Source organism: Leptinotarsa decemlineata, unplaced genomic scaffold (assembly GCF_025532065.1).
Source record: "Leptinotarsa decemlineata unplaced genomic scaffold, Ldec_3_MD MMD2_tig00000199_RagTag_RagTag, whole genome shotgun sequence".
Lineage (NCBI taxonomy): Eukaryota > Metazoa > Arthropoda > Insecta > Coleoptera > Chrysomelidae > Leptinotarsa > Leptinotarsa decemlineata.
In genome coordinates, this window is record NW_027412544.1 from 10321178 (window position 1) to 10393266 (window position 72089).

Genomic DNA, 72089 nt, shown 5'->3' on the forward strand with positions numbered 1-72089 from the left:
GTTAAAAAATGTACGGAGCTGCTTTTTTGGTTACATATCTCTATATTTTACGTTTTTAAGGTTAATGACATAGTTGGTACGACTGATGCAAGTATTCAATTTCCAATTAAGTTTTTATAAGAAAAATATTGATTGTTGAATTGAAAAGTGTCAATTAAGGGAGAATAAGGTGTAAAGGTGACCTACTCAATAAACGCTTGTGCTTTTAAGTAGTTTATCTTATGAAAAAGGAAGATGAAAAGTTGCATTTTTCTGAACTTTGAAAGGAAGTAACTTTGTGAATGAATGAGAGCGCAGCTTTTTTCTTTCGGATTCGTAATCTACGCATCGAAATACGTAAGTAAACTCAAAAAATTTTTCAAAATCGCAGGGTGCCCTCAAAACGAATATTCAGTTTTTTATAGTCTCTCATGTGTTCTGAAATTCGTGTTTTATTATATCTTCCAGTTTGACCAACGTAGCATTTGTGACAGCTTCCACAGTTCAATTTGTACACTACGTTAGATTGCAGGTCTTGGGGTGTTTTTTATTTGTTTTATTTAGGAAAAAATGCTTTCCAACTGTACTTTCATTTAAGAAGGCTACTTTAATTTGATTGCTTATGACTATCATTCCAAGTTTATCAGATGAATTTTCTATAAATGACATTTTGTAATATTTGGGTTTCACCTCAGTATTTTGGGAAGAGGAACTTCTTTCTGTCATTATTTTTCTAATGAGGGTTTTAGAAAAATTATTTGTAGTAGGTAATTCTCAATCAATTTGAGATTTTTGTTATGTAAATCAGAATTGGAAATGGTAATTGTTCTAGATTTCCAATTCCCTATAATATTGATTTTACTGTGGAAGTTATGTTTGGAAAAATATTTCAAAAATCTCTCGTAGGAGATTTGAGCCGGTTCTAACCCCCCCCTCCCCCCCCTCCTTTGAAGTATCTGATGCATGATGGTTCATATATGGATGGGTTGTGTGTGTGTGTTTTGCTCAAGAGTCTTTTTCATAAATATGGTTGAACATCTAGAACAGCTGGATGTTCAAAATCAAAATTGTATGCATATTCTTTTTCATGTTCAATCAGGGCTGTGGAGTTTTTGCTTATATTCAGTTTCTCAGAGTCTGTCATGCGTTCTGAAACTTGTGTTTTATGATACCGTCCAGTTTGACCAACATAGCATTTGTGACACCTTCCACAGTTCAATTTGTACACTACATTAGATTACATGTCTTGGGGTGTTTTTTTTTTGCTTGTTAACTTTTTATGCATATATTTTGTAGTTCTGCCATGACCAAATCTGCACAAATGGTTGATATACAATTACCCATTACCAACTCGAAAAATTTGTTTGTAAATAGTTCCATTGTAACAAAAGTAATTGGAGTCTATACATTCATGTCCTTTTGCGTTGGTGTTCTATCGAAGGTATTGCAATTTTTTTTATTTTATTTTTTAAATGTATCTAATATGTCTAATGTTTTTTCAAAATAGTTATATCAACACGGAGAAACTACTTTTCGGTAAGTAATAGAAACGATACTTGTCGTATAAGTTTTTGTGGGAGGTATGTTCATGAAACTACATTATTACAAAGCCCTGAAGAAGAATTTAAATGAATTCGAAACGTTGGCAAGAAAACAATTGTTTCTTTGAGAAAAAATTGATCTTGTTATCCAACCAACCATTCTTCAGATATATTATTATTGTCTATTATTATATTCCATTCTAATTATTTTGTGAATTTCTAGCTTGGAGTATGCCTCTTTTCACTGATACCGGCAAATCTGAGAAGGGTAAGGTGAATATCCTGCAAGACGTGGTGTTGGTGCAGGGATCAGAGCTACCAGAGAATATCGTGGACTTCCTAACGGAATTCCATGTAGAACTCCCACTCAGCCCCCTTCCTGGAGAACCTGTGATGGTGACAACTCCAAGACCTGGATGTAGCAGAATGGAGGATGTTCGTTCAACCACCCCCTCTTCTGAAACGAGCAGCACCAGCAAAGACGCGGAGAAGGGTTCGAAGAGGGCCAACAAGAGAGAGGCAGCGAATGGTAGCGATAATGAGTTTGCTGCCCCCCAATCGAATAAGAAAAGAGTGTCCGCCGCTAAATCGAAGCAGGTGGAGCCGAAGGTGAAACCAAAGCAGTCGGAGCTGCGGAAATATATGAAAATATGGGATGAGACGAATCCTTATCGGCAGCCGCCGATGACCTCGACCCTGTGGCGAGCCCCTTCTACGTTGGATACCACCGTTTCAAAGTCCGAGACGGTCAATACGAAAAATCAGCCACCGCAGATGCCATCCACTGCATTAAACATTGACCCAACCACCACCACGACATCTTCAGAGACCACAACCGGGCCGCATAACCTACCAAAAGCCGGATCCATAGTACCTCAGCCACCAATGCCCACCACCATGACATCTTCAGAGACCACAACTGGGACGCATAACCTACCAAAAGCTGGGTCCATAGTACCTCAGCCACCGATGCCCACCACCATGACATCTTTAGAGACCACAACCGGGCCGCATAACTTACCAAAAGCCGGATCCATAGTACCTCAGCCACCGATGCCCACCACCATGATATCTTTAGAGACCACAACCGGACCGCATAATCTACCAAGAGCCGGATCCATACTATCTCCGCCACCGATGCCTGTGCCAACTGTTCAGGGGACAACTTCCGTCCCACCCTCTGGTAGCAAGATGGACTTACCGACACCGCAGAGGAGCTGCAACTTAGTCAACGACGTGCTCGAACTCGGCAGAATATGCCGAGAGAGGAAGACGAAGCTACTAGTGATCCGGGACAGCGATGAGAGATTGGCAGAGATTGCCACACGCAAGCGACGATTTGTGGTTCGACAGGAACAACTAGTCGAACGGAAAAGTTGTTTGCTGGCTGAACTGTCAGAGGTGGAAACCAACATTGAAAGGGGAAGTCAGGACATCGTCGGAGTCAATGAAGAGTACCGTGTTGAGGGTGATTCAACGAAACAGTACCGGCTGGAAGTCGCCCACATTAGCAACTGTGTGAAGGATCTTCAGAAGCGGATCAAGAAAGGAGTTGACGACATGGTGACATAATCAACATTTATTTCCCTAAATTTCAATTCGAAGACGATGACGACAGATAAACATTCAAATTAGTTTGGTAGATATTGGAAGGTTAGAAGAAGCAGTTGGAATAAACAATGTGGAAAAAATTCCTCGTCTTTCATTCCATTACATACTACTTTGATCATTGTGATTTTTCTTGTGAAATTGAAAATAAATGAGATAATTCCATTATAAGATTTCACCCCCTACTTATTTCAGATTTAAATCGATACAAATATCGAACCTATGAAAAAAAAAGTTGATGGGATCGAAATTGTAGGAAATTCAATTTTATACAACTTTGTTCATCACGAAGTTTCTCGTAAAGTCAAAAATAAACGTGATAATACAATGACGAAATTTCACCTCCACCCTTTCTCTAAAAATATCGATTTTATGAAAAAAAAATTATAGGAATCAAAATTGTTGAGAATTTAATTTCATACAACTTTTGTCATAACTATTTTTCTCATAAAATTCAATATAGATAAGTTATATAATGGAAAACGTATATTTTTAGCCGTAATCCAATTTCATATGCTAATGAAAGACGACACTGTCAGAAGAAAAGCGAAATTCAAACTACAGCTGCGATTTTTTCGGAATTCATCTCGATGCGCTCTCATGTACTGAATGACGACGTTCACGATCACAACTCGTCTTTTATATGATACGATTGTGGTCGTGGTACGTCACACTACTCTCAGTGTGACGTAGTTCAAGGGTGTGACGTAGGTGAAGGTCATTCAAGTTCGAATTCAAAACATTTCTTTAAAGTCACCTTGTCGACATCATGTGACGTATGTAGAGGTCATTTCAAAGTCAAAATAACCACATGAATCAATGAAGGTTGTGAAAATATGAGAAGTGAATGAAGGTCATTCAAGGTTAAATCCAAAACATTATCTCAAAGTCACATTGACCGTATCTCCTTCTGACATAGTTCAAGGGTGTGACGTAGATGAAGATCGTTCAAAGTCGAACTCAAAAGACTTCTTCAAAGTCACCTTGTCGACATCATGTGACGTATGTAGAGGTCATTTCAAAGTCGAAATAATCACATGAATCAATGAATGTCGTGAAAATATGGGAAGTGAATGAAGGTCATTCAAGGTTAAATCCAAAACATTATCTCAAAGTCACATTGACCGTATCACCTTCTGACATAGTTCAAGGGTGTGACGTAGATAAAGCTCGTTCAACGTCAAACTCAAAAGACTTCTTCAAAGTCACCTTGTCGACATTATGTGACGTATGTAGAGGTCATTTCAAAGTCAAAATAATCACATCAATCAATGAATGTCGTGAAAATATGGGAAGTGAATGAAGGTCATTCAAGGTTAAATCCAAAATATTATCTCAAAGTCACATTGACCGTATCACCTTCTGACATAGTTCAAGGGTGTGACGTAGATAAAGCTCGTTCAACGTCGAACTCAAAAGACTTCTTCAAAGTCACCTTGTCGACATCATGTGACGTATGTAGAGGTCATTTCAATGTTGATGTGACCGAGACAGACTAAAAATCTCAAGGTCAACCCTCAAGGTTATGCGACTTTGAACATTGTTCAAAATAGCTGTGAAAATATAAAGTGTGAATGAAAGTCATTCAAAGTCAAACCCAAAACACTACCTCAAAGTCGCCTTATCCTTATTACCTTATGACGTACATTGAGGGTATGACGTAGATCAAGGTCGATCAAGGTCGAAGCCAACTCGATGCGTCGAACACAGGCGCTCCCCCACCACCACCACCACCAATTCCAACTCGATGTGTTGACAGAAGGCGATACAAGCAAACAGTGGTCGTTGAAACTTCACGGAGTGCAGACGTATACGCTCTCTGTCACGATGGGTACCGTCCAAACTGGTGAAGAAGGACCGCTCATCAGTCGATGGATCTTCGTCGTATGCAGACGTGTGGTTATTCTGTACAAACAGGTACAGAATACACATGAAGGACAATATCAAACCCTGACTTTACCATGTATGCAATCTAGTTCCCTAATCTCAAAGTTGAATTCCATATTCAAGGTCATGTTTCATGAACATAACTGAAGGATGTAAACCCTGTACCGTGCATTCCCACACACCAAGTAATTGTAATTACGTCACTATGTCACACACACACACACACACACACAAAATTTCATATGAAAAAAAAATCTGAACGATCCCTGCACCAGACACTTCAAGGTCACATCGCCTTGATGTTATTTAACAATAAAAAAGCAATTAATACGTCATAGTGGTGGGGGGAGGCCCAGAACCGGAAAAAAATTCTGAACGATCCATACACCAGACGCTTCAAGGTCACATCGCCTTGACTTCACTAAACAACAACCAATAAAAAAGCAATTAATACGTCATAGTGGTGGGGGGAGGCTTAGAACCGGCTCAAATCTCCTACTAGCATGGCATGAGCCAACCGATATGCCTACATTCTCAGCAACTTCTCTAATAGTGAAGACGATTCTCCATAACATGTTTCTCCACTTTCTCAACATTTTTATCAGTTGTTGATGTTCCGGGGCGTCCAGGGTGACCGCCGTCATTCACATTTTCTCGATCTTCTGTGGAAAACATGTAAACATCTGAGGACAATCACCATTTACCATTATCAACATTTCGAGTGTTTTTGAGCACTCAATTTAATTTTAAACACAAAATTGGATTCAAATTCTTTGATTCATTTTTCTCGAAAGCAGTAAATCGCCGAACACGCGAAACACTTCTTAACTTTTATGCCTCTCACCAACGAACTGAACATGCTAAACAGGTGAAACTTTGAACATATATTCGAGACGAGTGTACCAACATGAAAAAATGCTAATCGAGTTTACGTAGCCCGCGAAATTTGAACATTCACCTTATTTTTTGAACAGTCCACTTATGTGAATATAGTAAGCTATGATTTACAGATAGACATCACGGTATTTTCTGTAGACCTATAGAAGATGAATAATATGAGGTAATATGTCTGTCCCGACACAAAAATTAAAGATTTATTCACATTGAAATTCCTTTTCAATCAGAATTTGCCTATTGATGAAAACCCTATGTTAATCTGTTCTGTAGTTTTTACGTACCGACGTAAAAAAATATGCCCCCTCCTAACTAACTTTTGAAACGGACAAGATATCGAAGTCGGAGAAAATTTACGTGAGAAGGCACCACTTTTGATTCATTTTGATGGAATAGCAATTTTACTATGAATTAATATTGAAAAATTACTTTATTCATCAGATATCAAACAAACCCTCTGATTTTGAATAGGAATATAACTTTTCTTCAATTTTCGGAAAGAAGAACTTCATGGCTTTCTTTTTCCCACCACTATAGAGAAAGTTGGAAAATTTCGAAGAAAAGGAATTCAAAACATCAATAAAATGTGTTTAATGATGTGTAGATCATCTATAGAAGTTTTTTCATATACAAACTGGAAGAAATCCATCCGTATATTGTAATTGAATTACACGGATATCAGTTTTATCCATTCAATATGAGAACATAAGTTTTCACGGTCCATTCAGTTTGTACTCCAAACATTCGTGATGGGATATCTTTTCATCAGTTCGGACTTCCATTGCCTAGTATAATATAAATTGATTTGAAATCCCTGAAAGAATTTGTAAAAAATTAAAAAGATTAGCTGAAAAAACGATTTTATTAGACAAAAAACTGAAATTACAATGAAATAACTTAAAAGCAACAACCAAAAAAAATTGAACTATTGACACGAGCTGAAAAAATTAAAAAAATATTAACTAAAATGAAAATAAAAAAAGCAAAATTAATAGGTTTCAAACCAAGTTACTTCACGACGTTTCGATTGATAGTATCCACAATGGTCTTCGGGTGATAACTGGACTTCTTCGAGATCTGACTATTTATAGATCACTCGACTGCTTTCACCTATCCCCTCTTCCCTTTCACCGCTTCATTGGTTTTTCGCGGGAGCTGACCGATTGGCGGGAGTTGGTCGTTCCGCTTGATTAGAGGCTAGCTTGGCTAATCGCGTTGTTGGACAACATATATGCGGCTTCTTTGAATTTTCTTCTAAACTAGTTTTTCTCCTTGTGAATGATTTCAGCTTGAGCCCACTTGATGTTATGTTGATGAGTCCAAACATGCTCTGCTATTCCAGATTTGCTGGTTTCTCCTCGCTGTGTATGTTTCTTTTGCTCGGCAATGCGAACTTTCAAATGACCTCTCAGTTTCACCGATGTATGACTCTCCGCACTCGCAGGATATCCGGTAAATGCAATTCTTGAAATCGCAGTCGGCATTTGGTGGCTTGGTTCTCGTGAGACTGCTACGGATAGTGTTTCCGGAACTGAAGCAGGTTCTGATGTTATACTTCGACCCAATCCTTCTTATCCTTTCCGACAATCCTCTAATGTAGGGAAGTACAAGTACTGGTTGTGGCGGCTTCTCCTTCTTGTGGAGCTCCTACTGTCTTTTAGCTAAAGCCTGTTCCACCATCACTTTGGAGTAACCATTCCGTTGAAGGACATTTTTGATGATGCCTAGTTCCTTTTCGAGACCTTTCTTTGATGATTCCTATCTTAGTCCATAGATATTGGTTGGATTCCTGGTTCAGATACTGTCCCGTGTGAGTGGGTTTTCGATATACATATGTTTCCCACCTTCAAACATTCGTGATGGGGATCAAAAAGATATAATTCACATGTATGCTAGACTGAGTGATATAAAAAAAGAATTGGTATACAATTTAAACTAATATGGATAACTTTTAATCTCCAACGAATATACTTCAAAGGTTTTCCATGTTAGTGACATTTGATGTCAATATCATTTCTCAAATTACGTTGTCCAGTGTTTCTCAATTTTCAATTTATTTGGAGTGAAAATTGGTAATTGAAAAGTCATTCTCTATATATCATTCACATATATTAAAAAGTAGTGTTTGCAGAAACTTCTGTGCATGATCTACATATCTTTATAATGAATTTTTATTGAGGTATTTGTTTACTTCCTTTTTCCTTTGGGAAGTTTCATATTTTCTGTATATTAGACGCTTCGTATCTTTAAATTAAAATAAAACAGACTGTGTGTAACACATCACAGAAGTTTTCCATTCGTTTGAAAGACAAATTGATGCCATTATGTGTAAAACATCGTTCAAGTGTCTACCACGGGTTCTCTGGGTGAAGCGCATCCGAAACGTCCAATTTCTTATGATTCTGGCGCATAAATCAAGCTGAATTTGACAGAGGGCATGAGTTACATTGGCTTTGAGGATCGCTGTGGTTTGGGCTTATTTGCATAGGTACACCTGCGACATAAGAATACCCCACAAGTCTAACGGCGTCAAATCGCACGATCTTGGTGACCAGTTCACATCACCTCCACGTGAGATGATCATGCCTCTGAATCGTTCGTGCAGAATATCCAATGTGGTATGAGACGTGTGGTACGTAGCGCCATCCTGTTGAAACCACATGTCATTGGTGTCCTGATCATCCAATTCAGGCGAAAAAAAGTTGGTTATCATCGATCTGTAGTGCTCGCCGTTGATAGTGATGGCAAAATTCACGATATCACAGACATCATCTCTTGCACACTCTCACAGACAGCGGTGATGTTTCCGGCAGATCTTGTGTTTCGTCTATGTTCGTGTGTTGGTCGATCGTTCACCGAAACAGTGGACTCAAATTTATCCACCACATTGCGAATAGTCCTCTTGGTAGGATGATTATGGCGACCGTAAAATGGGCGAAGACTGTGATACGTAGCCCGAATAGAACACCCATTTTGATAAAACAATTTTATTATTTGCACATGTTGTTGAATGTTATATCCGTGCATGGTGAATGAATGACAACTAATTTGACAGATGCAGCTTCAACAAGATGGCCATTATCAATTGTTGAAGTTCGGAAGCCCCTGTTGGAAGACCCTATACAAAAATATTCCATTTCAATTAAACATAATTCCTATGGCTGGGATTGAATTCAATAACAATATGAATTTTTCACGTGCTATCATTGTAATAGAGCAGTTTTTTTCAGTGTCATATATTCGTAATTTTTTTGAAACGATTGAGTGAATCGTATTCAGAAGCTATATGACAAAAAGGTGCTGATAAGAAGTCGAGGAGAAGGTTTTTTTTTCAAACGAAACTTCACCGTTCACCTGGAGATTGAATGGTTTCCATGTAAGTGAAATATTACATCAATTCTCTTTCAAATATTACGTTTTTGAAAGTAGCTTTCTCTGATGAATTTCTCTTCCAGGTTGTATCCGAAATAAACTACTATAAACGATAAACACATATTTCTGAAGAGTTTTTATTAAGGTATATAATAACTTTCTTCCTTTTTTCACAACTTTCTGCTCGGTATAAAGCAAAGCTCGTGAGATATTTTTTCAAGAAAATTTTCTGCCAAAGTTTTAGACAACCGCGCCATAAATGATAGTCAATACTTTGGAAACATACGAAAATAAAGATGACGCCAGCAGCCAGCGAGTTCTGAGAACTTCTGGCGTCCACATGCGGGGCGCCTGCCGTGGGGAGCGTCGACGCCACGGACCGGCGTCTTCATCCAACTATGACTTTTTGTCAAATTAATAAAAATGCACCGGAGGCAAAGCTGGGACGTCGATGGCGATTTGATACGTTTGAGTGCCAGCCATCGGGTGATGTGCCCGAGAAGACAAAGCTTTGAAAGGGGAATGAAAAAGACTTGATTTCGAATGGACCATTCTACCTCTTCATCAATTCATTAAGGGTGGAAAACTTCGTGAGTAAGAAAGAAAATATTACATCAATCAAAACTATTCATTGAAATTTATCAAAAAAAATCTACTTGTGTTTATGAAAAAAGAAAACTGGTAATTGATCTCTGAAAGATATCCTACACGTAATATAATATATATAAATTACTTGTCACGTTGTTTGTCCGCGATGGACTCCCAAACTAGTCGCATATTTTCGGAAGGAGCTGATGGCTAGGTGCCTCGGTGGCTCGACGTAAACCATATTTTTTATGTATCCTCATAAGAAAAAATCCAGTTTTGTTAAATCTGGTGATCTAGCGGGCCACCGTACAGGCCCATTCCGTCCTATAGATTTATTGGGAAATACTTCATTTAGATGATCTCTCACTTCTGCCGAATAGTGAGCAGGTGCACATACATTGTTCCATTCATATGTACCTGAAAAAAGTATGGACCAATTACATATTCTCCAATGATGTCTCCCCAGAAATTTATCGATCACCTATATTGATAGTACACCTGTCTCAATAAGTGGGGATTTTCTGTCGAATGATAGTGGTAACTATGTCGATTCACGAATCCATCTTTATGGAATGTCGATTCATCCGACCATAAAATGTTATTGAAAAAATATTCGTTTCGACGAATTTTTCCCATGACCCAATTGCAAAATCTCACTCTTTTCTCAAAATCGGTATACAGTAGTATGAGATGGATGAAAGCGATGTTTCTTCAAAACTCGTTGCACTGATCTCCCACTTACATCCACTATTTCACCAATTTGTCGTTGACTCCTACAAGGATCTTCTTCAACAGAAAGAAGAACTTGCAATTCATTATCTTCATTAGTAGCTGGCTTGATGCGCTCATGTTTAGAATAATTGATACATCCAGTTTCAACAAATCGTTTAATTTTATTTTATTCGCTGAAGGTGGTTTTAGACCGAAAAAATATGGCACAAACTTCGAGATTATTGAAATTATTGTAATTATTCAAGAACGTACATTTTGCGGTGTAATTCAAAACTTGTTTATCTAGCAACAGGTAATTTTAGGCATGGGGCGATATTTTAAGGAAAGGCTTGGACAAAAACTATGCATCAATTGAAGAAATTGCACGGTGTTCTATTTAGAGAATAAATGTGTTATAAACATAATATAGGTATATCTCGATCACAGCCGTCACATATGGATTTCACAGTGAAAAAATCATTGAGTTTATGGCGATACAATAGAGAGTTGTCATTTATAGAAAAAAAAAATTAAAAATAAAAAAACCTATAGGAAACGCTATAATGTACAATATTGAAACAAGATATCTTTCGTTCATTCTTATCAGTCGTCAAATGGAAAAAAGTCTTTCATCGAGTTTATGGCGTAGAAATAGGAAGAATGACCATTTTTCGAAAAAAAAAAATATGCTTTTTTAAGAAAAACTATTGAACGCCATAGGGAATACTCTATGAAATTTGTAGAGGTTTTGTTGACGCTCCTTATGGATCAATAATATACAGGGTGTTCCATTTAAAATAAGGAAGATTCTGCAAATTTTTGTTTACAATATGTGGCAAGCGGTTTTTCATCCCCTGTATATCACAGGTCGATTTCAGATACATCGTTTGAGAGAGTTACCACTGCAGAATATTTGACAAAAAAAATACGATAGGACTTGGCACAACTTTATAATTTAAAATATTCTGAGTGACGAATATTGGAAAAAAAACCTGTCATGCTAGATATCTCGAAAACCGTCAATATTTTCAAAGTGGAGTTATACATAAAGTGTCTTTCATTTTCTATGTAGAAACCGAAAAAACGATAAAAAATATAGGTTGCCATTTGAAAAAACACAGTGGGATCCGCCCAGAAAAAATTGAGCACCCTGTGTGACCGCCAATATTTTTATTTTGTCGAGCTTGAGTAATAGGGTAATATTATAGAGATTTAGATTTCTATCTGTTTCCTAAATATGGAACACCGCGCCACTGTTACAGGACCCTATACAGGGTGTAACTAAATAAGTATAAAACATTTGAGGAGGTGATTTCTCATCGAAAAAAAAAATGATCTTTCATATAAAGAAATTTCATTGGAGCATCCTTTGTTAAGATACAGCCCCTTAAAGGAGGTACATAAAATTTGTATAACAATTTTTGTCACAAGCACTGAAAAAGTTACAATATTGAAATCAACCTGACGTTTTGTAGTACCAAAAAGACACTTAGCCAGAAATTCATTTGGTTGTGAGGGGTGGAAAACGCAACCCCTAAAATTTATTTCCAATGTAACTTTTTGTCTCATCATTTGTTTACCATTTAAAAATGTATTTCCGATAGCCTGTTTCATTCTAAACAAAAAATGTCTCATGGGTTTTTTTCCCAAAATAAACCAGTTCACAGCAAAAAATTATTTTAGGAACAACTACAGAGATAAATCGTCATAAATGCGAAAATACGAAACTGATCTATCTAGTAGGTCGCTATTAGCGATAGTGACAATTAAATTGATATGACTCTGTCAGTTTCTGAGTTTTCGAAATTGAATTAATACTAAGTGTGTGTTGTTGTTCTGTTCTTTATTTGTTACTTTAATAATTCGCTTGTTATTAAAATGGCATACACAAATGAGGAAATGGCTAATATGCTTTACGTTTACGGTCTGTCGCAGGATAATGGGTTAGAAGCTTCTAGAACATATGCTGAAATGTATCCTCAACGGCAGCATCCTTCACATAGAATATTTGGTCGACTTCATCAACGATTACGAGAATATGGTTCATTCGACAAAAGAACGCAGGATTGTTGTCGCCATCGAGAAGTACGAACACCACAACATGAGGAAGCAGTACTTAATTTTATTGAAGAACCACCTACTACCAGTACTAAAAAGATTACTTTCCAGCTAAATATTGATAATATGACGGTATTTCGAATTTTAAAGAAACAACTCTTATACCCTTACCATCTGCAACGAGGACAGGCACTGTTACCCCGAAACTTTCCGAACCGTCTTGAATTTTGCAATTGGATGCTGGAAATGATTAGAAGAAATTGTGACTTTTTGAAGACGATAGAATTCACAGACGAATTTAGTTTTTCTCGGGACAAGATTATTAATTTTCATAATTACCACATATGGGCTGATGAAAACCCTCACGGTATTGTCGAAACTAACCATCAAGAACAGTTTTCTCTTAAAGTGTGGCTTGGAGTTATTGGGGATGATTTAATTGGGCCTTATTTTCTACCTCCTCGATTAAATGGTGAGGCATACGTTCAATTTTTAAGAGAAGAGCATCCAGTACTGCTGGAGGAAGTTCCTTTGGGCGTCAGAAGGGATATGTATTTAATGCATGATGGGGCTCCCGCCCATTTCAGTCAAGTAGCACGTCAGCATTAAACTGAAACATATGCAAATCAGTGGATAGGTCGAAGAGGACCACAGAACTGGCCTGGTCGATCCCGGATCTCAATCATCTCGATTTATTAATTTGGGGCCATTTTCAGCATTTGGTTTATCGTACTCCTGTTCGCGATGCGTGAAGGGTAATCAGAGAGACTCCAGAAATATTTGAGCGAATACGTGGCTCAATGCGCTGACGCCTAGACGCATGCGTAATGTCTGAAAGTAGACATATTGAACATTTACTATGATTTCTACATATTGTGTGTTTTGTTATTAATAAATTAGTTTTGTTTATTACCCTTTAATCGTTTAATTCAGGTTCTAACTACAAAATAACAATAAATCCAGTTCGCATTTATGACGATGTATCTCTGTAGTTGTTCGTAAAATAATTTTTTGCTGCAAAAAACCCGAGGGACATTCTTTGTTTAGAATGAAACAGGCTAGCGGAAATACATTTTTGAATGGTAAACAAAAAGTTACATTGGAAATAAATTTTAGGGTTTGCGTTTTCCACCCCTTACAACCATGGGGTGAACCAAATAAATTACTGGCTAAGTGTCTTTTTGGTAGTACAAAACGTCAGGTTAATTTCAATATTGTAACTTTTTCAGTGCTTGTGACAAAAATTGTTATACAAATTTTATGTACCTCCTTTAAGGGGCTGTATCTTAACAAGGGATGCTCCAATGAAGTTTCTTTATATGGAAGATCCTATCTTTTTTTCGATGAGGAATCACCTCCTTGAATGTTTTACACTTATTCAGTTACACCCAGTTATATGTATTATCATATGTATAAAAGTTAATTAATATAAGTATTTATGATAAAATAGTACAAAGCTCGCCACACAAATGTTTTTTTTTTCATTATTTTTATTTAACCCTTATTAAAAATTATTTTTCACTTCTCATTTCAATGTGCTATAATAGCATGTTTTTCTGAATTATGCAACGGTACGCGTTTGGTCAACAAAAAGATCACCGAAAATATTCTTAAAGCAATCATTTCAACTGATAAGTTGAAAGGAAAAGTGGTCCTATTGCCACGTATTCCAATGATAACGTCAGATTCTACCATACCCTTCAGAAGGCTTCAGTTTCCAATTCGTTTAGATTTTGCCATGTCTATAAATGAGTCCCAGGACCAAACAATGTCCTTTTGTGATTTAGATTTGGAAAATCCATGTTTTTCTCATGGGCAACTGCATGTTGCATGTTCACGTGTAGGAACACCGTCGAATCTATTTGTGTTAGCTGAAGACAGGTTAACCAAAAATATTGTGCACCGATTAGTGCTGAATTAGATTGAAATTGAAAGTATTTATAATTCAAAATAATAAATATTATTCTTAAAGATTTAATGAAAAAATGAAAATTTCTATGTTTTTTACCACTTTTATTTGCAACTAACGTTACTGCAGTTTCGTCCTATACGGACATTCTCAAACTTATACTTATACTTATAATTAAACTTATAATCATACTTATACTTATGTAGAACTTTGAGAATGTCCGTATAGGAGAAAACTGCAGTAACGTTGGTTACAAATAAAAGTGGTGAAAAACATAGAAATTTTCATTTTCTCATTATGATCTCCTACCACGTAGTAACGGCTACATCCATCAATTTATTTAAAGATTTAAGGCTATCTGCCCTACCTACCTCATTCATAAGTTTAAAAGTCACATGTTATTTGCTAACAACTTTGTAATATACTCATTTATTACAAAATTGAATGAAAATAATAATATATTTTAAAATTAATTCTTTTATATTAATTTTTGCTTAATATCAACTGTACGAAAATTTTAATCAATCGTGTTCAAAGTCCTTTCCCTTCAAATCCCAATCCAGTGGATTTTTATACCAGCTTTAAAGTTTCCGTCTTCGTTCGTAAATAATAATTTCATTGTACGGTAGTAGAATCTCTGTCATGGAAGTCGCCAAATTTTTTGGCATCTGTGTAAAAAAGCATGGTGGTCCCCGTGACTGTATTCTCCTACCGTTCCTCTTAAACAGTTAACTACAATGTAATATAACAAAAACCTTAACCACAGCAACGCGTGGCCGGGTCTGCTAGTATATTATAGAGAATTAGAGTGGTCTTCAACCCTTCATCTGCACCCTTTCAGATATATTTGGAAGATGATTGACTAGATCGTTCAAAAAAGGTTTCTTCATAACTCAAAATTTTCATAATCGAAAGTAGTTTCGGATGGAATTTTTCTTATGGTTTGGATCTGAAAAAAATATATGTTCATGATCTACTACACAGCTTTACTAATGTGATAGAAACTACCTGGGTTCTCATGACAATTTTACCCAAGTCATCAACTGATATATTAATTTATCATGATAAAATATGGTTGGCTGCCCAATATACTCCCGTGATATATATATCAAATGGAAGAGTTTGCTAAAAATAATACGAAAAATAAAATTACGTCATATAAAATTCAAAGTGACGAACTAGATTTTTGATACACCCTCAAGATATTGATAATAAATGAAAGGAATTTAAAAGGGCGTTTAATGTATATCCATGAAAAGTTCATTATTTGGTAATATAAAATGAACATCCATAATATGTTCCCGAACATTTCAATTATGGATACCCTTCTTTGGAAGGGTATCTATCCATTAGAAAGATTAGTGCTTTTCAATTTGTTGAAGCTATCCATAGAAATTTCCGGTTGGATCTTCCGATACGACAATGGCAAATGACAAAAGAAGCTAGTCAGTTGATTTTATGTTAGTGATTAGTGAAAATTTGTAATGAGAAAGTTTCAAAAACTGTTAATAAGTGTATGTCGCTTTAAAGGTTTCACCTGAGGGTTCTTATGGAATCATCATATAGATTGAAAGTCAGGTTATATTACTAAAAGTGTATTTCTCAAAAACATTTTTTTTTCTATCAAATAACTTGATTTTTTGTAATGCAATGTATGGAACCTTGGGTGTAGTAATGAATATTACTGGAGTTTCTTCCAACACCAAACCGTTATGTTAACACCTCGACATGTTTTTTGATTACTAAGTGATATTCTTAAAGAGGAAAATCAAACTAAACATACTACTCACAAAGTTATTCTTATTTATATCATAGATACCTCTTCCCGGTACCTGCGACTTGAGTGTCCTAAATTAATTTCACAATATTGCTAGTAGTCTTAAATTAATTTCACAATGTGTCTTTATGTAATAGTCAGGTAAATCTAATAATTGAAATATTATTTTAACAAGCTATATAATTTTTTTTTACAATTTTGCCTTATCTACAAGTGTTAAATTCATTTTACAATGTGTCCTAATGTAATGGTCGGGTAGATAAATCTAATAATCAAAATATTATTTTAACAAGATATATAGTGTATACTATTGGCCCACCATCGGTATTCATAATATTATTGTTTTCTTATTTCTACACTATCATAGGCATCTAGATGCCTGTTATTGTTAACTTGTCTAACTAATCTTAATGAACTGAAGTCTATGGAATGATTTTGTTGGAAATAAGTGACGTCTATTCAATGTCCAGTTTATGTTCTCAATAGATTTAGTGAAAGTCCGTTAAAATTGTTTCAGTCAAAAATGTCCTTTATTGTGCAATTCACGTCCAAATTGAGTTCATCAGATACCAGATCAGGTATCTGATGGCGGATAGACATCCAATAGATATCCAAGGGATATTCATTGGACGTTTCTTCATCAAACGACGTCCATTGCATATCCCTAAAGTTCATTACGGATATCTATTGGACTTCCAAGGGATGTCCATTTTGTTTACTGGGTATATTGGACACCTTTTCGAATAACTCACTTCAGGTGAATTTCTCGGAATGACAAGGAGCAGATTCGTACTCAGTGGAATCAAAATAGAGTTAAACCGCCACCGGTAACTTACTTATTAGACTGAATGTTTTAAGCATTTGGAATTCTCAGAAAAGTGGCCCAGACTCTATATCCACCTGCAGCTTGTTTTGTCCATATTTTTTTCCTCGGAAAATAAATAAGATCATTTTCAGGACGGATTCAAATTGTTATTATCATTATTCTTTAGATTTCTTCAAGTATAATTCAAAGAAACGTATTTGAGGTATTGTCATAGCAAACATTCTCAAATGATTCAGCAGTAAAAATAATCAAATGTATGAGTTGATTTGTGTAAGTGTTTTATTATGGTAACCAATTCCATACAATCTACTTGAATCACCTGAAATAAAACAGTTTTGGGGAATGATTAGGTAACGTTATGTAAACACCTAATCTACTTTAATTCGCATATCGCTCGGGTGTCTTGACCTCGCGCTTAATCTTCACAGTTACGGCTACGTAGAATAACGTAAGCCGTGCGGAACTTTTACTTTCCACCTTCTCGGCCAATTCACTCCACGCAACGAACGTTATTTCCTACAAACGTTTTGCGCATGAAATCCTAGCAAAACTTTAATTCAAACTATAATAAAAGAACTACGTGATATTAAAATGACAGAAAAGTACATTGCGTCAGAGTCTTGAGCCTGTGCAAACTGTGTAACACGTCAATACTTCGTTTGGTCTTTAATGTCTGTATATGATGGACGATCGCACCTTCCTTGGTCTGGATCTCAGTACTCAGCAGGTGAGTCTATGTAAATAGATCAGTCTATTTTTATACATGTTATCACCTCAATTTCTATATTCCATGTAAAGTAAATACCTACTAATAATTCGATTTGCCTGTCATACCACTAAAGCGCAGGCGCGCTGTTTATACCTTGTGAGTCGTGTTGATAATATTTGGTGGGATTACCACAGTATAATGCTAAACGACCCAGTAGTTGCACTTTTGTTGGAACTTTTGATGTTTATGTCTCACAGTTTTATTTTTTAGGACTACTGCGCATTCATAATTATCTGCCAGGAGTGGATTTGTCAGCTTTTGACATTTCATACACTGCTCAACATAAAAGATATAAACTGCTCGACAGTAAAACTAATTTCATAGAAAATTGAATGGGTGTTTTGTAGTAATGTAGAATATTATGAAACGTTTTGAATTTTTTATTACACGCTTTATATTAGCTTCATCTCTATGTATGTATGTTGTTTGTTTATAACTCTCAAGCCCGGGATCTGTATTTGACAGAATTACCGACATTATTGCTTGATCTATTCGCGGGCAGATGGCGCTGTACGAAAATATCAATGGTAATTTTTCTTAACAATATATGGCTGACTGATCCCAAAGTTTGAATAAAATAAATATACTTTGAATAGACAAAAAAATATGGCGCTTTGTGTCATATTTTTTGTTTATCAAGCGCCCGTCGCCTTTTTCACAATAATACTAGTATTTTTCGTTCGTTATAGTTTGAAGCTTATTTTAAAAAATTATCAGCTTCACCTTTATGTATGTATGCATGTTTGTTCGTTTGTAACTCTCAAGCTTGGTATCTGTTTTTGACAGAATTATCAACATTATTGCTCGATCTATTCGCGGACAGATGGCGCTGTACGTAACATAATTGATATATCGACATTATTGCTTGATCTATTCGCGGGCAGATGGCGCTGTACGTAACCTCCTTAATATAATTCGAACTCACTTTTCATGTATTTCATCATTTTATATTAATACGCGCGCCTGCTGCCTTATTCGTAACCCTCTTTTGCGCGCCTGGGCATGGTAGCTGATTTTCAGGCTCCCTCTCTGGAATCGGAAAATATCAATGGTCATTTTTCTAAACAATACACGGCTGATTGATCCTAAAGTTTAGATAAAATAAATATAGTTTAAAAACTAAAAAATAAAATTTCAAAGAACATCGAACTAAAAAGTTAAAAATATGTTTTTTGAATAAGCTTAAAACAATAACGAACGAAAAATACTACTACTATTGTGATAAAAGCGTCGGCGCTTTATGGCATATTTTTTGTATATCAAGCGCCCGTCGCTTTTTTCACAATAATACTAGTATTTTTCGTTCGTTATTGTTTCATGCATATTTAAAAAAAAATATTTTCAACTTTTTAGTTCGATGTTTTTTAAAAGCGTGTTTTTTAAACTATATTTATTGTTCAAATTGTTCAACGCTTTCACTCGCTCACTCGTCTGTTTGGTTTATATTGCAATCGATTGGAAAATAAGTTACCGAGGAGCTAAAGGGACTAGCAACTTCAAACATAACTCAGAACTGGATAAAATGTAATATTTTCGCATACTGTATAAATAATATAGAACGTATGAAATCGAACAAAGTTCGGAAAGCGTGTCGGAAAGTTTCAGATGAATGAAACGAATTGGTTTGCTTGTTCAACCCAGTCGGTTCTATTGAGATGCAACAAGATTGAAACATACATGTACGCAGGTGGTTATTCTTAACTAAATAAAGAATAATACTCATTGCCTTTTTTACAAGTATCACTGCAAAAGTGTTCTCATTGAAAAACATTGCACAAATATATGCCAGATTTGCCTGCAGGTGGCCACCCTGTCTGTATCGAAACAAAATTCTGCTAGAACGCGCTTGTAGAGAATTGGGACGAGTCTAAATGAGTAGTAACCATTGAATTGCATTACAAACGATTTATCAACTGTTGTCAGTTTTCTCAACGACAGCTCTCGCTACACTGCATATATCTTAAGTTTGTCGTTCTAAATATTGAGAATATTTTCAAAGCTATTGCAATCACTTATTATCTATATCGATTCAAGACTGTATACGACACTAGAAGCAATTCTTTTATTTTTTTATAATCTTTAATGTAAGAATTTTCGATATATGTTTTTTAAATAAATCTTTGGTTGTGCGTCAACAATAATTCAATTACTACATATCAAAAAATAGTATATTATGCAACGATCATGTAATAACCATTACATGAGAGTTGCATATGCTATTTTTTCTAAACCCGATAAATAATGAAAAACTATAAATATTATATATGTATTGAACACATTTACAGTAATTAACTCATATTTTTTTTTTAAACACAAACTTGGTATTATCATGGATATATGAAAACTATAAAGATTCTAATTATATTTATATTGAATATAACAACTGTAATTAATTTAATCTTTTAAAAATATCGGAGTCGATGGTATTCCTTCTATATCGCTGTTTTCAGACATTTTGATAATATAGGTAGGTAATATGAAAACTGATTCTGACAAATAAAGCAATTACTACATGGATCAATAAGTCCCGAGACTAACCCAGAGATGGCGCTCTTAGTAAACCAGTAACCACGTCTTTCTAGAGTACTAACCTTTGCTTGAAACGTGTCGAAATTTTAAGTCGATCGGACCAGAAACAGCTGAGTTATCGAGGTTAGAGTAAAGTCGTTTTGTAGTTTGTTTAAAAAATGGAAAAAACCGAGTTTCGTGTTCTGATAAAACATTGTTTTTTAATGGGTAAAAACACCGTGCAAGCGAAAGAATGGATTGAAAAATGTTACCCGGACTCTTGTCCATCAAAAGCAACGATTTGTCGGTGGTTTGTCGAGTTTAAACGTGGTCGTACCGACACAAATGACGCAGAACGCTCGGGTAGACCTGTGGAAGCTGTTACACCGGAAAATGTGAGTGAAGTGACAAAAATTGTAATGAAAGATCGTGAAGTGAAGCTCCGTGAGATTGCTGAGATGACACAGATATCATATGGAAGTGTATTTACTATCCTTCATGAAAAATTGAGCATGAAAAAGGTTTTTTCTAAGTGGGTGCCGCGATTGCTTTCGATGGAACAAAAACAGCAACGAGTCGATGATTCAGAAAGCTGTTTATCGCTATTTACTAGCAACAAAAAAGATTTCTTGCGTCGTTACGTGACCATGGACGAAACATGGATACATCACTACACTCCAGAGTCAAAGCGGCAGTCATCTGAGTGGCGCACAGCTGGCGAAAGCCGTCCGAAACGTCCGAAAACGCAGCAGTCAGCTGGCAAAGTGATGGCGTCAGTTTTTTGGGATGCGCATGGCGTGATTTTCATTGACTACCTCGAAAAAGGTAAATCGATCAACAGTGATTATTATATTGACTTACTGGTACGTTTGAAGGAGGAAATCGCAAAAAAACGACCGCACATGCAGAGAAAAAAATCCTTTTTCACCAAGACAATGCACCTTGCCACAGGTCGATGAAAACAATGGCAAAATTAAACGAATTGGGCTTTGATCTGCTTCCCCACCCCCCATACTCACCAGATTTAGCCCCCAGTGACTACTGGCTCTTTGCTGATCTTAAAAAAATGCTCCAGGGAAAAAGATTTGGCTCAAATGAGGAGGTCATCGCTGAAACTGAAACTTATTTTGAAGCGAAAGATACATTTTTTTATAAACATGGTATTGAAAAATTGGAAAAGCGTTGGAACCATTGTATCACCCTAAAAGGAGATTATGTTGATGAATAAAAAAAAATTTTGTAAAAAAAATGTTGTTTTCATTGTTAGTCTCGGGACTTATTGATCCATGTGTTAGTTACTTAGGTTAGAATCTAGGACAAACAAAGGAACAGGATTCTTGATTGAAAAATTATGGGTTTCTATTGGTTGATAATCTGTATCGTTATGAAAAATCTGTATCATAATGGATATCGTTATGAAACGGATTATGGTCATATAAGTGTATTGTTAGAGTACGGGTGTAGAAAAATAAATTGATAAAATCTTCTGATAATCTGACTACTGTTGAATATGATTGTTGGCACATTTTCGTTTGGTTAATGACATCTAGAAAAAGTGCTACAAATTAGAACAAAACAAATTATTTGAATTATTCATGGAAATGCATGAATGCATAAAATAAAAGTTTTACAAATGATTGCCAAAATTGCCAACCGAAAATCCTCACTGGATGAGAGAAGAACACCCGCAATACCCTCAAAATGTTTTGGCAAGGATTGTAAGAAACCATATCATTGGTCCCTTTTTTATAGAGGGAAACTTGAATGGAACTTTCGTATTCTTCATTTCATTACGTTTTGCATTACATTTTAGTTTCTGAGTGTATTTTATCGATTTTTGGTAACCACATGACTATAATTTATTTTGTCTTGATTGTTGCAATAAACTTGAAAGCGATAACATTTTTGAATAGAGAATGAAGAAACGTTCCAAACGATATATCAGAAACCTATACTTCCCATTTAAAAAATTGGGGGTTGTACCTGTCATCCGAAAGGGTTTGAAGGTAGGGGTGGCATTTTTACGTTGAAGAATGTCAAATTATAATTTACGTTTGACGTGTTTCGGGATTTTTTTAAAAATATGTACAGTAACCGAAATAATGGATTTATTCCATTTGGCTTTAACACATTATATAATTTGTATCTGCTACAAATACACTTGTTGTATACATTTGAAAATATGTGTGATTGATGACCTGTTTATTTTATGATAATTCATGATCACTTAAATGAAATTAATAAAAACACTTTTGTGTACCACTGGTAGATTTTATTTATAAGACCGGTTTCGGGTTTGACCCCATTATCAAGTATACTTGATATCAAGTTTTTTATTCATTTTATTTACATTTGAAAATATAAGTACAAAATATTACATTTTCATATGCAATGAATGGACCCAGTTATTGCAAAACTTGTAAGTGGCATTAGATTGCATACAGAAAAAAACATGGTGAAGAATAATCAACAAATGAATCAATGCTCATATTATAATTATAATACTCAAATTATAAATATTCGTTTTAAGTCACGAAACAAGAAAATAATATTTATAAATGTTGCAAATTAAGTAGTTTTTCATTTTTTTTTTATTTATTTTCCAGCATTTCATCTGTCGGTTTATAAACTTTATGGAAAAAAAATTCTAACTATCACAAACAACGGTAACAAATAATCCATTGGAAAATCCTTACATGAATGAAGAAATGTGATTGTTAAACAATGCTATTTTATGATTTTTCCAAAATTTTGCATCACCAAAAGTTGTGGGAAGAGATGACTGAAACGATTCTCTAACGAATCAATAAACTCAACAAAATAAGTAAATTTCCAAATATATCCTGGTCAGAATTTGTATATGCTCTGAAATGGGAATAGATATTTTCCATATTGGGAACATCGTTTTCTTTTCTAAATTCCAAACATTCAACTCTTGTGCAGAAGCGGAAAATAACATGAAAAATTTTAGACATGAAAACATTGCCGATTATGGAGGGAATTCACGGCGCATCCAAAATTTATCCGCTACGATTCGATCATGCAAGCTGTGATTTATTACCAAAAAGTGGGGATAGTCCGACTACTGTGTCTTTTGGAATTATGCTTGTGGAATTACTTTCCGTGTAATAGATAAGGATGAAAAAATACATTTTATACATATCTGCACATAATACCATGCGTTTTACTTGTTTACTCGGGTAACTGTAAAATGTTTTGATAGTTATTTTCTCCTAATCAACATGTTGGATATGTATTTTCGAATAATTGTTTCTGAACTGAACTTATCTATGGATTATGAACACAGTGCTTGTATTTTAATAATAATTGACTGCAAAAATGAAACCAACCAAATAATACAATTATAGGATATTCAAGCACTCAGAAAAAACAAATCATAAACAAGTATTTTGGGCTAATTATACCTCATTTTAATGGTGCAGACAAGTGTAAGAATGGTCGTCAGGACGCTTAAATGAAATACAATAGAAAAGAACTGAAAAAAATAGACAATACTCACAAGTAATACGAGTTTCACAATTGAAAATTGAATTCTGATGACATTTTTTTTATAAATTGGCACAAAATTTCATAATGATGTCATCATTTTCAGATATCTGATATTAGTAATGTCATGTTCAAAGCTTATTGTAATGACAAGGGTGAGAATTTTTTTGGGGATATCAACTAATTCTTATCCTGCAAAATTGTTAAATAAATTGTTATATAATACTTCATCGCATATCATCAACATCAGAGAAAACAATTAAGCTGAAAATCTAAATTTGAAATACTCTTCCATATGTCCTTGAACTGTCCAGCAAAATCATAAACGTATTTAAATAGAAACAAAATTTGAAAATTTCACAAAAAAAAGTTAAAACCTTAATTAAACTACATTCAAAATTGAAAGATGAAGATTCGTTATTAGAAAAGTTACATGTAGTTTACGAAATTCCCTGCAATAATTGTGATAAGATATATATATATATATATATATATATATATATATATATATATATATATATATATATATATATATATATATATATATATATATATATATATATATATATATATATATATATATATACCGGGTGTCAACGAATCTATTAGACAAGTCATAACTTCTAGACTATTAGGTGTATCAAAACGAGATTTGGTACAGATAAATGGTATGTGGAGAGGAGAGTTTTCACATATTTTTCACTTTCCGGTCACTTTCGGTTTCAGCGGAAATGGCTCCGGTTCTGAATTTTTAAATGGAACACCCTGTATATTGTAACATTTTTGGATTTCTGAGACAATTCTGGATCAGAAACTGACATTTCCGGAAGTTTTTCAGCCTACTTGATTTTTTCATAGTCACTTTTAAAATTGCATCTAGGTGGCCATGATCGAACGTAAACTAATCTATAGACCTCAGGTGATATCAGAAATTGCAATAGCGGAGTTTTAGTGACTAGTGTGTTGAATATGAATGAGACAAGTTTACAAAATAACATTTTTGTGTCTAACTATTATTTTTCAAATGGCGACCATTTTTTGACAAGCACTTTCCGAAAAAAGGATTTTTTGACAAATCTAACGATACTAATTTATTTGCGATTGGATTACAAATAAGAACATAAATTAAATATTACTGAGGAAAATACTCGATACAAATTCATTTACTTTTGTCAAGGGTGCCATGGATAGGAATGATGCATAATATTTTGCGGTTATTTCCATCAAGTCCACTTTGGAGAACAAAACGCTCACCTAGGTTATGACAGTGACATAAGCTTTATGAGCAGAAAGTAGAAGTTTCTCTTGATTTTCGTTAATTTTAGTTTAATTTTTCGTCGAAATAATGTATACTCAAAGTGAAAAAGTGGATATGTTGTTATTGTTTGGAGAATGCCACAGAAATTCAAGGAAAGCTGCTGAGTTGTATGCTCAGAGATATCCCAATCGGCAACACCCATCTCATCAGTATTTTCCCTATGTTGAGAGTCGTTTTAGGCAAGAGGGAAATCGAGACGCAGAACAGAGGTTTGTCATAAATGAGGAGACTGAGATTAACGTTCTTGCTATGGTAGAAGTTGACAAAACGGTTTCTTTAAGAGAAATTAGTAGAGAAATGCAGATAAGTCACGAATCAGCAAGAAAAATACTGAAAAAGCACGGATATCGAGCATTTAAATATCAGTTACATCAACATTTGTATGCTGACGACGGCAATAGAAGAGTAGTATTTTGTGATTGGTTGCTTCAAAATCATAGAGTTAACCCAAATTTTATCAACTTCATTCTATTTTCCGACGAATCACGGTTTAATAAGCAGAATTGTCGGTACTGGGCCCAACAAAATCAACATGCAATGAGAGAGGGCAATTTTCAAGAAAGGTTTGGCGTCAATGTCTGGGCTGGTATCGTTGGAAACAGAATAATTGGTCCAATATTGTTTCAAGGTCAGTTAACAGGGGTTAGATACTTGGGTTTTCTTCAAAATGAAATCGAGGATCATCTTAATGATATGCCTTTAGAAGTTTTACGGCAAATTTACTTCCAGCAAGATGGAGCACCACCCCATAATAGCAGAGACGTTCTTGATTTTTTAATAGAGCATTTTAATAATAGAGTTATTGCAACCAACGGTCCAGTACGGTGGCCTGCCCGCTCACCGGATCTGACTGTGTTAGATTTCTTCATTTGGGGATATGTAAAAGAAAGGGTCTACTATGCAACAGCCCCAGCCACTCTCGAAATCTTAGAAGAAAGGATTCAACAGGCATTTAGAAGTATATCGCCTCAAATGTTACAAAACGTGTTGAGAGAAACAATTGAACGAGCTGAAATGTGTCTTGAACAAGGAGGGATGCACTTTGAAAATTTACTATAGTGGAATTTTCAAGAACTTAGGATATTGCAAAATATCTAAGTGCATCGCTGAAATTATTAGTTAAATTTGTTAAATTTGTTGATCCAATCGCAAATAAATTAGTAACGTTAGATTCGTCAAAAAATCCTTTTTTCGGAAATTGCTTGTCAAAAAATGGTCGCCATTTGAAAAATAATAGTTAGACACGAAAATGTTATTTTGTAAACTTGTCTCATTCATATTCAACACACTAGTCACTAAAACTCCGCTATTGCAATTTTCTGATATCACCTGAGGTCCATAGATTAGTTTACGTCCGATCATGGCCACCTAGATGCAATTTTAAAAGTGACTCTGAAAAAATCAAGTAGGCTGAAAAACTTCCGGAAATGTCAGTTTCTGATCCAGAATTGTCTCAGAAATCCAAAAATGTTACAATATACAGGGTGTTCCATTTAAAAATTCAGAACCGGAGCCATTTCCGCTGAAACCGGAAGTGACCGGAAAGTGAAAAATATGTGAAAACATTCCTCTTCACATACCATTCAACTATACCAAATCTCATTTCAATTCTCCTAATAGTCTAGAAATTATTACTTGTCTAATAGATTCGTTGACACCCGGTATATATATATATATATATATATATATATATATATATATATATATATATATATATATAGGGTAAACAAAAAACAATTTGAAAACCCGCTTAGCTCTTCATAAAAGTAATTGTAAAAATTTAAAACGAAATTCTTGTGTTCTAACACAACAAGTCCTACATAGCGATTATTCAGTCGATTATACTAACACCAAAATTCTCCATTTCGAACCAGATTCAAATAAAAAGCAATTTCTGGAGATGACTGGAATAAGAATTGAAGAAAACAATACCAACAAAAAGACAGACATAGACAACCTCAGCAAAATTAATTCATTTTTACTAACAAAAAACCTGAATACATCCTATAATATTGAAATAATATAAATCACCATGATAAACGACATTAAAAATTTTTAAAAAGAACTATTTCACATTGGTCAATGTCAAAAAGTTGTCAATCTCATGTTAAAGATTTCTTTCAAAATTAAAATTTCCAAAGAAAATATCCTCACATAGCACAGGTATGTAATTGTTTTATCCGTTATTATCTCCGAATAACCACTCTTCTATATATATAATATATAAAAAGATTTGTGAACACAACAGTCCAAAAAGGAGGCAAACCGCGGACACGTGTTTCTGGCTATAGGCTCATTAGTGCAGCCAAGTGTAAAGATAGGCAACACTTGTTTGCCGAAAGCAGGAAACAACACATACGCAAGCAAGTGTTGCCCATCTTTACACTTGGCTGCACCGTGCTGACGAGGCCAACAGCCAGAAACACGTGTCCGCGGTTTGCCCTCTTTTTGGAGTATTATGTCCACAAATCGTTTTATTTTTGATTTACACTCGATAACATTTATATCTGTTTTTATATCCTGGACCTGGATTTCACGCAGATAGCTATAGCTACCTACGTGGTCATGTTAGATGTAGTCTGGGAATTCTAGGTCTTCTAACTGGAACCACAAATTTGCGATTGACTCCGTGCGTTTGTGTTGTTTCCTGCTTTCGGCAAACAAGTATTGCCCATCTTTACAATTGGCTGCACCGCGCTGATGAGGTCAGTTTGCCCCCTTTGTATCCACAAATCGTTTTATTTTTGTTTTATGTCATACACACTCGATAACATTTATATATCTATATTCCGATAAGTAGTTAACAAAATTTTATTACTATAATAATTTATTTCAATTTCAGCTGAAAGCTGCTGTATGCAATGATAGACTTGAAATCGTTTATGAAGAAGCCGTCACGTTTGAAACTGACCTTCCAGAGTTTCGGACACAAGGCGGAGCCCTGATTGATAAAGTTGATTCAAGGAATGTAAAAGCACCAGTTTTGATGTGGGTTAAAGCCTTGGATATTTTGATGGATAGACTCACTGTGGCAGGGGTAGATTTCAGTAAAATTGCTTCCGTTTCAGGAACGGCACAGGTGAGGTTTATTTGAATACTCATGTAGATTTTCGGGGTAGTCACTATCAGAAATTACAACTACAGAGATGTATATACGTGGCGTACTCATGCATATTATGACGATTACAACTTTTAAAACTTGTTGAATCGTTATATCTCAAAAACGGTGGCTCGTAGGAAAAAAGTATTGATTCGTTTTTTGTAGATAATTTATTGATCTACAATTTTTGCCTGAAATATTTTTATGATAAAACTTACCGTTTTGCTGAAAATCGCAAAAAACTAATTTTTTTGACCTTTGACCTTGAATAAATTTTTTTCCATACAGGGGAAAAATAAGGAACTTTAACAATCATATTTTGAACAATCTCACTGATTTTCAGCTTGGTGGGATTTTAGGTAGCTTTTGACCGGACTATTAGGATTCGAATGGAAAGAGTTTGGTAATTTTTCGAAATTGATTTTTGCGCATTTGAGAAATTAATGTTAAACTGGTATTTTCCAACTGAAATGTTGGAGTACTGTAATGGAATAATGCTACTTCGGGCATTGGTGGGAATAGTCATTAGTACGTATTTTATTGAAAAAAAAAGAAATTGACGCTATCATTTCTATGCCTGCCTACTGCAAAACTTCAATTATTATTGCACCAAATTATCGGTAGCAATTGCCCTACAGTCTGTTTACATCCGATGATGGTCACCACGTACCAAAACGATTGCATATACAAAAAATGTACTTTATCACCATACGCAGTTTTCATAGAGAAAGATGGAGGATCGTAATTTAAAAAATAATGGAGCCAAATGGAAGTGTATAAGAAACGCATAAAAATCCTTTTTTGTATTTTGAAAAATCAATGCTCCAAAATTTTAATTTTTTGAAATATTTTGAAACGCCACACGCTGTTTTCAATTTTTTTACATATTTTGATGCAAAGTTGCAATACGCAACTTTTTTGTTATTTAACCAAACTCTCAACTTCAAGGTTTATCGAAACTCTAAAAGTGGTCCTCTCAAAAAATCCAGTCTGTATAATTAACATACTAGTATTATAATACTTGCTACCGTTTTGTTACTATTTTTATGATAATAATAATAATAATAATGAATCGTCTTTATTGGTGAAGGTACAAAATAGGCGCAGTTTAGCCAAAGGCTACTCTTACACTTAACCTAAAATGTACAGTTCCAATCAACTAAAATGATAAATAGAGAGAAAGACACGATGAAAAAAACGCATCACATAATAATAATTTATATCATAGGTATCTAGATGACATATTGTGACAAGGTAAGTAAAGGTTAAAGGTAAATTCAGGACACGGCACTCAAGTTCCTGTTGGTATTCAGGAAGTGTTTTTCAGAAAGTGTTTTTTCAGAATGATTCTTAACTCTCCTTTCGAAAGTTGCATACAATTATATAACAGTGAATTGTAGAATTTGATGGAGAGATAAGTGAACGACCTCTGAAACAGTGACGTCTTATGACGAGGGACATGCAGTTTATTTTTTGAACTTACATCCAATGAATGTAGCATAGACCTAGGAATCAGTTTATTGTAAAGTGATGTGGGAATTTTGTAACTCAATACTTTGTACACAAAATTGCAAAGATTATAATTAGTACGATTGATCATTGTCGGCCAATTTAAATCTTTGATTTTACTCGAGACATGATAGAATTTTCTTAAAGAATAGACAAGTCTACAACAGAAGTTCTGTTCTTTCTGTTTCCGATTTAAATCAAATTTACTTAAAAGATTGCTGTACACAATGTCACCATAGTTGAACCGTGATAAGACCAACGACTCAGTGAGAAGTTTCCTGATTGGTCGACTGAAAAAATATCTATTTGAATAAATCAGTTTGAGAGTCCCAAACGATTTTCTAAGAAAATTATTCAAATGCAAATCAAATTTTAAGTCAGAATAAAAAATAATACCTAGGTTTTTAATGGAATTCACAACGGGAAGTATGGTGTTCTCAATTCTAATTGTGAGATGTTGTGCGACTATAGCCCTATTCTTTTTATTACCGAAAAGCATCAAATGGCATTTATTCCTATTCAATTTTAGATTATGTTGCGCAGCTAAATTAGAAATGGTTTGTAGGTCGGAATTGATGAGGTTTTGAATAGTTCCATAGTTGTAGATGTTTAAGTTGGTATAGAATTGCGTATCATCTGCATAAGCCTGAACTTTTGAGTGCTTCATAGAATTCAAATGTCACTGGTGTAGATTATAAAGAGTAAAGGTCCTAAGATTGACCCTTGAGGCACACCAGAAGTAACATTTCGAGTTGACGCCATTTCATTATTATAATATACCGTTTGACAGCGATTCGTTAGATATGAAAATAGTAGCAAGACTAACTCATCCGAGAATCCATAATATTTCAATTTGAAACATAATAGAGAATGATTTATAGTATCAAATGCCTTCGAAAAATCTAAGGCAACTAGAGCTGTCAACTCTTCATTCTCAGAGTTTCGAATTATGTCATCTGTAACCTGAACGAGGGCTGCAGATGTACTATACCTATTTCTGAACCCGGCTTGACAATCAGGAATAATATAATTTTCATATAGATATGAACTTACTTGGTGATGAATGAGTTTTTCTAATTCTATTCTATTCTACACTACACTGACCTCCGTCCTATAGGACGGAGGTCAGTGTAGTTCACTGGGTTCGAAACTTTACTCAAAGGTCTGACAATGGCAATTTTCCATAGATTAGAAAAATAACATTTTTCTAAGCAACAATTCAAAATATGAGTGAGAAAATTATCTTTAAACGGACTACAATAGTTAATCATATTGATGGATAAACCATCAAAACCAGTGGCATTCGATTTGATAGTAGCTAAGACTTCTTTCATTTGATTAACTGAGATGAATTTTAATTTGAACACACTTTCTTGTTTTTTTAATTTTGGATATTTATTACTATTGTAGTATTCTAGGAGGTTGTTATTAATATCATCATCAATAAATACTGAAGCAAAATAATTATTGATTTCTTCAGGATTTTGCAAGGGAATTGGTAAATCAGTATTACTTTTTGTATTATTAATATTCTTTAGGTTTTTCCATAATTTTTTAGAGTCTTTAGATTGAAATAAATAGTCATAATAAGCCTTCTTCTCGCGACGAACAGATGATAGCGTAAAGTTTCGCAAATTTTTGTAGTGTTCCCAGTCAGCTTCTGATTTTGAAATTTTGAATTTTGCAGGAGCTTTGTCTCTTTCTTTCATCATTATTTCGATGGGATATGTCAGCCAGGGAGCTGGAGCTTTCGTCATACGTGCTGTCTTGACATGTACATGTTTATTAAAAATAGTTAGAATTAGTCCCGTGAAAAATTCAACTTTGTTATCAATATCATCTATTGTATAAATGTCCTGGAAAGGTGCACTTACTAAATCTGTACAAAACTGATTATAATTAAAATTCTTGAAATCCCTAAAGGTATGAATTTTGGGTTTTTGTTTGGGACAATTTTTGGTGGCGACCCAGATCGCGTATCGCGATGAGAAATGATCAATAAGTTGTATTACTAAAAATGACTAAAAAACAGAGAACAAATATAAATGTCATCAATCAACTGAAGATAAAAATCATTGTCACTTCAGCCACATTTTTTTTAACTTAACTCACATTTTGTGTATTTCCATCAAGTTTAACTTGATGGTTTAATTTTTTTACGATATCCAAAATAATGAGTTAGCAAAATATTCATTTATGATGTTTGAACAGTTTTGATTAGTTTTCTCCTACATATGGTATAATAATAAAATGAAATGGAATGAAATTATTAGTCATTACTGAGGTAAAAGATCATTTGATCCAAATTGTTATTTTATGAAGCACAAATTAAGTGAATTTCAGTCAACTTAAGAATGCTTCAGAAATCTATGCTTGAATCTCACAATGAAGTGTTACTTGAATTTTTATTATAATGATGGAATACTTCATTTCTGTTCTTTCTTTGACCATTGAAGGAACCACGTCATCCATGATTTGTAATAGTGGCAAAGATAAAAATGGAGGTGTCACAGTAATTTCGACTTTTCCTTTTTTTTAAATGAAACCAGATGTCACATCATAAATGTTTTGAAAGGTTTATGTAGTATGCATAAGATTTCAACTAGCCATGTCAGTAATGAGTTTCACTAAAATAGACTATTTTTTTTGCCTTGACTTTTTTTCATCTAATTGAGTCGCCACTTCTCTTCTCGTCTTTTAAACAAGCAGAAGGTACGTCTCGTCTATATCCCAGTTGAATTATTCCTATCAAAAACAAATTAACTTGCAGACAATTATTGCCAGTAAAACATTAAAGTGGTTACTATAGATGTTTACAATATTCGACAGATCTGATCTTATGGTGCTAATACTCTTTGCAAAAGATTTTGCTTTATTAAACCGGTTTTGTAGTATTGAAAAAATCCAAGAATCCAATATATTGCTTTGCTGACGACAGCACACTTGTCTCGTCGTTCCATTTAGATTCCAGGACATCGGCTACGGAGGCACATCTTCACCGGCAGCAGGAGGTTGCATATCATAATGAGGATCTAGAAGTGATTTCGAATTGTGGTGAAAGTAACCAGGTTCTATTCAATACCACAAAAACCGAGGTATCGGTTCTCTTCAAGAAGATAAATGTCTCCGAACCGGATATGATAATGTTAGGTCAGACAATTCCGCTTTCTGCTTCGATAAGTTTGTTGGGGGTTAAAATGGACAGCAATATGTCTTGACACAATCATTTTGCTACTAAAAAACTTGGAACACTGTACACACCAGAAAACTGTACGGACCTCAGCAATTTTTGATGCTCTATGAAGCTCAGATCAGACCTTCTTTGGAGTATTGTTCTCATGTATGGAGCTCCACCCTGAAACTGCTGGATTCCATCCAGAAAAAAGCCATCCGCCTGATTGGAGACGCGAACATCACGTGCAACCTCAATAGCCTGGAATATCCGAAAGTGTTCAAGTGACTTGGAACATTTGATTCCACCAAGAGCGGTACATATCAGAAATACGCGTTTTGAGGTTCAAATGGTTTTAAGCTCCAGCAATTGAAATCCAATATGAATCACTACTTTTGCACAGGCATCGCTCTAAAAGCGCCTTAAGGAATTTCCTGTAGTGTTTGTGTTTTGTCCTTGAAAAAAAATCCTTTCTTCAAGATACCGTGTAAAAGAAGGTTGCCATTTATTAGCACACATTTATTAACAACTCAACCATGAGCTTTCTGTGAAGAGTAGTTGCATCAGCTGGAGCAATCCTAAAATCCCCGAAGGATTTTTACGAGCAGTCCTTGGGGTCGAGAAACTTTTTCTGGTTCTGACCCGGAGCACGTTGAATACTCTTTGGTGAAGAAGTATTGGAAGTTTCATTGAGAAAACTGCTCAAGCAGTCTGTGAATATCTTTGATAAACTTCTGCTAGATGCTCATGTGATTTCCACCATCTTAAAAAAATATTGTTTGATAATGTTTCTTGTTGAATCTGTTTATAATCTGTTTTTCCGTTAACCAGATTAGAGATTAGGTAACTGGAATTACAAACTTCTAACATTCAATTGAAAAAGTATGGTTGATATATTATTAAGATGGGTTACAATGGGGGTTGATATTACTTATCATTTGGAGAACTCAAAGGTTACTCAGGAATTACTGTTTTACGAAATGAAATTGTAGACTGTCATAATGGTATACATTGAAAGCAATCAGTTTTTTGGTTCAGTTAACATATAAACTGATATGATTTCCAGCAACATGGATCTGTTTATTGGCAGAATGGGGCCAATGAAACTTTGAGAAATTTGAAGCCTAGTGAGTTTCTTCATTCCCAATTAGCCCATTGTTTCTCATTAGCCAATAGTCCTATTTGGATGGATGCCAGTACTACGAAGCAATGTAAACAGCTAGAAGATGCAGTAGGTGGTCCAACGGTGAGTGGATACTTGACAAAAATAAAATGATTTTGATCAACATTAGTCAATTAATATGATCATTCAGATTTCATTTATTTTTTTGAATGACTCATTCTGATCGAATTTTACGACTTGGAATTACATTATCTATTTACGTTGAAAATTTTATCTTTTATAAATTTCAATTTTTTTGTGGTTCCTTGATTAGAAGGTCATCAAATGATTTTGAAATGTTGTTTTTCATTTTTCAGAAACTTGCTGAAATCACAGGTTCCAGGGCATATGAAAGATTTACAGGTTCTCAGATAGCAAAAATTCATCAAACGAAACCGGATTCTTATAAAGTAACAGAGGTTGGTTTAGTAGTAGTAACTAGGTAATAGATGAATGCATGAACAAATAAATGTTGAATGTTTTTCAATATCTAGATCTAGAAGATCAGTTTTGGATAGACAAATAGGAAGTGCAAGTTAGAAATTATGTACAACAAAAATATTCAAGAATGATCTAATTCAGATTGATACCGGGTGGTACCTTCCAAAGTACAGTACTTGTTACTACAAGGTCGAATGAATGGAATGAAAAATGCCTATTCCGAAACATTTTCTATTGAAGGAAGCAAATCTAAAGAGTCAAATTCGGTTCTAGAGATATTGAGATGAAAGCAAAAGACGTAATTATCTATCTAGATTTCTGTTATTTTTGAGAACATCAAAAAACGGTAGTAGTTTTTATTTTAGATAACTCACTTTCTTTGGTTTGGCGTCATCAGATTGGGAATTGGACATTTTGTATTCATTGGTGGTCCAGTGAATACACTTTTGGCTAATGTACTCATTGTAATGGTTACATTTGGTCGACAGTTGATTTTCAAAAACTAAAAAATTAATTGGTGGGAGAAAAGAAGTATTTCATCAATCAATATAAAAAGTTGATATTCAGAGAACCGAAACAAAATATTTATTATCGCTGTTAATCTTAAGAAAAATAGAATTCGTAATTAAACGGAACTGCTAATCAATTGTGGAATTAATTTTCTTAATTTTCAAATATGACTTTGTTATTTGAAAATATCCACCATTTTGAGTGTATTTTGCCATCCTAGAGTTCGAATTCATGTAAGAAATCTGCATCAAACTAAATATTATTTTAATGCTCGCAGTGCATAATAAATTAAGGATGAATCGAGACAACAAAAGACAACCAAATATCTACAAGTTCGCTTTTATATAATTCACTCAACCATCCTAGGATTTCTTGAATTGAAAGAAACGTACCTGATAATGAAATTGATGTTATGGCTCAAATTTATATTAAACCAGGGATAGAAACAAGAACAGTAACAATAGATTATAATATATACAAGTGTCATGGTTACCACGACTATAAATATCCATTGTTTCAGAAAACCTAACATAATGATCGAAAATGAAGATTGCTATTCTATAACATGTCTCAACAGTTAATACGTGATGACAGGGATTTTACTGTCAAACACATTCACAAACTGTGATGTTCTCAATTGGAAAAACAAGCATTCACTAAACCCCAACCTTATATAGGAAGTGGGATACAGTTTCTCCTTGAACTTATGGTGCGGTATTTTGGGCAATGCAGTACTTGGACCTTATTTCACTGAAAGTAATTCAACTAGTGAAAAATACAGAGTAATTATATATTATAAATAACATTTGGATGACCTTCCGAAATGGTATCTGCATGATATTCTTCATTTTCAATAAGACTAATATAATCTACATAATTCCAGAATAGTCGAGATTATCTGGATACTACATTCTCGAATGGTTGTGTAAAATACTTACTCAAATTAAAAACGAATTCAAACAATTTCGCCTTTAATGACTTTGCTTGACAGTTATTATTTTTTCATCTGTCTAATTTTCAAACGACCTATGATATTTATCAAACAACTTATACATAGTGATGAACAATTAACTGATATAAGAAAATACAAATGAAAAAGTAACAGGTTGTAACAGGAGATCCAGTTGATTGGCCACTTAGATCTTCATATTTAAACTCATTGAATTTTTATTCCACAGTGAGCATACTTCAGTAAACATTAATAAAGAAGGCGAAAAGAAAAATCTATGTAACCTCAAATTCTGAGAAATTCTTTTCACAAATGATTAGTTTTGTCTGAATGAGTTTTATTTTTGTTATAATTTATGTGGAAACTAAAAAAAAATGTTCATGAATTACTTGATTGGGATATTTTCAAAGAAGTTGACAGAAACTAGTCACGACAAACGTAATGAAATGTCCAGGTTCGTATTCGAAAATTCCTTATATCCTCAATATGAAGAGTCAAATTACAAAAATCTAATGATGCTCAACCAACGAAAATGTGTTATCTTATGTGAAAGCTCAATATTATTTTTTGATATTCCTAAAAATAACAGAAGCAGCTACTAAAAATTGAATGGATAGTTTCTGTTTATCTGTTGTTTTCGTTTTTTACACAAATGAATAGTGCTCCTGAATGTATAAAATCCACTTAGTCGACTTCATAGTTATAAATATATTCAAAATTGAAGTATTAATCATAGAGTCGAGAACAGCAGTCAATTCAATTTTATACACTACACAACAAAGCAATGAAGTGTTTTCTCAAATTACACTAACTCATTCTGTTCCAATCAATATCAAGCATTTCGTGCTGATATTAATTCCAAATTGCATTATTCAAAACTATACCAGACAATTGAATAATTTTGATTAGAGAGAGTTGAAATAAATTTTTGTTAAAATCAGTTTTTCATGAAGGAGTTGATACTCAGACAAAATTTGGTAAAAAATCACTTTTTCATAATGGAGTTGAGGGTTTATAATATCTTCTTTGAAAAAAATGGAAAGTTTAATAAATACAATTTTGAAAAAATGTTTTTAATCGGCAATGAAAATATTTTTTTAACTAATAACAATCGCGATCATTTATTTCCTTTATATATTGTTTCTTGCTTTGCCTCATCCAATGATCTAAATTATTTTTTATTCTACTGTATTTCCATTTATTCTTGTTGAAACATGTGTTTTTTGGGATAATGTAAACACTAGATCTTGAATGTAAACAATAATTGTCGAATTCAGTGGTGTATAAAAGGGAGTTGGGAATATACGATTTAAAAAACTTCAAAAAATTTTAAATGTCTGGAAAAACAAAGGCAACTTTCCAGAAAGTGGGAATATGATTTCGAACTTCTGATTCTTTACAAAGCATTCAAACCTTTTTTTTGGATATGGATCACTTACTACAGGGCTAGATTATATCCAGAAGAGTCATCGCACCCAAATATCACAAGCCTGGAAGATGAGAACTTGTCTGTTTTTAATGAAAATTTTCACGGAAAGTCATCGATCGACTTAGTCCGCTTGATTGCCTAATTACACCCAGCTGTCCATCTCTTCGAAGGCCATATTTATACGATGTTTTTATAATGACCTGCGTTTTTTTTATAATCGAAAGCCAGAAAAACCAAGATACTGGATGAGATCATTGTTAGGAACACGAATAGATTATTGAACGGATACAATTATTTCAGATACGAAAAATGATGACATAGGAATGAAAGGTGAACTGGGATCATCGAAATTTATACCCACCATAGATTGACTCTTCAAATAAAGTATTAATGTCACATCACACCAAAACAAAATAGTGTCTGAATATTTGCTTGTTAATATCTCAGACCGTTTCCACATAGCGAATTTTGTTTACAAAAACATAGACAAAACACCGCAACCTTTCGCCTGCCGACGCGACGGGATATTTCATGATTGACAAAAACAGTCGCCCGCGACAGCAAGTCTTCAAAATGTTTCTCATTTTGACAACTAAAGTTTGTGTTTTTTCAAAAACTACATCTAAACGATTTGATCTCCACAAACTTTATTTGAAAAATATATCACATGTTTCGCTAAGACATTAGCATCACTTTTTCAAGTGATTTGAAAATCACTTGAAAAAGCTAATGTCTAGCTAATGAAATTACTATGGATCTTCATCAAGTAACGGCCGAATTAATCAGAAAATTAAAGTTTATGTTTTGTCGAAATCGTCACAGTTTTTTTGTTGTGGTTTATATCCGTTTGGTTTAAATCCGCCTTAACATACAGTAGCTTCCTCAAAAAGAATGCTCTGTATTATGTACTTGTACATTTCCATTAAAAAATCCCATGACGTATTTCATAAGTTCATGTCTACCAAATAATTTTTTATCGTGAATGGTATAAATTTTTTTATCGATAAACTAGTTATTTCATTCCACAAATGATTTACAAAATCAAATAAATGCAAATTTCTTTCCCTAATGTAATAATGATGTAACTATATTTTTCTCTTCAATACAGATAATTCTTAATTTTTTTATCACACACATTTTGCAATAGTAAATTTGACATTGTTTATTTTTCAGAGAATTTCCCTAATCAGTAGCTTCCTGTGTTCACTTTTCTTGGGCAAAGTAGCACCAATTGATTTTTCAGATGGTTCTGGAATGAATTTAATGGATATTCATACAAAAAAATGGGACGAAACTTTACTCAACGCTTGTGCACCAAATCTTGCAGAAAAACTAGGAGAACCTGTACCGTCATATTCTAATGTAGGGTCCATATCAAATTATTATGTCGAACGGTATAACTTCAACCCAAATTGTAGAGTCATTGCACATACTGGTGACAATCCGGCGTCATTGATTGGTAAGTTAATTTCAAGTAATACTAGCAACGCTTTTCGTTGCTCACGCCAATTGATTGATTTTTGTATGCAAATTTTTGATACTTTGTGTTTTGGTAATGAAATGCAGCCCATTTTACTTGCTGATAATGTAGCTTTTCATATGAGACACTATTTTTGAAATCAGTATAGTAGCTTTCGAAATTATCCGTAAGCCGAATCCATGCGCTTGGCAAACCTGAACTTGCCGTCACAAAACCAAACGTGTGAATATGATGTTTGACTTACTTTTTGAGGGTCTGCAGACGCTTGTAGCCGATTCGAACAAGTGTCGAAACGGAATTTGCCGAAAGCTCCTGCATGTTTGTGCACTGACAGGGAACATATGAGCGTTGTGGTCCGATGAAGATATTTTAATCCTCCTGGAATCTTATCAGATAGAACCTTGCATTTTCCCGGAACTTTATGACCGAGACAAGTTCGCATTCGTTCTGTTTGCCAATGCAACTTGTGGATGGCGATGGTTGATACCTCAAATTCAGCCAAACATTTGTAGAGGTTTGAAGTTTGTGGCAAAAGCATCACCTGATCTGTAGTCGGCTTCACAAATAAACAAACAATATTTTTTCTATATAATATTAGTTTAGGTTCAGATGCATTTCTTGTGTTATATTCAGAAACTCATCCATTTCAGTGAGTATTGAACCTAACCAATCACGGATGTATCTCGTGAATTGTGAGCATGGGATACACCACTGTAATATTTTTACTTTTAGTTCTTCACAAATGTTACGTGATGTTTCATTTTTTCCTATGTGAGTCGGGTATGGCCTAATCGAAGTCTTGCTTGTTTAGTTTATCGATTACTTCTCTGGCACCGGTGCCGGCTGCTTCATTCGCAAGTGTCCTTAATGCTTGGTCTTAGCAGCTTCGTTATAGAATCATCTAAAAGAACAATTCGTTCAGGCCAGTCTCGACACCCTACACAGTAGGTTAATGGACTGACACCTATCAGAAAACAACTACTCCCCTGGCTAATACCATGTCTTCAACAGTCTGCAAAAAAATATATAGGTATAAAAACTTTTAAAAACTGATTAATGCAAGCCTGGACCCATATCCCACTCAATCTGACTCACTAATTCGAAAAGTCAAACTTCAACTCTTAAGTCTTCATGTCATCTCCTGAAAAAATCATAGAAGAGTTTCTGTTCAAGATGTAATGTCACAATTAGAAAACGTTATTTCTTAGATTCTATCGAACAAAATTTATTCAACAGCCGAGAGAATCTAACTCTGTATGTGTAGATTTTGATGACTACACAAGGTTTTTTTTAAGTTTCAATCAGGACATAATGAATTGTGATTTATGTTAACTCAGCAATGTATGTATTTTAGATAAAAGAAGATCATTTACACCTACTAATATACCCCTGAAAAATAATTAAAAATAGATTATTGAGTAGTTGAAAAAGTGTGTATTTTATGAGGGATTATATTTTTGACATTCTACTTTGAAAACGTGTGCTTGAATTTCAACGTTCTCCAGATCATGTTCAGATAACTGTTATTGATGCATGATTTCGTTTTTAGAATGTAACAATATCGATCGTTTTTGATGCGAAGTGTGGAAAATAAATTAGAGCTTGTTACTTCTGTTTGGCTTTCGCATTACAATTGTTATCATTATCACTGTCATTGTCTAGAAGGAGTAGTCTTAGTATCCTTTCAATGTTCTAATCAGTCGATGATAAATAGTTTTAGCAAAAATATTCATGATAAATATACGCTAAAGGTTACCAAATCTGTTTTTATTCTACAGGAATGAAGCTGAATGAGGGGTGGGTGGCTGTCAGTTTAGGAACTAGCGACACATTGTTTTTGTGGTTAACAGAACCAAAAGTAGTGGTGGACGGGCATGTTCTCTGCAATCCAGTGGATGAAAATTCTTACATGGCTCTTCTTTGGTAAGTATAGGAATCCTCACTTTCTTAAAATGGGAAATTTTTCATCAAAACGATACTGTATTTTCACAATTATAAGCTATTGTTCAAATTGCAATGTTCGGACGTCATTAATTTATGCATGCGATATAACTCCACAGACACAAACTAATGAAAATGAAACGTTGTGACTATTGTTCCGAGCAACTTTTTAATACAGGAGTGCTGACAAAATTCGTCAGCACTTAATTATTATGTGAAAATGTGACCCATTGTACATCCTCCCGAGGAGTTGTCGTACTAGGTCTTCGTCCATCCTATCGTTTCCAGGAAGGTGGACAGGTCACCTTTATATCGGTAGGTGTAGGCCAAGACTCGCCGAACACACACTCCCTTTGGCAAACTTGAGGTATCTCACGGCGGCCTCGTCGAAGGTTTTGGAAGGTGCAGCGACATTACTGTCGTTGTGCAACTTCTTCAACCTTCCTGGGGTTCCCCTAGTGGAGGTGTTCCAGTGAGGGCGCTTTCCTGCAGGGGCAGCCGGTTCCTTGCCTTTACTCAAGGCGCCTGCCGCAGGAAGTGCCCTTGCTGTTGGAGGTGGAGTGGGTGAGGGGGAGGGTGCACTTATAGTGGCTGATACTCCTGCCTCTTTCTCTCTCTTTCTCCTTTTGGCCTCGGCGCCGCAAATGCGCCGCCTTTGTATTACATCACGAGGTGATCTACTATGTCCAGCCTCATTCCGAGCCGTAGATTGGGGTGAACATTTCTGTTCATCCCCAGCCACCACCATAGATTGAGGTGACCACTTTTGTCCAGCCGCGGGATTGTTTTTTGTTGTGTCTGTTTGTTTCATATATGTGTATTCCCACGAGTAACAAGGGAAGAGTTGGTCACCTCTGGCAGAGCCTTGCATTACCAGAGGAAGGCTGATTACAATGAGGTTTCGACCAGTTCCCCAAGGGGATCGTTCGTAACGGCATATCACCCTGCGGCCGTTCAGCTGTTGGCACGATATCTCACACCTTAGCTTGGGTAGGCTGGTCCACGGTGGCATGTTTTGCAAAGGCTTTTGAGGAGTTTTAGTTCCCCTCACCCTACTTATTTCTGCCACTGACCAGAAGTCCGACGATCCCGTCCGTAAGGCCACATATTGGCTTCCCGGAAAGGACCTTCAGACCGTTCCCCTATCCGCCACCTGGGGACGCGCCCGATAGGTAGCCCAACCCACGGGGTAGATATATGTTATCGAGGACTTTAATTTAGAACTATTCAAGATAAACAAAAACAATCTGACGGTACATTATCTTCATGTAACTTCGTGTTAGGAATCACACGATAAAAGGTAAGACCTCGTTAATCCTTAGCTCGCACAAGTTTCGACTTCTGAGGGAGCAACAATTTTTCCGACTCAACCTAGTACGTTATATTGTGATCAAAATTACACAAAAACTTTGTAAATTGTAGCCTATATGTTATTCTGATGTATAAGCTGTATTTATATAAAGTTTCATCTGCATATGTTCAGTCATTTAGGCGTGAAAGAGCCACAAACATACCTACATTCATCTATCCTCACAAACTTTCACAATTATTATATTAGTATAGATTGTTACCGTAGAAACTTTTCAATAAGCAACATGTATTTGTGATGCACTGTTTGGAACCTTTGGTGTAGCAATAAATATTATTGGAGTTTTATCCCAACCGTTGTTTTAACACATCGACACGTGTTTCGATCACCAAGTGATCATCTTCAAGAGAAATATTAAACTGAATATGAAAATAGTCGCTTGGTGATCGAAACACGTGTCGAGGTGTTAAAATACATGTTTTGTGTTGGGATAAAACTCCAGTAATATTGAAACCACATGTAAACAAAGTAAGCTGTCAAACGATTCGAAAATCAGAGGAATAGCCAACAACTCACGTTTGGTCAGCTATCTCTTTTCGATATACGAGTACTAAATGGGAGCTCTTCTTGATTGATTGCAAACATTAACTGTTTTTTCTTTCGTATTTTGTTGAGGTCGCTTGTGCATTCTTCAATAGTTCAACTTTTCTACAGTTCTACAGAGAACGATATGACCACAACTCTATCACTGAGTTGAAGCAATAGACATATATCAAAATTGCAGAAATAACTTCATTCCGATATTTGTATAAGGATGAGCATGAGGTCTCCTTCGAGAGTATTTAGGATCTAGGACTTTTCTCATTTCGAATGTGAAATTTGAAGGTTTGAAAGTTTGAATAAGTTTACAAATAATCATTTGAATTATTTCTTCTGCTGAATTTGACTCCGTAAGAAATTCGTATTTATACTGAGATCAACGAAACTCTACTATGGCAATTTTTTCCAGTTGATCATGACATGTAAATTCTCATTAGTCGGAGTTTCTCAAATATTGTTTACTATTGATATAAAAAATGAAATGATATTAGAAAAGTATTGATATTTTTCACCTTAACTTCAGTAAAGTAGTTTTTTCTCTTCGGAACCAATTCCCAATAAGATAGAATCGACCACGTTATCACTTTCTGTCAATTTTTCGAATCATTTTTGAATACACTTACTTGATGAAGATCCGTAGTAATTTCATAGACTACACCTTATGTTTTAACCTACAAACTTTATTTTAAAAAATATATGTTTCGCTTTTTCATAGTGATATATTTTTGAAATTAAAGTTTGCGAAGATTAAATCGTAAGGTGTAGTTTATGATAAAACGTTTATTCTAGTTGACCATATATTTGGAGAAATAAATGGGTGAACCAAACTTACCTAGTTACCGGACTCATTTTGTCAAGTGAAAAAAAATTGAATTTTGAAAATATTCATCGTCATGAATATTTTCAATTTAATGAACAGTACTTCTTTTGAGACACCTGTTTAATGATTATTTACCTAATTTAGTTTCAAAAATGGTTCACTGACGAGAGAAAGAATACGAAACACTTGTGCTGATGGATCATGGGATATCTTCAACCAATTGTTAGAGAGCACGCCAAGAGGAAATTTCGGAAATTTAGGATTGTATTACGACATTCAAGAAATTATACCATTCCTTCAGGGAGATTATAGATACAATAAAGCGGGAAATGTATGTAAATTCACAAGTTTAGAGGTTGAGGTGAGGGCATGCATCGAGGGTCAATGCTTGCGTAATAGGGCGTATGCTGAGGATTTCGGATTCCAAGTTGGTGAGTAGGGTAAAGTATCTTAGAAGTAAGAAACTGAACCATATTTTTTGTTTGCAGATAAGAATACTAAGATATTAGCAACAGGCGGAGCTTCGCAAAATAAGGCCATTCTACAAGTAATGGCTGATGTTTTCAATGCCCCTGTCTATGTGCAGGTAGGTACAATTTCTGTTCATTTGATGACGTTTAGCATTTTCAAAAAAATATAATGTGAATTCATTCTCACGATGAAATTCATCTACGGGTGTATCTACTTGGAATTGAAAACAAAAATTCACCAATTTTTATAATGTTTTAAAGATTTCCAGTAGCATGTATATTCTCCAAAAAGTACGACTAAGATAATAAGGCTATCAAATGAAACTCATAATATATAACAGTTTTTACTGTATACCACCTTATATTTCCTAACTGCTTCTTCATTTCCAATATCGATTAGATTTGATTTTTGACAATTCATTTCATTTTACATCTCAAAATCTGGACTTTTTAATTTTCTATCAATGTACATCATTCTTGTGAAAAAATAAACAGTAGAAGAAAAGAATGGGGCAAAACTGGATAGCTAACATATGAAAGTTTCTGGGGGAGAACTTTCTTCATTTGAGCATGGTCAATTACTGTCAAAAGAATCAAAATATATTGTGTTATCCTATCCTAAGTAGATAATTTCAAAAATGTTCAATTCATATCTTTTATAATAATTATTATTCACCACCCCCATAGGTGGAGTAATACCTGGTGCCGATGTTACTACTCGTATTATAGAAAAATGACCAAATAGCAATTTTGTTTGAAAACAATATTATGAATTGTAGTTGAACAGATTTTATACTCACAAAGTTATTATAAAGTTCATCTGCATTTTTGCAACCATCATAGGTCAACCACCCGGTTCTGCCACACCTAGTCTACCCAGTTTCACCATATGTACTGCTAGTTTTCATTTAAAATACCTATGATATGCTTTCTATGCAGTAGACAAATGCAATATTTTCTTAGTGAAAATAATTGACTTAAGACATAGTGAAAGATGATATGATCACTGATACAGCACTGGAACTTCAATAACAGCCACAAAATTGGAGAACTAATTCAGTAGAGTGTTTGAAAAAACACAACTAGCGCGACGGGACTCAGTTCATTCACTAGCCGTTAAAAAGTGAAACTTGTCAAACCAAAACAGATATTTGAAAATATTTGAATGAAAAGGGATAGAAAAAGGTGCGACAGCCTCAAACCCAGCCTGCAACGTTCCTACGATAAAGGCAATTCCCGATATTTTGTTTCGCGTTGATGATATCGATGATGATGATATCGGACTTCTAAAACAAGTCCGATTTTCAAATAATGAATTTTATTATTTCTCGTGCTTCTTTCATTCGGAACCATTATTTGAAAATCGGACTTGAATATGAAAATTACAAAAAAATCAAATTTCGAAGTTATAGTTAAAAATTCGGTATACCTATATATATATGTAGGATATCTATAACGTGAAGCAAAATATCGAGATTTTCCTATTTTCGTGGGGCATTGCGAAGAGTGTGGCCCATAAAAGTCTACGCTTGTACCGAAAATCAAATCTCTGCTTTCAAAAATGAGTGAAATACAGGGGTGTCTTTATCAAAAGTGTGTCACACTGTATGAATTTAAGAATTTAATGTTCATTGATTTTAGTTCATTCGAAATAGAGATTAGAATTTTTAGTTGGAAGATGTAAACACGAATTCTTATTTTTATTATTTATTCCAACACTTATAAAATCAAAACATTTTGGTGAATCAATGAACTACGTTACCTACGAGAAAGCATTGAGATCGAGTTCATGCCGAAACACATATTTTATCTTCATTTCAGAAGTAGAAAGAAAACTTTCATGATTTTTGTTCATTTTTAAAGTATGAGAAAACAATTGATTAATTGTTTCGGTGTGAATATGAAATGTAATTGACTCATAACTTTTTGAGAAGCAAATGTATTTGACGCATTTCTTATTTTTTTTTTCAACAGGAAGCGGCCAATTCAGCCGTGTTCGGGTCAGCGTATCAAGCAAAACACGGCCTCCTCTATGAAAATTCCAAAACCTATTCGGAAATTACAAAAACAGTTCCAGAACCGATATTGGCTTGTGTGCCCTACAAAGATGCTGCTGAAATCTACGATCCAATGGTGGAGAGATACAAAAATGTTATTAGGGAGCTAACGAAAAAATGAGATTCATTTGAAAGAACTTAACAGACTTGCAATACTTATATGCTGTGATAGTATGAACCAATCCATTTGTTTTCTCACTATAAGATTCTAATAATGCAAACGATATATTGAAATAGCCTTCCATTGTAACAAAGTTCATTGATAACAATAAAAAAACTATACCCGTTACATTTCAGGATCACAATATCAAAGACCCCATGTAGTTTATGCTATCGAACAGCAACCGATCAGTAGTTGTTATCCGAATAGAAGAAATACACATGGGCCGAAAAGGCCCAGGCCTAAAAAAGAAGACGTGTTTAATTGTTCAATCTTCAAGAGCCACACAATCATTCCAGCGCAGCTTTGATATTTCGATACACTTCTGTAGAACAATGTATCTTTTGCCTCAAAATAGGCCGTTTCAGTAATAACCTCTTTATATTCGAGCGAAATATCTTACCGGTGAACATTTTTTGAGGTCTGAAAACAGCCAGTAGTCGCTGGGAGCCAAATCTGGCGAATAAGGTGGGGAGCAATTAGAATTTCAATTTATGTAGTTTTGCCATTGTTTTGATTGACTTGTGACACGGTGCATTGTCTTGATGAAACAAAATTTTTTCTTCGCCATATGCGGTCGTTTCTCTGCAATTTCGGTCTTCAAACACTCAACTAACGCTATATAATATTCACTGATGATGGTATTTCCCTTCTAAAGATACTCGCAACTTCACTTTTCGATCATTCATAACGCTTTTGTGATTTGTTTTAATGTTTTCTGGTGTTACTGCCTCATTTGGACGATCACTGCATTCTGCATCATCGGTGTCTCTAAGACCACGTTTGAAGTCAGCAAACCAATGTTTTAAAGTGTATCGTGATGCGCCACAAGTATATCGTATCCATACATAATATAACGTTAGAGCGCGCCCCGACACGGATCTGGAGAACGCCACACACCAGCTGCAGCGGGCGATCATCCCAACGATGAAAAGAAGCGTACGGGAAGTCCTAGCCCTACGCTTCAACTTCCAAGAGCAGCTCCCACCGGAAACGGCGGAGTTGATCAGAATAAGAAGACGCCTGAAAAGACGATACCAAAGGACACGAGCACCCTTAGACAAAAGGTGCATGCAAAGTGCCAACAGGATACTGAAAGAAGAATTGGAAGCTATTCGAGATAGAAAATGGACTACCCGAACTGAATACGGAAAACCAGTCTGCATAGAGAATGCAAAAAATACTCATATATACTCAATACTCAATAAAGAAATATAGTGGAAAATAGACAAAAGTGTGTTTTTGTAGTGTATCCTCAGTGAACATGAATTTCCACAAAATAAACAAGTCGTCAATCGAAGAAGAAGAAAAAATACTCAGAACGGGACCTCGACAGCCATGCCCGCCAATACACGCCGAGCAAGGAATCGTCTACACTGACCAGGCGGAAGAATTCGCGGAAAACTTCGAAAGGCAGTGCAGAGAGAACGTCATCCCGTTCACGGACGAGGTAGACGAAACAGAGAGACAGGTGGAAGGACCGGTACGAAGGATAAGACAACGAACGGATAACGCGCAACCCCTGTCCCCGACATCTCCCGAAGAAGTGAAAGACGTCTATCCACTCGGAAAGCACCAGGCCCGGACCATATAATAAACCGGGCACTAAAATTCCTACCGCGCAAAGCAGCTATAACCACCATCATAAATGCTATCTCAGATTGCAGCACTTCCCGTACGCGTTCAAAGAGGCAACGGTTATTCACATGCCGAAGCCCAAGAAGAACCGCCTGTTTCCAGATAATCACAGGCCAATTATCTTACTGCCTTCCATAAGCAAAGTGGCCGAGCGTGTCATCTTGAAGAGACTCGAAGAACAAACCATACTCCGAATTCAAATGAGCATCCTTTGATGAAAGTTGTTTAAGGATGTACAGAATGGGATCAATCACAAACGAATGATTCATAAAAAGGGGTTTTGGTTTCAGTGTATTTACGTGCTGAATATTTCTTAGCAGTTAGGTGTGTTGTAATATTTCCAGTGGGTCACAACGTTTTCCTATATTCTTGATAACCAAAGTTGATACGAAAGGAAATTTTCCGACGATACAGAATTGGATAGCGAGATAGTACGATATACGTCTACCTCTCATGAGAAAGGCAAAAAATGTGGCATATAATTTTTTCAGATGAAAAAGTAATTGACGGTCGGTAACTACCTGAAACTAGTACACCACTAGCATAGGTTCACGATTTAATTACATACCGATACGTCAGAAAATGTGCAATGGTCCATCTCAGAAGAGGGCGATGCGGGGACTACAGAGAGGATCTGCAGCTCGTAGATGGAAACATCCTACATCCTACTTACCTCTGGGTGGAACAACGCCACTCACAAGAGGAAACAGCAGTGAAGAACTCTCTCCGCGGCAAGTATCAGCACAAACTTCGACAGATCTGGTCATCGGAACTGTCGGGGAAAAATAAAGTTGTTGTAACAAATATGCTTGCCGTTCCAATCTTATTCTACTCGTTTGGAGTAGTGAAATGGACTCGGGAGGGGCTGTATCAACTCGACGTAAAGACCCGAGAAATGATGCATCCCTATAGGAGTTTGCACACCAAATCGTCCGTTCCATGGTTGTAATAATAATAATGATAATAATAATAATTGCTGAGATTGCATGCTCTGTGGTGTGAAACACATCCGGAGTATGCCGCCTTTTCCGCCAAAAATCTTAGGGATTACGTATCCTATCTTTGGCGGCAGGGCTATATAGCTCCTCCCCAGTCTGCTAACGAAGTGGTAGAAGTGGCAGTTCTACCACCCGTTGGCACGGCTAGAGAGGAGACTCGCACCATACCACCAATGGAGACGACAATCAGAACACGCAGGGCGCTCCACAGAATTAGGCCCCTGAAGCCACAAGAACTGGCTTGTTTTGATGCGGAGGTTCATAGTGTTCTAACAGAAGAGGCTGACATCTGGCAAATCAACACCGCCGTGTATAACGTCGTCCAATCGCTTTCCGAATCGGAAGGACGAAATCCCGGCCTTGCGGTTCGGAAGATTGAACGGCGTGTACACAAGATGGAGGCTAAGATCACGTCGGCGAGACAACACGCGTCTCGTATCCAATGTGTGATGGACTACAGGGCGGACTGCTAGGCCTTTCACGCCCGCAGTGCCGCCAAACTACGACATATCCATCACACTTTAGGTCAAGGCGTGCTGCTGACCACCAAACAGCACTGCCTTGAAAGGATACGAATGCTAGTGGCTACTAAGAAGTTACTAGTGAGGCGAGCGAGAAGTATCGCGGAAAATCTTAGGTTCCGCGAGAAACCTTCTCGCTTATTCCAAGAGCCTCCACGAGTTGTGGATAATCCGCCGACTGCTGATCAGGTGGAATCCTTCTGGAAGGATATCTATGAACACCCGCAGCCACTCAACTTAGACACTTCAGCCCTAGCGCAGTTCGAAGCTTTCAACAGAGAGCTTCGACAGCCTGAGCTCAATGAACTGCGCAACCCGATAACCCCGGATGACGTTCGAAGAGCCCTTGTTGGTTCCAAGAACTTTGCTGCTCCAGGCCCAGATGGGCTGAACACTTATTGGTGGAAAAAACTACCAAGTACCCACCGCCATCTGGCCAGAGTTTTCAACTTATGGCTGGACGGAGAGCAGCCGATTCCGGATTGGTTTGTCGAGGGGCGGACCGTTCTCATCCCCAAAAGCGGAGATTTGTCGATTCCTAAGAATTACAGACCGATAACATGCTTGAATTCGTGTTATAAGTTGTTTACAAGCATCTTATACACACGAATACTCACCGCAGTTGACCGAGTGTTCGAACGGATATATGAGCAGAGAGGGTCGAAGAGAGGAGTCGCTGGATGTAAAGAGAACCTGCTCATCGATAGATGTGTAACGCAGGACTCGATACAATATAAGCGTAACCTCTCTATGGCCTGGATATATTACCGTAAGGCATTTGATACAATTTCGCATGAGCTCATCTTGCATTTGCTCAGATGCCTTGTGGTACCCGACAACATAGTGAAATGCATTGAACAACTGATACCACTTTGGCGAACTCGCTTCACCATAACATCTGGTCAAGCAAGAGTCCAAACAGGGTGGGTTACTTTCAGAAGAGGTGTATTTCAGGGTGATTCCCTCAGTCCCCTTCTATTCTGCATCTCACTATTGCCATTATCCGTTGCGCTCAGAAACACTCGAGGGTATAACTGTGGCACCCCCGGAAACCGGAGGCACAAGGTCACCCATCTGTTTTATATGGATGATCTTAAACTTTATGCCTCTGGAGAGAAGGATCTCCATCAGTCCTTGAGGGTGGTGGAAGAGTACACGCATGCTATCGGTATGAAATTCGGGATAGACAAATGTGCAATGGTTCATCTCAAAAGAGGACGATGCGGGGACTACGGAGAGGATGTGCAGCTCGTAGATGGAAGCATCCTACACCATCTGGATGCCGGAGAGACGTACACTTACCTCGGGGTGGAACAACGCCACTCACAAGAGGTAACTGCAGTGAAAAACTCTCTCCGCGGCAAGTATCAGCACAAACTTCGACAGATCTGGTCATCGGAGCTGTCGGGGAAGAACAAAGTTGCTGCAACAAATATGCTTGCCGTTCCAATCTTACTCTACTTGTTTGGTAGTGAAGTGGACTCGGGAGGAACTGTATCCACTCGACGTAAGGACCCGAAAAATGATGCATCTCTATAGGAGTTTGCATCCCGAATCGTCCGTTCCACGGTTGTACTTCCCCCGACAACAGGGAGGTCGTGGACTTTTGAGTTTGAAGTGTTTACATGACAGAATGGTACTGGATACAGCCTGTAAAGTCGTCAGGAGTTCGGATCCCCTTCTCTGCATGGTCCGTGATCATGAGAGAGCAGGAATTGGAGCATTTCTCTTTAGGGCAGCTGCCTGAGCAGCTGATGAACTCGGTTTAGTTTTCGACACTGAATGAGGTGACCAATCTCTGTCACCGAGTTGGAACCCGTTTAGCAAAAAGCTCATATAAAAGACGTAGATCATCTTACTTCTGCGGAAACACAAGGATAAGCCAATGCATGGGGTCTTCTTCAATAACATTGAAGACATTGGCTTTCCTGCCTTTCGCTTTCCTCAGGTCGAGTGGGCTGATGTCGAAAACTGCGGAGTTCATCTTGGCTTGCCAGAATGGTGTCTTCAACACCTTAGTCTACCGCAGTCGCGTGATGGGTATAAAGGTTCCTGACACTAGGTGCAGGGCCTGTCGCGAGGCGCCCGAGACCCTAATGCACTTTCTATCGGCATGTCTAGCATATGCGGTCTCGGCCTATATCCATCGACATAACCATCTACGGTACGCTTACGGTATTGACGAGACATCGGTGTTGCCCTACGCTTTGGGAGATATTAAATACATTGTGGGGAACAAGAAGTGCCGAATTTATTAGAATCATTCGTTCATCACCCTCAGGCTCATAGAAGCTGATAAGCCTGATGTGGCCCTTCTCGACCACCAGAGCAAAACGATATTTATCGTGGAGTTTTCAGCTCCTGGCGAGACGAATATCGTCGGAAAAGAGGAGGAAATACGGATAAAATATCGAAATTTTCTGTTCCAACTCGGCAGACTCTATCCAAACCACACTGTGAATATGGTTGTTCTGATTATTAGAGTTCTTGGTGGAAGGATCCATCTCTACTCTCGAATCTTAAAATATTATACCGGCTTGCCACATCAAGGCAGAAATCTAAGCCGGACAGATTGCAGAAGGCTGTCATTCTTGGCTCACTGCGCTTGCTCAGAGCACATGCTTTTCGGACCCAATGACCACTTACCCCACGGTGTGGGAAGAAGTCGTTGGTTGATAATGCTGGCGCGCCCTCCCGAATGGATCGGGGCTCCGGGGGATAGGGCCTGACCAGCACATACTACGGTAAAAAAATGGACTTTATTCATCTAAAAAAAAAAGAAATGTGGACACAAGTAATAAAAGTAAATTAGACGAACAGGCGGATTATCAGCGTAAGCTGCTTTTCAAATCAATCTCACAAAAATATACGTACACTTAAAAATAACAGTAATATGAAAACAAGTTTATAATGAAAGATAAATCTACCAACACAATAATACAAGCTTAATTAAAATGAGTAACAAAAAGAGCTTAGCTATCGACATACACAGCACCAATTACTGGGATTTAAGCGTTTTTTAAATGTCATTATCGTGTAGAGTCTGAGATTACTGGGCAATTTATTATACAGTTCAGAGAAAATATAGGAAAAACTACGAGTGAAAAGTGCCGAGCTGTGTTTGAGAATGACCAAGACACACCATTTCGAGCATAAAATCTGCTAGTCTCTAAAAAGCTAACAAGTCAGGTTGTTTTGTTGGAAGTAATTTATGTATGTTGGTAAGGATATGTATAGTGCGTAGTTTTTCAAGCCTCAACCATCCGGAGTCATCAAACCTACTACTGATGTGATCAAATTTACGTATATCGAAGGAAAATCTCAAACAAGAGTTTTGAATTCTTTGGAGGCGAAGAGAGTCGTGTTGAGTAAGTGCAGCTCTATATACGAGTATGCAATCGCAATATGATGATTGAAAAAAAAAATTAAAGTTTCGCAAAGCGAAGAGAAAAAATTGTCCGAGAATGTTATAAGATGATTCACAAAGATAACTGATATGTTTAGAAAATCCCAAATCGGAGTCAATCCACAAAAACAAAGTTTTTACTTTCAGAAGTGAAGGGCAAGGCAATATCATTTATGTGGATCTTAATGAGGCTGGAAGTCAGTCTCCTTTTGGATTTGGGTCCAAATAACATACATGATGATTTTTTTGCCAGTTTTAAGTTATGTATGCAGCGAATTGAGATCTTCATTTATGAGTTCTTATGGTTCCAGGTTGCCTTCCGAAAAAGATAGGTAAATTTAAGAATCATCAGCGTAGTGATGAATAGTGCAAAATTTTATTTTTTCATCTGAGATATAAATGACAAATAAAAAGAGTTCCAACCTTGTGGAATCATAATTTTGGTATTCATAACTGCTGATTTGGATTGATCAAGGCTGATACACTGAGTTCGGTTTTCCAAAAAGTTTTCAATAAGATCTACAGCACATTTATCCAAACCAAAGTGGATGAGTTTATTGCATGAAAGACTGCGGTCTAAGGTATCATAAGCTTTACTCAAGTCTAATAAAACTCGGTCGCTTTGAAAATATCATCAGTTATGGAGAGGAGAGCGAAAGTAGTACTATGTTGGGAACGAAACCCAGAGTGAACGTTGGTTATGATATTGTAAAAACTGACAAATTCCATCATCTGATCTTTGAGAATCAGTTCAAGCATTTTAGATAAGGAATTTAAGATACTAATGGGCCTAAGATGAGGATACTATGTCGGAAAGTTACACTTGGCCAAGGAAATCACAAGTGCATGTTTCCAAAGGGAAGGAAAACTCGAGGTCGTGATACATGAATTTAGTATAAAGGTGATGTATTCCAACAGATGTGCGTTTCTAGAAAATAAATCATTCGACGTGAGATACTGTCCGAACTTACAGCGTTGCTTCTGATTTCATTTAGAAACTAGAGAAAAATGCATCGATTGTTGTTCCATGTCTTGTGGATGGCTCATTTCGGTAATTATTCATTTGTACTTCTGATTTATCTTGTAGAAAGTTTACCAAGAGCTGTCCATTTTCGGACGCAAAATTAACACTGAAATCTCCTGCTAAAATCAGTGGCAACTTATGATAGTTTTTCCTAATTACACATAGCCTACTCAACCGTAAATGTGCGCTCGCACCTCTCTCTCGTGCCCCTACAGTAATATACGGTACGTACCTCTCTCTCATTCTCTTTCTATTTTCACTTATCCCTCCCTCTCAACTTTTGTTCGTTTCGCCCGATCACACTTTTCGTAACGCTCTCGTCACGCATTCACCAGCTCACTCCCCAAGTCAAGCGCGAGTAGTTTTACTTCACTAAAATCAACTGCTTGAACACTTATTGCTTTCAATACAACAGAATAGTTTAACTTCTCCTAAAGGTTCATTTCAAAATTTTCTCTACCACAGGAAATCTAACTTTATATTCTTCAAGATATATGAACAGGGAAAACGTTTAGTTCAGCGTCTGTATATAGCTCAAATTCTACATTTTTACCTTCACATTTTTTTCAAATATTCTTCTTCAACGTCCACACTTTGCTCTTGCACTTCATATTGGTTTTCATTGTTGAATTTATCAGTTTGTTCACTAAACGTAGATCCTGTCAAATTTATAGTTTTTTGAAAACTGATCATATTAATAGTGGCTAAAAATATGTTCGTCAGTTATCGAGTTCTTCTGGTAAAATATTCCACTTTCTATGACTTCCTCGTCCGAAAGAGTTGTTTTTTTTATTCATAATTTGTTGTACAAACAAAAATCTGTACTTGGAAAAAGAAACTACTTAATTCATAATAATGTCTCTGTCAGGCAAGGTGGTGGTAATATCACAAATAATTCATCATAGATAATTTTCATTACAGTTTTGCAGTAAAAAATAGAGAAAAGGACTAGTGGCTTCACCTTCACAGTCAGCAAAAGCTATCCGGGGGCCATCTATCGTCTAGGGTGGGAACGATCCGGTAGATTGTTTAGTGTATTGTCTTTGTATATAGACTTCTATATAGAAAGATATTGTCATTGTCATTCAGACAATGGTATTGTCTCAGAGAGACAGTCAATGCCTAATTAGTTGCCTGTCAGCTATGCAACTTAGAATGCGCACCGTGGCTACAACATCGAAATTTTAACAGACCATAAAATGTATTCCTAAGCAGTATCAGAAAGCACTGGATTTTTTGTGGTCCTCTCTAATGAATGAAGTCATATATTATGCGAATGGAACACAGAAGGTAAGCACGCCATTGGCAACCTATATTATACCCAGGAGAATATGACATACATCTAACGAAAGGTCTATACAAACTAGCACGAGGACGGAAAACAGGATTACTGGAATGGATAAGATGCAAAGGAGAAATACCATTGTGTGATCACTTGGACCTTATTGTAATGTAAAATATTTTGAAAAAAATAGTCGATCTATGACACTTTTGATTTATCCAAAAATATAGAGATCCAACTTATTTCGGCATTCCATTTTCTGAAACGCTAAGCGCACACCAATGTTCACATTTGCAAACTATTATATTATTTCATCTATCAACACGTGTACAAAGTTGGGTCAATCTCATTTCTTGCGTCGCGTCGTGGGATTTTGATAGAACCAAAGCGAATCAGTCAAAGTAAAAACATTAGGGTTTCTATACATCTTTGAAATGGGTGGTATGAAAAAGATGGCAGCAGATAGCTTCCAAGTAGGAATAGTCCATCCAGGAATTTGAAACAATACTGAATATTTTCTTTTAATTAGTCCATAGATAAGTATATCCTGAGATCTAAATGATGATAGAGTAGGTACTGAAAAAAATAAATCAATCAAAAGTTGTGGGGGTGTCTTTCTTTGACGTTAATATTTCGTAGGACTGGAAATTCAGGGTTAAATACTTTGTTTCTCCTCCAAAAGTTCAATCTGTCTCAATCGGGGAAAAGTAGCCACAGCAGTTGTACTGTAAGAACGTTATTATATGATGTGGAGGAGGTGTTTTCTATGAGGCCAGCATCTTGAAGGACCGAAAATTAAGTGTTCCATCCACTATCACCATTCATTATTTGGCCGATTCGGGGGCAACTGACAGTTTGCAAAGAAAAACCAATCATATGACATAGAGGAGGTGCTTTTTCTGTGCAGTCATTATTTTGTAGGACAGAAAATCCAATGTTCAATACATACATTCTTTATCAACATTTTCCACTAGATCGTACTTGGGGACAAGTGGCAGTTTACGAAAATAAGAATCATTCATTTGATGTGGAAGAGGTGTTTTTTTTATAACTTCACTATCTTGATGGACTGATAATCCAGGGTTGAACTCGTCGTTTCTCCTTCAATATTTTTTACTTCGTCTGAATTGGTGATAAGATGCAGTTTACAGAAAAAAACATTTTTCTGAAATGGCTAGTATTTTTCTATGATACCTTTATTTTGAAGAAATAAAAATTCATTGTTCAGTATATCATTCCTCCAATAACCTTTAAGACTTTGTCTGATGGTGAGGAGTGTTTATCTATGAATCCATTACTTGAGAATATTGCGTTTAATACATAATTTCTCCAATAACAGTTTTCACTTTTCGGTTGGTCATAACTGAAGACAATTCGCAGTATAGTGAACAAAGTATTGGTCGTAGTGAGCTTAATTTTTAGAATACCAATATTTTTAATGAAAATTCATTGTTCAATAAATCTTCCTTCCCTAACATTTTACAGTTGGTTATAATGGTTTCATTAACAAAGTTTACCAGTTTCAATTCCCCGAAATCATACAGCTTCATGAAGTTTAATAATATTTTGAAGTCGAAGTATTCTGTTAATCTTCTGGACCAATCATAGTACTAGCAACTATCCGTGACTTCGTTCGTGTGGACTTTTTGAGGTTTCCCAGATTTTTCAACAACAAAATGTTCTCACGTATTTGCCTATCTTTGATTCATAAGTCAATCGATGTACCTATTATGAGTTAATGAAATCAAAGTTTCAGCCGATACAACTGAACAGTATTCTTATGGTACACTAGCGTACCACCCCGGCTTCGCACGGGTGCAATGCTAATACTAAATATAAATATAAATATAAACGCGTGCGATCGCTGACACGCGCCGCCAGTCCACCGCCGGTACCGCAGCAACCGCTATTTAAATTACATGCTGTAAAGGGTTATATTGAATGCACCATGTATTTAAGGTACTCAATCTGATAAGGATTGCTTAAAATTGCTTCGTGGATAAGCCATTATTTCTCAGAATAAACAATGGTTATTGTGGGTTATCCCTAGCAAATAGACATATACCATCGCGGACTTTTTGTAGACCTTTTTGAGGGGTACAATACTGTGCAATGGATCTCGTTATCTCAGGGTTTTTCGGGGTTGTAGGAGCAAATGAAACAGCTGTGGATCCGGTCGACTTGGCCAATTTATTTGAGTGGTCAAAGGTGTTTATCTGATGTGATACAAACGAGAGTACGAGAGTTTGACAGAAGTAAAACTATATAAATTGTTGATATCCAGGAATATATTTTGAAAGTAAAGTTATATTTCCCTGTACCAACTAATTCAAACTCACCTATATAAATGCAGGCACACCATAGGAAATATAAGTTATCTTATACTTCTGCATTACTCCCAAAGACATTCAAAATAACTTTAGCTGTTACGAAATGTAATAATTGGAAAAGTGTCGATGGCAACGACTTGTTTCTCACCACAAACCTGAGTTTTATGTCGCATAAAATAAAATATATTTATTACAAAAAAGGATAGATAGTGTTTTTATAGTCCTTCCAGTGGAATGCTTCTGATCCACGTCAAACGTAGTTTCTTTGCCAATAGTGGATTTTTGGATATGCAGCCAACAATACCACACGGACTGAATGCAAATTGCCTATTGCTTTTTAATGGTAGCACAAAATAAAATATTGAATGAAACACAACAATGGGGCTCCAACCCACAAAAGAAGGACATTTATACCACAACAAATAATTCCCGTAAATACGAACGACATGCAAGGAAAAGAGAATGGTTTCGTTTCAACTGTAGTACATTTTTTATTAATCTCGTAGGGTTCAGCCAGAGCGTGTGCAATGTAAACGCAAAACAATGTGTTTATTTACGATATCACATTAGAAACCTTTAAACTTATCAGTGTTTCTATACCATAGTATGCATCTTATATAGGTACATACAAATCTTGAATCACTCTATCTATTCAAATAACCCCATAGTTTTAAAGATCTAAGCATACATAGCATACTGATAGGTTTATAATAGATAGGCATATATACATGTAGTGATTGATGTGATGGAATCGGCCGATACTTGATGAAAATCCATAATTCGAACGATTTAGTAATTAATACCTACCAACCCATTTTTCGCGAGTGGAATACCTAGTTATACTTATTCTATGACTTATAACAGGAATGTGTCAATATAAGATTAAGTTTTGAAGGATATCCCGAATGAGAGTTTGTTAAAAAATATGCTTCCATTAACAACGAGTTCTTATTTTTAATCTGCGATTTCTTTCATGTGATAATAAATTTCATAACAAAAAGATTTTATTGACTGAAATCATATTCAATCATATTTTCAACACTTCCCATGAAGCAAATTTTTTTCGTTCGTTATAAAAATTATTGAGAGAACTCGAACAGTTGGGTATTGTAACAGATGGTATCGATGATTTAATATCAACAGTAATCATTCCTAAAAACTTGCATCATATTTTGGTAGATTTGTTGATCGTATGTAGCATAAGAAACGCTTTTCGAAAACTATTCTATATGACTCGATAGCCGTGATCGTCTAGTGGTTAGGACCCCACGTTGTGGCCGTGGTAACCCAGGTTCGAATCCTGGTCACGGCAATGTGTTAACATTGTCACGGGAGTCATTTTTTATTTTTTATAGTATCGTTGGTTTTGAATTTTATGATGTTGTTTTTTGATCCGCTAAGTTATCGCTTTTAAATGTGGATTCCAGGATATTGGGTGCGGATGCACATCTACACCGGCAGCAGGAGGTGGCATCTCCTATTGAGGATCTAGAGGTGATTTCGATTTGGGGTGAAAGTAACCAGGTTCAATTCAGTACCAGGAAAACCCAGGCATTGCTTTTCTCCAAACAGATGAATATCTCCGAAGACAATTTCGCTTTCTGCTTTGATAAGTTTGTTGGGGGTTTAAATGTACATCAATATGATGTCTTGTCACAATCATGTCGCTGAAATTGCAAAGGCTGCTTCTCAAAAGCGCGAAACACTGTTCCGAACCAGAAAACTGTACAAACCCCAGCAACTTTTGATGCTGTAGGAACAAAAATGTGTATCCTCCTCAAGAAGCCGTGTGATGAGTGCAACAATTTTGATAAAAATTGATTTACTTCCTAAAATATCTTGAATGACCTTCAGAACATTATTGTTGTGATTCTATATATTTTATCATCTTTTCTCATAATTTCCGTACGCCACTGCAAGAGACAGATCAAGACAAAAACGTTAGTTCCTTCTGAGAATTCAGCGTCTACTATTTTGGAACTACAGTGTAAACTCCCTAAAAGTATTGTTGTCAGGAAGTTCTTGAGAGAGAATATTTTTCTAGAATTGGTATACGATTGGGTTTAGAGACATCAGTTTCTCAGATTTGCCTTTGATATGCATTTGAACAATAATGAAGAAGAAATTCGTTTGAAAGAAGCTATGTGCACACCATATTTCACAATAGTACAAATGTTTATGAAGTCAGTTTTTCAGAAGACATTCGAATTTATGGACTGAGTAGAATTGACTTTTTTTTGTTGAATCCAACATGTGGATTCTCAGTAAGTTTTATTTTATTCTCCTGTAATGTCTTTTAAAATATCTTCTACATTTCTTCATCAGTAAAATGAGAGTAACAACCTTTAGATGTTCTGGACATATCTCAGTCAAATGATATGTCATATCATGTAGGTCCTGTACTATTTGCATTACCCAGGTAAATATCTATATATGCTATACTGACGTGAACTTAGGTGCTCTAGCGAAAAGTTCAATGTGCTTGTTTCCTATACCCTCAATAATCGAACCAATATTCTTCTTACTGGTATTTGAATTTAGTTTAGTTTAGCAAGTTTTTTAAAGAGAATAATCATTTACTTTTTACCCGTTGTGTGAATAGTTTGAAGCTCAATTTCAAATTTAATGTAACTTAAATGAGTTCTGAAAGATATGTCTTCATATTTTTTCACAAGTAAAACACTTGTTTGGTTGAGTGGTATCATTTACGCGCATTACCATCTAATCTGTTAGTTACTAATTTGATAGTCAATATATTGTCCCACTTAGAAATACTTTTCAATTTAACTATTTCTCCTACGGAATCACTAACTTGACATGATGGATCGAATTCCGAAATCAATGATTCATCAATATTCATACTATTATAAATATTTCTACTCAAGTTCCCGTTGTTTCGTTATTTTTTTCGGATGATTTAAAATTTTTTCAACCTTCTTTTTTTCCACAAAGTCAAGAAAGAGAAATATTTACTGGACGATAAGGTAGAAATCCGTTGACTTCATTTTTTCCAAATTTTGTTTCGACATTGTGAACTTTCACCTTTTCACAATTTCTCAGCTCCACATAATTTGTTCACATAAATTATTATCCCACTTCTGATGTGAACTTTCACTATAACACCCTTATATTTCAATATTTCAACCGAATAACGTACTACATTTAACGATTTGTACTCTATTGAGGAACAAACATTAATGGAATCAATAACCATTTCTATTTTCTCATCGCTACCATTAATACCTTACATAACTCATAAATACTCAAGTGTCATCAAAGTGTGTCATCGAATTTCTCATCATAGCCATCATTTGCCTCCATCGTTGCCGTCGTCGACAATGATATTTTAGCGATATGACCGTTAAATTTTTCGCAATTTTCTTCCCAGTTTTCGCATTCTTTCCATATCTTTATCATATCATACTCTCACATGTTTAGTCTATAGTCTAAGGCAATACTCTAGAAGTGTAGATCAAAATATAACAGCTAAGTGATGATCAGCGAAGATGCCAAAAAATACTTGATAGATATTATAAGTATGTCTGCCTACCACGTAACGTCATTTGTATTTCAAAAAGGAAAAAATTGAAGATATTCATCAGCTTTGTAGCAACGTACCTATTAGAAAGGTGAATATATAGATGAACCAGATATTTTTTGTGAAGCAATTAACTACAAAATGTTGCAAGAACACAAACATTCACAAAAAAATCACATGAGGAATTTTGAAAAGGTAGTCATTTCACAACTATCTCGTTATGCGTGCTGTAAATAGTGTTATTGCTTCATTTTATCGTGATCCTACTGTTAGCAGTCTCATGACACTATCAATCAAAAAAATTCAAGGATGACTGTGGGCGTGTAAATGAACACGGCTCTTGCCTCAATAATTATAGCGTAAATGGATTTTCAAGTCGTCATTTCTGATATCATTTCTCATGGTCGAGTAAATCAGTAATTAGATTGCAGTCACCGGATGGATTACGTATCAATTTTTGAAATTTTTTGTACATAAATTGAATTCAATTTTCGGGGATATATATTTCCACTATATAATAGAAGCATAAGTTTGATAAATCGAGTCATTAATTTCAATGTAGAAGGTTACAGTTTTTTAAAGTAACTTACTCAATCGAAGCTTGAAGATATCGAATTCATAGTAGATCCATAAAATCAGCTTGAAAAAAATTTGACTACTGCCTTCACTCAATTTAGTATCTTTTCTGTAAAAAGTAAATAAGTAATTTTTTTTATATTAAACGGTTTTCTTGAGAAAAAAATGATGTAGATAATATACTAAAAACAAAAAAAAATATTCGAAAGGTCCTAGATAGCATTCATCACACCACACTCCTCAGCAATCTACAGTATTGATCAGCAATAAAGATAATGAAATCGCTAGGCCTAGCGTAACCTGAGTCACCGTATAGAAGTAAACACAAGTAAATTCACTCTCGTCGGCGTCTTAAGGTGCGTATTCACCAAAGAAGCGAGCACGAGTGAGCATGAGCGAGCATTCGTATATGTTTGCTCGTGTTCGCTCATTATTGATTATTGAAGGTGCGTATTCACCTAAAAAGCGAGCACGAGCGAGCATTCGTGTACGTTTGCTCGTGTTCGCTCATGTTCGCTCATGTTTGCTCGATATATTGATGTCTCGTCCACACCAGAGCGAATATCTTCAAGTTCGTAGTCGTAGTTGATCCATCTACTTTGTGCGAGCAGTGCGTACGCGGTAAAAATGTCTGAAGGTGCGTATTCACCAAAAAAGCGACCACAAGCGAGCATGAGCGAGCATTCGTGTATGTTTGCTCGTGTTCGCTCATTATTGATTGAGGTGCGTATTCAACAAAAAAAGCGAGCACCAGCGAGCATGAGCGAGCATTCGTGTATGTTTACTCGTGTTCGCTCGTGTTTGCTCGACATATTGATGTCTAGTCCACAGCAGAGCGAATATCTTCAAGTTCGTAGTCGTAGTTGATCCATCTACTTTGTGCGAGCACCTTTTGATGTACCGCCTTCTTCTCGATCTTTTCTGAACGCGAACAAGCATACGTTCGCTCGCTCGCTAGTCCGTACGCACCAGACGATTATTGATGCAGAATGCTCGTTCACTCTTGTTCGCTCTTGTTCGCTCGTGCTCGCTTTTTTGGTGAATACGCACCTTGATGCAGAATGCTCGTTCACTGTTGTTCGCTCGTGCTCGCTTTTTTGGTGAATACGCACCTTTAGATGTTTCGGGTCGGGATTTTATTTTTTGCTGGCATGTGGCGGGGCAGAAGGGTGTAGGCTGAGAGCTATCGTGCAACTCTGCACGAGGTTCGATCAAAACATATGTGTACCTGATCTGACTTCGGCATTGCTACGAGGAGCTCAAAATAAATATCTCATATGATTGTGAACTGTTTAGGAATTGATGAAAACTAAGACAAGGTGGTGAAATAAACGTATATTTTGTAAAGTAAGATTATACAATTTAGGTCAAAAACTTATGCTAATCTATTCTAAAGGTTTTTCAGAATGTTGAGTTTTGATTTTTTTTTAACATTTGTTTTCAAATTTCTATTGTCAAATTTCAAAGTAAAATAAATTCTTACCCTTGAGAAAAGAGAAAATGAATAATCCAAAGAAAAATAAATTGAATAGAACTGGCCGAAACTTGAATGAAAATTCATATTTAAAATAATACATACAGTTTATTGTATGATTTTCCCAAAAGATATCCACAAACATAGCCCAAGCTGTTGCCTTCGGGAATGGCTAGGGTTCTATAATCATTTGTCTCTACTCTCAAACGTTCATAGGGATTTTTTGGAACTTCCACAAGAATCTTCACTCTATTTATGTCAGCATCTCTAATATTAGATAGAATTCCACTAGTATCTTCTAGACAGTTAGTTCCTTCTGCCTGTGTGACATACCGAAGAGTAAATGTGTTTTTGAAAGCTCTGGAATTTCTCTGTTGACCAAAATAATTTTCCACACAGTCCTGATTTATATTCCTTGTCAAAATGTAGTAGTGTCCTTCATTATGTAGGGTTCCTCAAAGTTGCAGAAATGCCAAAATTGTTATCTGCCACCCCTCAATGATTCACATTGTTCCAGTCGTGTTTTTTCCTTTTTTTGATATTGCAGTTAATTTGCTGAAAAATATTTACATTTCTTTCAGAAAATCTATTTGTTTTGATGTTCTGAAAAAAGGTTTATTGAAATGTTTGACATCGTTAATTCGATTTGAATTCAAAATATCAAACACTTTATCCAATTTTTCAACGAATGTAGCCGACCATATTGCTGCTGTTGGTATCTGATTGAAACTGGCATAAGTATTCATCGCTGTAGCTACCGAATGACTGAAAACTTGACTGACTAATTTAACCTTCATCATTTGAAAGTTAGTTAAAAATGAATGAGAATCAGTAAGTTTGTGTGCTAGTCTATATTGCTTTTCCTTATCCAAGTTGTAAAGTTGTCCAAGATGACTTTTGTTCGTTGTAAATTCATCAAATTTCAAAAAGTCATCGAAAAATTGGTTTCTGCTACATTTCAGCTGATGAGAAGTATCAAAAAAGTATAATATTTTTTTCTCATCAACAAAGAAATACGGCTGCCCTATAGTCACTTTGACATCTTATCTGGCAAGTGTATAAAAATTAAAACCTAAATCTGAAATGATACCCCTAACGCTACCAATTTTTGATAATTGCCTAACAGCTTCAATCAGAATACTTTTTATATCCAGTATTGATGTGGATGAATTGGTAAAAAAGTATGCAACAGTAGGTTCCAAAAAAAGTTATTTGAATATAAATTTGATACTTTAGTTTTGCAGAGATTTCAGTGGAAGTAATATTTTTCCTACAGATACATACTAGTCAAATGAAAAAATGCGGTTCAACAAATATTTTCCCTTGTGGATTTCCAGTGGAACTCCGATTGTTTTGTCATTTTATATTATTACTTGTGAGGCCTATACTATTCGTAAAGTTCAATTATATCAAATCCATTTCATAAAAAAGTCTGCATATATATTATGGTCTATAACAATTTATTTTATGATTTTCGTTATATGTTCATTCCTTCAATCTTACATCTAGAAAAGCATACCTTTTTTCGTCAGTTGGAAATCGAAAAAAATATTAATGCCGACATTACTCTGCAAATTACAGCAACCCACAGCTCGACATTTGTTAATTTTGAAACTAGACACGAATTTTTCCCAAATACAAAACCACCATTCACAAAGACTCACTCTGTAATAATATTCCATGCCTCAACTTGGCTCGCTTGGTAAACACATCAGATTCAGTCGGTTGCGCTGTAGTTCAGCCGCACATAAGATTCGAGGTGGGGAATCTTGACCCAAATATGGCGGAGAGTGAACTTACTTGTGTTTACTTCTATACGGTGCCTGAGTTAGCATGTAAATACTACCTTCAAAGATTTTATAATTTTTTATCTGATCAATACCGTAGATTGCTGAGGAGAGTGGTGCGATGACTGCCACCTAGGACCCTCCGAATTATTTTTCAGTTTTCAGTACATTATCTACATCATTATAATTTTTTTCAATAAAACCGTTCAACATATTTTTTTCATTTCATTCTGATATTTTCAGTTTCTAATTTTGTTACTCAATTCTTCTCATTCTGTTCAGTTCATTGAGTGTCTCAGTATTACAAAGTAATACGTAATCCGCCATTTTGTAGCTGCGGCCATCTTGGATTTACAATGATTTAGAATTCATTAAATTGTATTGTCATCAAAACTAAATATGTATACCATCAGATCAATCTGTCAACAGAAAGGGGGTCAAACTTCAATTACTAAATTTGTCCCAAACAAACAAATAGTAGGTAGGTCTAAATAAAACACATTAAAAATTTGGAAATAAACGTATTATTATAATTAATAGAAGAAAGTGAATATTTTTGGAAACACCATGAAATGAGCTTCTTCATGCAGAAAGAGAGAGAGAGAGAGAGAAAGAAAAAAGAGAGTTTTCTTCATCTTCTGAAGACGACAATTTGGTTCGTTAAACGGACGACTTCGAGAATTTCTGGTGATTGGGAAAAGTGGTTGTTTTGGATATATTTCACGCCAGAGGTTCCAGTTTTACCTTTTGTTTTATATTCAATAAAGTTTCAAAAAAGTAATTTGAAACTGATAATTTTTTCAATCAAAATTAATCGTGTCAAATCTAAGCCGTGCTTTCAAAATATATTGTTGTGAGAAATGCAACTGCTCTAAACTTGCCAATGAACTTGAATTCAGGCCATTGACTCATCTCGTTGCATAAACCTGTATAGCTGACATTTATAGGTATTATTAATTGCATTAATGAACCTGATATTTTGTGCAGGTATTGTGTTTCACGTTCTTATGCTAATATGTACATTTCACTATCGACATTTCGAAACAGTTGAGGTAGGTCTAAAGTCACAAATGAAACAATCGTCACGTACGTTTTGTATGGGGAATTCATAAATATGTGTATTAATTTACAATAAATCTTTCACAAAAAAAAATCCTGCGAGTTTCCTACCAGTTCTAATCGATATCTTCAAGATAAAACTTTCTATAGGATGTCATATTTCCATTTTCATTATACAAGCTGTTTTCTTAAGTTTTCTCATCATTCCGTCAGGCTCTGTGATTTGCCTTTTTTATTTGAATGATTTTATTTTTTCCAGGAAAGCCAGGAATAAATTGCAATGGAATTAAAATAGATATCATTTACGGGAACGCTACACAATGATATGTAGAAGAAGGTGATATAAATTTTCATTCCCATAGAAAACTTTCAATCTTCAGGTGTACTTCGAAGTTTTGGGTGAAAACTTCGAAGTACACCTGAAATTATTTTGTCTGACCTGCTTATACACTATTATAACTTCCAAAGTAAGAAAGAATTTAATCAAATACATCAACAAAAACGTTTCACAAAAATATGTAGATCATGCACTGAAGTTTCTTTCAGTTACAAACATGTTCTTCGAGTGCTCCTACAACCTATTCTTTCTTTGATGAAAGATGTGATAGGTACTGAGGGGAATATTACATTATTCAATGCAGGTTTCATTGGTTGGATTCTCTTAGTTTTGGAAACGGAAAACATCTTATTGCCATATGTAATCAGTGAATCAATACAAAATTCACAATGAACATCAAAACAAGTATTTCAGATATAGTATGAAAATAATTATTCTATATTCTATTTCTTTATTTCAAATACTTGTATCTGGAATATAAGTCACATATTTGCAATTTATATTGTCTTCTAGTCGCTGCAGACTATTGTCATTCGGAAAAAAGCTTTCTGACAGATATATACATGTGTCAACATTAAAGTGCGCACCATATAGGAATTTTTTTTTTCGAAAAGTTTCAATGAAGTTTAACTTCGACACTTGTTTGTGCTTCAAATTTAACTTGAAATGATGCGGCCAACTGCGACCCACTGACGTTCAGTGTTTGTCAAATTCAACTTTTTTTTTGAAAAAAATTGAAAAAGTGCATTTCTAAATCGAATTTAACAAAAAGTTACATAAAAAAGTTGTGTCTACGGCAATTTTATATCCATATGCCAAATTTTAAGCAAATTTTTGTGCCATCAAGCTGATACCATAGGTCGTATTTAATATTTAAAGGCATATTATCTAAAACTTTACTAACCTCATTATTTAAAAGGTTGAGATAACCGACAGATGATGAATTTTCCCTAAAGAAAAATGGCCCAATTATAAGGAATACTGATCACCACATTCAACTGTGAAATTGGGATTTTCTTGGGCTCACCATCAGCAATTTTGAGAACTTACCGTTCCATTTGAAGAGAACGTTGCCTCATCTATCCATAAAATTTTATACGGAAACTTTACATTTTCTTCTCTCTCTCTCCTTGAAACCAGAATGAAAACCCCAAACGGACATCAAAATCTCGTTCTTTTAATGTGTTAATAAATTTTGCCTTGTAAGGCCAAAATTTATTTTTTAATAAAATTTTTCTAACACTTTCTCCCTTGTAATCAGTATTTTTTATAATATCGGTTATGCTCGTTTGCCCGTGTTCAATAACTTTTAAACAAATGTTAAGTTGGGCTTCCTCATCATATTTACTTGGAGTGTTGTTTTTCTTAAATTGATTTGCTACGGATCTTCTTTCTCTGAATTTCGACATTATCCTTGACACAGTAGTATGTTGAACATTTTTTCCTGGATGCCATTCATTAAAAATGTTAGCTACTTGCCGGTATGGTGTATTCTCACCACATATTAAAACTATTTCTATTCTTTCCTGAAGAGATAACACTATTGCAACAATAACTGTTAAAAATTTGACAAGTAAACCAACAACTTGACACTACCATAGCATGCATTTTGTTTGTCAAGACCTACTTTAAAATTTTATTCAACGTGATTAAGCATCCTTATCGTCCTAGTTAGTATTTATAAATAATTTGTAAATACTGAATATCGAAATTTTAATGTAATTTCAGTTGAGTTGTGTCTGCTTTTTCAAAATTGAAGGTACTGAGGTTTGTTTAAGAAAATAGCCAAGTGATTGAAACTTTGCACCAGTCATGTTAAAATTTTTATAGCAAATTTTTAATTTCTCTCTAAAAATGTCCGTATAAGTGAAAATGTATCAGAAAAAATAAACTCCATGATGAGTTTGTTATGTATACATGAATTGATGACAATTAAGCGAACTTGTTTTTTAAAATAAATAAATATATATATATATATATATATATATATATATATATATATATATATACGGTAAAATAGATTAACAGGGTTTCTCAATCAAAAAATTAAAAATCAAACTCTGGTTTACTTTGCCAAGCTTTCGCTTCTAATGGGAAGCTTTTTCAGGGCCTATAATTTAACGAGTTGTGAATATTTTCGCCATTGAATAACATTACAAATCATACTTACAGTAAAAATGGGCAAAAAACAATAAATTGAACATATAAATTGACGAATAGGTTTTTTTGTGGGTTTGACAAATGTCATACCATAATGTCATTTCATAATTTTTGACTCTAAAGAAAGAGTTATTGATTGATACAATTTTCATTATTATTATATTTTTGATGTAGTTCCAGTAAGTTACTGTATATACTGCTGGGATTATCAATGTCAGTTTTCTTATTCATACAATCAGAAGACTTATTAATTTCAACCATTTCAAGAAAAAGGCATTTGGAAATATTCTTTTCTGTATGTAAAACTTTGATATTGGAGTAATTTGGTTTATGTCATGTTTCTATAGAGTGTTGCGGTAATGCACATGATTTCTTATTAAGCTTTATATCACTTTTATGTGAAGTTACTCTTTCAATAAGAATTCTAGATGTTGTTCCAATATAATTCAAGTTACAATTGTTACAAGGAATGTTATAAATCACATTTGACTTTTTTGTAGTATCCCTTTTATCTTTCAATTTAGTATTCAAATTCTTTATAGTTCTAAAATTTTTTTGGCATATTTTGATATTTTGTTCATTATGAAAAAGTTTTATGATATTTGAAGATAAATTTCCAAGGTTAGGTATAGATTTATAAGAAATATTGATAGGTGAACTATCATTACATATACATACATACATTACATACATACACGAAACTCTCGTTCGACAGTTCTTCGAGTCATTAAAATAAGGGATGTCATTGACCATGCAATGAAACTAAAACAAAGGAATAAAAAATTCGCAAACATTGATGGTGCTACAAAAGATGTGATTCGGCGAACAATTTATGGTATATACCAAAAAAATGAAGTACCAACCTTGGAAATGATTTTGTATAAATTACTCGACTATCCCGATTACAATTACATATCTTTACAAAGTCTACGAGGTGTCTTATTGTCTTGTGGTTTCAAATATGAAAAATTGAACAATCGGATGGTCATAATGGAATCGACACGCATTGTTCAACTCCGACAAGAATATTTGGGGCGAATCCACCATACATATAATCTACCTCGACGAAACTTAGTTTGACACCCATGATGTTGTCAAATATGGCTCGGTAGACGAAACCAAGTATTGTGCTTTGAACACACCTTCTTCAAGGGGAAAACGTGTTATAATTTTGCATGCCGGGAATGAAAGTGGTTTCGTACCTAACGCTTTGCTTCTGTCGGCCAAAAATATAAAGGATTCGTCTGCTGATTTCCACGAAGATATGACTGCGGCTTTATTCGAAACCTGGTTTAGTGAGCAGCTTCTCCCAAATATTCCTCCAAACTGGGTTATTGTTATGGATAACGCTTCGTATCATTCTCGGTTATTGACTACAATACCAAAGAATAACACAAAAAAGCAGATATTGTTGATTTCATGCGAAATCATGACATGGAAATACCCGAAAAGATTCCAACGAAGAAGGTATTACTGGCGACCATAAAACAACGTAATTCCAAAAAAGAGTATATTATTGATTCGATGTGTGAAACACGTGGTCATATTCTCTTACGTTTGCCTCCATACTATTGTGTGTTCAATCCAATTGAAATGGTTTGGGCCACAATGAAAGAAAGCTTGCGGAAATGTAATCAGTCACCGACTTTGAATGCTGTGGTGCTGGACAATATAAGGCGAGTGGTGAATGAAGTAGGTAATAGTGATGTGTGGAAGAACTGTGTGGCCCACGTTATAAAAGAAGAGAACAAATATTATGTGCCAAGTTCCATAAATCCGTGTGTTTTCATTGTATTTTAGAGTTTTCGACTCGGAAATCAACTACCTTAAATTTCGAAGTTTTTCATAATTATCCATGGTAGAAAACTTCAGTTGAGATAACTTTTTCATGGGGTGATCAATTGCTTCTGAAACTGAAAAACTACCACTGGAAAATAATATGCCGACGCCTATGTCGAGGCGGGAATTAATTCTCTGTGCTGTTCCAATTGGTATTGGAAATAGTATACAAGGACGCGGTTAAATGGAACAATAGTTACCTTTTCAGGGATGCAACACAATGGTATTTTGAGATCCATAAAATCATCAACGGTTTGTGAGATATTTGCAAAAAACTGAAAATGACAGATTTAATTTTATTGGCTCTACCGCCTCCACTTTCAATAACATCATAAAAAATGACAAAGAAAGGTTTCGATTTATTTCATGTGCTTAATCTGGGGGAACTCATTTTTTAATGCAACGTTTCGTTCATTGAATGCCATCATCAATATATGTTTTTTAAATACGGACCTGTATATTGTTTTATACATTTTCGTAGTTATTATAATTACAAATTCGTTGATATATCACAACATCTATATTTCCCGATGTTTCTTCCCGAAACCACATCATCACTATCATTTTTTATTAAGAACTCGAATTTCCGAAAATTACTGAAATACAGAGTTCTCCTGTCGATAATGTCGTTCATTGAGATTATAAATATTTGTATTCACTGAAATCCAACTAAATTTCTGTCAGGGTCGTCTTGAAAAAGAGGGACCAATAATAATCTTTGTATCAATACCAATGGTACCTATACTCAATAAAAATCAAATATTTAGAAGTTGCTGAAGAAATAATTTCCACCACGACATCGATGGTGTCCCACTTGAATAACTAAACAAATTTTATTCTCATTAAACACAACTAAAATTTTGAAGAATTTTTTAAAGCTGTGATTAGGAATCGATGTCAGCTGGTTGTCCTTAAATACTGCATTTTATTCTTGGTGGCAGCAAATATATATTAGCGAAAGCAATTTGATTTTATAACAGTTATATTAGTGTTTTTGAATTGTAGTAAATATACCATACTATAAAATAGTTGGGAAATTATCATTGAAGTGAAAATATGGTAATGAAAATAAAATAGTGTCTGAAAGCATTCTAATAAAATAATTTCATTAAAGCTACAGGAAACAGTTATAAAATAAGCTTGAAATAGTTTTATAACTTTCATAAAAATCTCGCAGAAAAGTGTTATGAAACTTCTACATAACAATTTACTTTCATAGGAAAATAAGTTTTAAAAGTTAGTTTTAAAAACGTTTCTGTGATATTTTATAATGGTTTTTTAATTTTATTTCATAAACGTTTCTATGACAAATTCATAAAACACTTTTATTGCCTACAACTGTATTGTGTTCACCGATCATCTAATATAATCAATTAGCATTTTGGAAGTAATTCTAAAATACTAATAAAATAAAACTGTTGCAACACCGTGGAATTATAAAACAACTTTGCTGGTTGGGAAGCCATTCATAATTTCTAAATGTGTTTTGAAAATTTGTAGCTACCTAAAAATTTCTGTTAAAAAAATGAGGATATCAACAAGAATTAACCAATAAAAATACATGATAAGCGATAATTTCTTTTTTTGAAGTAAGCCATGAAATACATGAATGTGAGTGTCAAGTTAATTGTCACACACAAAATAAAAGTTATTCAAAGCGTTGAGCGATTTTAAGGGAGACACATGAATTTTTCCAATGACGAAAAAGTGGATATGATTTTTGTATATTCGAGATGTTGGAGGAATGCTACCAAATCTC

At 35.2% G+C, this 72089-nt stretch overlaps 1 protein-coding gene and 1 non-coding gene across 2 annotated transcripts; both read left to right on the plus strand.

The window, feature by feature from the left end:
* The first annotated feature begins 17565 nt into the window (after positions 1-17565).
* On the plus strand, positions 17566-46490 carry LOC111518295 (xylulose kinase). The gene is made up of 9 exons (XM_074172917.1): positions 17566-17877; positions 28095-28331; positions 34100-34279; positions 34513-34614; positions 38698-38983; positions 40783-40927; positions 43819-44105; positions 44163-44260; positions 46119-46490. The coding sequence occupies exons 1-9, from the start codon at positions 17830-17832 to the stop codon at positions 46320-46322; spliced, it is 1587 nt and encodes a 528-aa protein (XP_074029018.1). The 5' UTR covers positions 17566-17829; the 3' UTR covers positions 46323-46490.
* Positions 46491-58800: 12310 nt separating this feature from the next.
* TRNAH-GUG (transfer RNA histidin (anticodon GUG)) lies at positions 58801-58872 on the plus strand. The gene has a single exon. It is a non-coding gene; the product is annotated as a tRNA-His (tRNA).
* The last annotated feature ends 13217 nt before the right edge of the window (positions 58873-72089 follow it).

Bases quoted from the DNA above. Each gene is read 5' to 3' on its own strand.
- LOC111518295 (XM_074172917.1), top strand. From the start codon at position 17,830: ATGATGGACGATCGCACCTTCCTTGGTCTGGATCTCAGTACTCAGCAG. The intron at 34,280-34,512 runs GTGAGTGGATAC...TTCATTTTTCAG, and splicing joins ATGCAGTAGGTGGTCCAACG to AAACTTGCTGAAATCACAGG. The intron at 38,984-40,782 runs GTAAGTTAATTT...TTTATTCTACAG, and splicing joins CAATCCGGCGTCATTGATTG to GAATGAAGCTGAATGAGGGG.